Source organism: Anabrus simplex, chromosome 13 (genome assembly GCF_040414725.1).
Source record: "Anabrus simplex isolate iqAnaSimp1 chromosome 13, ASM4041472v1, whole genome shotgun sequence".
Taxonomy (NCBI): domain Eukaryota; kingdom Metazoa; phylum Arthropoda; class Insecta; order Orthoptera; family Tettigoniidae; genus Anabrus; species Anabrus simplex.
In genome coordinates this window covers 38,329,754-38,401,842 of record NC_090277.1, presented here as the reverse complement: position 1 = coordinate 38,401,842, position 72,089 = coordinate 38,329,754, and the positions used below count along the sequence as shown (strand labels likewise).

At 38.3% G+C, this 72,089-nt stretch overlaps 1 protein-coding gene across 1 annotated transcript; it reads right to left on the bottom strand.

The window, feature by feature from the left end:
* Positions 1-28,043: 28,043 nt before the first annotated feature.
* On the bottom strand, positions 28,044-69,603 carry LOC136885094 (uncharacterized). The gene is made up of 5 exons (XM_067157539.2): positions 69,478-69,603; positions 61,693-61,766; positions 51,601-51,753; positions 49,462-49,608; positions 28,044-31,774 (listed from the first exon to the last, which is right to left on the bottom strand). Exons 2-5 carry the CDS (start codon positions 61,744-61,746, stop codon positions 30,056-30,058), a joined length of 2,073 nt encoding a protein of 690 aa, XP_067013640.2. The 5' UTR covers positions 61,747-61,766; positions 69,478-69,603; the 3' UTR covers positions 28,044-30,055.
* Between the last annotated feature and the right edge of the window lie 2,486 nt (positions 69,604-72,089).

The window sequence follows — 72,089 nt, the reverse complement described above, 5'->3', positions numbered from 1 at the left end:
CACCACTTTTAAAGTCATTTCAGAGCTTCTGCCAGCAGGTAAGAGTAGTAGTTTTATGGTTACTACTCTACAGATGTGGAGTTGTAAAGAGAGAAAAAAAATGTCTGGAACTTGCATTTGAGTAGCCTCAAGGATTCGAAGAAGAGGGTTAAAGTCTCTCTGACAGTTACTCTAACATCCCACTCCTGTGTCTCCAGAAATGTATCTTCCTCTCTGCGTCCAATATGGGATGTATACACTTTGATGCTGGAATGGAGACAAAGCAGGACTTCCCTAGGTGCTTGGACAGAAATAAATATAAATATTTCCAAATATTGAGTGTGATTTAACAGAATTTTAGGATGTTATTTTAAGAACAAAACATGTCATTCTCTGTTTGAGAGTGTGTATTTTATTCCTTGTTCAATAGTGAAATATTTTTTACAGGTTTGTCGTAGTTTAATATCTATATTGAAATTGTGTGTTTCACAGGTTGAAAAGCTTTTAGGTTATATTTGAATGAAATCCTTCACTCCATTCTCTGTTTTTTAACTGTATCATTTTTATTTTATCACTTCCCTAGTCCTCTTTATCTATATACTTATCTTGTATGTTATTCTGACCTCTCCATTATGTCCTCCACACCAGTAAAGAGTATATCCCTTCTTCAACTCTTCTTTCCTTTTCCTCTCCACTTAAGCTCACTCAATTTCATATTTTCTTTCTCCGTGAAATCAATCACTTATTCTTACTTTCCAGTCTGTGAAATGAGGTTGATTATTGCCACTATCATAATGTTCTCTACTGGTTGCCCACCTTTCACAGTTCCCGGGCATAAGGACTGCACATCATTTTCAGGGGATGGCCTGACCTTACCTCTGGCTGATTTAAAAGTGCCATTTTCATTTTAGGCTGTTACTATGATGGGGTCTCTACTTTCAAAGGCATTTCAAAGCTTCTGCCAGCAGGTAATAAGGCCTCCCCTAACTTGAGATCTGATGCTACTCAGTGGGTTCCAGTGTCATTTCCTATACTAAGGAGACCATTGCCTCATATAAGGAAGCTCATCCGTCCCTAATGCCCTTAAGGGATCGAGTTATAGGCTTGTTCCAAGAACTAGCAGTCCATACGACCACTTCCAGCAACTCAATTTCCATCTTGTCAATGTTTCCCTCACCTTCCTCCATGCCTAAGATTTGACGTGAAATAATTTTTGTCTATGGTTGCTTTTCTAAGTTGTCAACATGACCCAATTCATTGGCTGTCATATTGAATACACATGACAATATTTCAACTTGCAGCTCTTCACTGTAATGTAATTTTAACTGCTATGTCATTTTTTCCCTTTAATTCCTATCCTCCATAAAAACAAACTATTCATGAATCCAGTCTTTGAAAATTACTCCATCCATCTACCCATGGATTTGAATGGCTTCAATACCAAACAGGCAGGTCATGAGGAGTGCTGTTCTTACCTGTGCACCTTTGTACAATTTTAAATGCACAGGGATTTCCTTTTTTAACTTCCATGTAAGAGTAGTTTCATCTTATGTTTGCTTGTAGCTAGGACTGTAAATTTCTCTTTACTTCCTTTGTAGCCTGGAGCAGACTAATCATCCTTGTATGCAAGAGCTTTCAAAGGCAAGATTTGAGAATTCAGACTGAATTAATCAGAATTGTAAATTCGATCTCAAGACTCCCATCCTTCTACCAGTCTATGAAAATTCTCCTTGAATTTATGAGAATACTTTCCATGGAAGCAGAAATCTTTTCTCCACAAATGCTCAGCTGCCTGATCCCTCAGCAATTCTTTTTTTTTACCTGTACAGCCAGCCAGTGTTTGCAGTAAATCCAGGCTCTCTTTTTTCATTAAATTCCTCATACAATTTGGGGATTCTGTTCTGCAGATTGAGTCCTGTAACTGGTGATCACTTCTATCCCTTTTGTACGTAACAGAATTACAAAGACTCACTCACTATTTTGTATTTGCCTCTTGTAATACCTTTTGTTTGTTTAAAGAACCTCTTTCTATTCATCACGCCTCCACCTCCAACAGCATTTACCCAGCCTCATATCAATGTCCACCTTATACATAAATATTATGCACATTCATTTATTTTCCTCCACTTTATCTAGTTACTTCAGTGAATTTAATTTCACCTCCATTGTCACATTGTCATGTTTTCTCTTTTTTAGACCTAATGTTTTAACTGAACTTAAAATACATGCTTCTATAGATCATTTCTGCACCTTGTTTCTGTTTATCCAAGTCAAAATTCTGCAGAAAACTGAGACAAATATGGTCAGGAAAAACCATTAATATATTATATTTTTTGTTGCTGAAGGGATGGCTCTCAAAATAGAAGGGGGAGTTGGGAGAAATGCACAAGTTTGCTTGACCTTCAACAATCTGTATTTGCAAACCCTGTTACTGTTATTTGTATTTAAAAGGATCAATTGAAATATTATTCAGAATTGTACCTGCATGGTTAGAATTATGAATGCAGCTGCAAGATCAACTGTTTGAGCAAAAGTAACCATAGAAATTTGTGAATATAGAAAGCAATACAAATTCACAATAGCAGAAATGGTTTTCATCATTTGTTCAATAGACTCTCACAAATAGTGCCACTTCTTTTAAGAACCTTTGGCTCTCAAGTATCATCTGCAAAAACGTTCATTACCAGGATTGTTTGGTATGAAATGAAAACATTCCCTTACTCCTGATCCCTCAGCAAGGTCAGAAACAAGGTCAGAAGGCCAGCGGCTCAACCATCTGAGCCACTCAGCCATCTATCTATGTCGGTGTCATGGTTACAACTGAAGTAGTGAGCTTCAGAGGTTGCTGAAGATGTTGGCGAACTGTGCCTGTTTTTGGTCCGTGAGACGTATTTTATTTCCCTCAAACCCTCCGGACAAGTCCGGCGAGCCTCACGATCCGCCATCTGGGACGCGCCCGATAGGGGAACAGGCTGAATCCCCCACAGGATTATTATTATTATTATTATTATTATTATTATTATTATTATTATTATTATTATTATTATTATTATTATTATTATTATTCCGGAAATTTCGTGGATCACAGAGTTGTAAGAAGGTGGTGGGCTGAATGGATGGACAAGGAAACTGACAAGAGCTTAACTTAATGCACTAAATTTTGAAAATTTATTCCTTCCTTCTTGTTTCTCTTATTTAAAATTTGGTAAACAGAAGATCTGAATAAACAGTAACAATATAATAATACTGAGCTCATTAGCTCCAACAACAACGACTTAAAGTCCAAAATCAGGTACAAAAATAGAGAGAATAATCAGCATGATAATATACGACGAATGCGTATTATATTTCTGAAACAGGTACACTATTTTATAAGAGCAGGTTTGCTCCACTAAACTTCCATAGCCTAAGAGTCTGACACCGAGCTCAATAGCTGCAGTCGCTTAAGTGCGGCCAGAGTCCAGTATTCGGGAGATAGTGGGTTCGAACCCCACTGTCGGCAGGCCTGAAGATGTTTTTCCGTGGTTTCCCATTTTCACACCAGGCAAATGCTGGGGCTGTACCTTAATTAAGGCCACGGCCGCTTTCTTACCACTCCTAGCCCCAACGGTCCCATCGTCGCCATAAGACTTAACTGTGTCGGTGCGACGTAAAAGCAACTTGCAAAAAAAAAAAAAAGTGTGTGCTGCAAACTGTAATACAGTCCAGCTTCTCAGAGAGATAAATTTCTTATACAATGGCAATCTTCAAATGAGGTACTTACAGTCACTTCTGCTCAGTTACTTTCATTTTCTTTCCCAGAAACAAATGTGTGCCCATACTAAATAGCCATAATGTAAAAAGGAAAAGGTTGTAATGACCGGGGAAAAACAAAATGCAGGGAAGTGAAAAACCTGCATTCCTTCTAGAAAACTCTTAAAACCTTAAGTGGTCTTGCGGCTCAAAGATGCAGAGGCTAAGCCTATTCTGGGCGACTAAACGATAAACATTAAATACCAAAAACTGTTTATAATTTTAGAGGATAAGAAACTTTAGTCACCCCATACCAAGTTGAAGGGTAGTCAACAGAGGGTAATCACTCTTGTCCCCTTACATTACATACTGTATTTCCCAGTAAGCAATAGAACAGTGTCCTTAGACTGGCAAAAATGTTACATTTACAATAGAAATATACAATAAATAAAAGAGCTCTGCAACCTTTCCTTTAAACTATCTGTCAGAGCTATCACATGTTAAGAAAATTCTACCATTACCTGAGTTGCTGACCCTTCCGAACGCCGATCTTCGACCCCTGCGATGTTAGTATACGCCGGACACAATAAACTGGAGCCATGAGAATGACAATACGGCCTGAAAGAGCCCAGCGTTTACAGTATCTCGAGAAGAAGTTACAGAATTATTTATAGATAGGCTGGTTGCTTGTACAGACACCAAATTTTATTTGACTGGAGAAATTAAAATTTCGAATTGGTTGATAGGTACAGGAGGTTGAGTAGGGTGGGGCAGAAATATTGACAACCTTGACGAAAGAACAAAACAATCTTCAAAACTAAGGTTAGTCACATTTGAAAATTAGATTTCTCTTAAGAATTAATTGTCCTTAATTCCGCCAGAGGGGGCATATAGGCCGATGGTGGAGACATCTAATAGTTGAAAATCGAAGTGTCTTGCATAACAGTATTTCAAGTTCAATTACATAGATGGGCTTATAGAAGGCACGCAGTTTATTTATTTATTTCTTGTTTTGCTTTTTTGCTTTACTTCGCACCGACACAGATAGGTCTTATGGCGACGATGGGAGAGTAAAGACCTAGGCATGGGAAGGAAGCGTCCTTGGCCATAATTAAAGTACAGCCCCAGCATTTGCGTGGTGCGAAAGAGGGAAACCAAGGGAAACCATGAACCACTGTCTCTCGGATGCGAGCTCATAGCTGTACATCCTGACCGCATGGCCAACTCGCCTGGTACACGCAGTTTAACTGGACGGTGAAGGCTTACCCCCGGTACAGACCACCAGCCACTAAGGACTTAACACGGTATAAACAGCTTTGAAATCTTGAATCTTGCCATACATAATTTTTGAGAGAAAGTGTATATGTTGTTGTATTACTTGATAGAGAGTCCTTTCTTGTTTATTTGTTGAAGTGAAGCTGTTTAGATAGTGTTTGCGAAGTAGTAGAAGTTTGGGCTCCTGCGTCCAGAGTCGATGGCACGAGCAGTCGCACCTGACGCTGTTCCCCAGAAGAAAGTCTTTCCACAATAGGAGCATGCACCGAATCTTCACGTTGGTATTTGGCTATATCGTGAAATACAAAAGGGCATCAGTCAAAATGGCACTTATGCTAGGTGGTTTGAAAATGGAAGGGGAAGGTCTTACCTCCGGATCAACAGAATTAGAATCGCCGGAAAACATTCGGCTTAAGCCACCTGCGACTACATTCTCAGATACTCGAATGTGTCGCACGTCAAACTGAAAAGCTGAAATCCTAGTTACCCATCAGGCGATGCATCCGGTATGTCAGAGCCTAGACAAAACCCAGCTCAGAGCCTGATTGTCGGTCTCCAATAAAATTTAACATGCTCAAGGTAAAGATGGAAATTTTCTAAGGCAAATAGGAGGTCCAGTCCTTTTAACCCGTCAAAGCCCATACACAATGCAGGAAATAATTCTATGTATTTCCTTTCGGTATGTTAGCTACACTACAAAAAACAATGCAACATAGGAAATTGACCTCCTTCCTAGTTCATATTCCTGAAGAAGAACTTCCGCGAACGCAGATGAAGGGGCGTCTGTCTGTAAAATTAACTTCTTCCAAAAATCTGGCGTTACCAAGCCTGGGGCGTTACACAGAACTAATTTCAGATCCTCAAACACACGTTGCTGCAACGGCCCCAATTCAAACTTGACACCTTTCATGCGGAGAAGGTTTAGGCGTGCTGCCCAATTAGCGAAGTTTAGGAATTCACAATATTGATGAATCTGGCAACCCCTTTAATATCTTTGGGACTGAACTCGACAGCTGCAGTCGCTTATGTGCGACCAGTATTCAGTAGATAGTAGGTTCGAACCCCACTGTCGGCAGCCCTGAAAATGGTTTTCTGTGGTTCCCCATTTTCACACCAGGCAAATGCTGGGGCTGTACCTTATTTAAGGCCCTTTCCTGTCCCATCGTCGGCGTAAGACTTATCTGTGTCGGTGCGACGTAAAGCAACTAGCAAAAAAATATATAATTTGGGAGGCTTGAAGTTACGGATTGTGTGAGTTCTGGAATGATCGACTGAAACTCTACCAGGGGACACAGTATGCCCCAAAAAATACATAGATGGTACCTTTGAAAACTTGAATGTCAATTCACCTTTACGAAGGTGTTTCAGACTTCCCCTAGTTGAGCAAAGTTTTCTTCAAAGGTCTAGAAGAAAATAACATCATACAGATATTCAAATTTAATATCGGCGAAGAACCTAGTGACCTAGTAAGAACCCCCTCGTCCAGAAGGCACCCAGTTGTTTTCATACAGGTTCCATTCAGTAGGAAAAGCAGTCAGATATTTCTATTCTTCCGCCAAAAGTATCTGGTTATAGGCTTGGTTATGATCTAAGATGGTAAAGAAACAAAAAAATAAATAAAAACATGAATGCAAGTCTGGAAGAGGTTCCGATTGTAGAACTATCTTACAATTTAATACCCTCTAATTAATTACTGGCCTGAAGCCGCCTTAAGGTCTCGGACCCAAAAAAAATAGCTGAAGAATACGCCGACTTGGAGGGTCGAATTATACCATCCCGCAGCATTTGGTCTATGAATTCCTTCAGGGCTTCCATTTTAGGTGGAGATAGCCTGTATGGAGGAAATGGAGGAAATCTTATGGGGTCCGAATCCATAAACTCGATCTTGTATTCAGTTAAGTCATTCAGACCAAGATTTTCCAAAAAACGTCGGAAAGTGTCTGACTTAATTTACGAGTGTAATTCGACTGATCCTCAGGTAGGTGGCTAAGGTCTAATGACATCTCACTCAGGGTAGGTGAAATCATATAAGATAATACAGATTTACATTTTAAACAAGGTATATAGAAATTACCCTAAATTTGAATGTGCAGGATTTACTTTGAAGATGGAGCACGATACCAGAATGTGACATAAAATCTACCCCTAATATCATAGAGCATGACAAATTTTAGTAACAAATAACTTAAATTCCCATGTAAATTAAGAAATACATATTTTCACCTGAATAAATCCTAAAATTTCTAGTGGAGAAGAGTTAGTCGAAACAAGTCATACAGAGGGAGAAACATATTCGGGAAATTTACAACAAAACTTTAATTTGAAATACAATTATCCTGAAATAATAGAGCCAACACTTCTGGAATCTAAGAGGGCAGTAACATATTCATTGTTTATGTACCGGGCGGTACACCTCTACGCCGCAATTTTAAATCTTCCGCCAATAAAGTACTTCTCTACCGGAGAAACTCTGAACTTGAACTGAATTAATTCAACAGTTCCTCAGAAGATGCCACTATGTGTATTTCGATTTGTTTTTGTTCTTTTGGTGGATCAAGAAGTGTGGACATTCTCTCATAGATGTCACTGCCTAAAAAAACTAGGATCATGCATCCTGGTGCGAAGGAATGAACTTTCTCCAAGAAATTTTGTATTCAAAAGTTTTTTCTTCACTAAATTTTGTTCTTTCATTTGTGGGTTGGCAATAGTAAGCTTTCTTTCCGCCAGTTTTGAATTTAGCCAATCAGTTATTTCTTTAATTAATTTTCCTCTAATCATAGCTTTCTTCTTCGAATTTCCATGTGTAACTCTTAGCTACCCAATAAAGTTGAGTGGGTGTGTCTTTATTATTCATGAAAGTCTCGAATCTTCCACGAGGATTTAAAACTGCTGATTCTCTCGGCTCTTCGCCACTCGAACAACATCTAGCTCTGTGTGTGAACATGTAGCAGGGGGCGGAAGCACCCTTTCTTCTGGCACCAGTTCTTCAACAAGGTAATGGACGTTTAACATCGTTATTTCTTGCCAGCTCAACAGTTTATCTCTCGGGGCAGGTCCGAAAACTTTAATATGTAAACTATCCTTTGAAACATGTAAAACTTTCAGGTCTTTTCATATAACTTTAACTGTAAATCAGAGATAGAGAGTGCTCTACCCTCTCGAACTCCCCTTCATCTTGAATTTCAGGTGACTACGTTGTTGTAACCGTTCTTCTATTCCTTCTTAATGTGTTAAATTTATTCTGTATTCTTGTCACCTCCATAGCATGGGAATAGCCCCCCGCTTATCGGCCTAGCGCCACTTAGGTTTTAACAAGCTTCATGTAGGAGTGCAAGGTTACGCCTCCAAACAGTTTGAAGTTCTCTGCGATCCAGTTATTTAATAACATCCCTGTGGAGATAAAAACAGCACCAACTTTGGCAAAATTCAAACAAAGAGTCAAGCATTATTTTTGGGAAAGGTACAGTGCTGTTTAAATCAAAATATCAGTTGTCATTTAAGGCATTCTCCCAAACAATCTTGCAAACTGTCCGGAACTATTCTTGTACCTCTACAGCTTTTATGTTATGTAAATGTAAATACTCTGTAATCTGTTCTTGTACCTCTGCAACTCTGTGTTATGTATATATATACTGTAAATACTCTGTAATCAATTCCTGTACGTCTGCAACTTTTGTGTTATGTAATTGTAAATAATCTGAAATCTATTCTTGTACTTCAGCAACTCTTATGTAAATGAAAATACTCCATAATCCATTCTTGTACCTTTGCAACTTTAAATACAGTCAGAAATAATTCTCTGTAACCCTCATATTGATGATGCACATATTTTATATATTGTATGTGTTTATATGCTCAACCATTTACTAATTATCTTTTATACACAAACTATATTTTGATGTGTAAGTGCCCGCCAGTATGTAATGTCCTGTACAATTCCTATGTATGAGCCTGCAGGCTCGTTGGAATTGAAATAAATGAATGAATGAATGAATGAATGAATGAATCTTGGTATTGTGGGGCCATTTAATTAATCTGTTCTTTTCCACGAAGGCCCAGTAGATTGGGTATGAGATACCCCTGTTTATATTTGTAAGTTGTGCCTTGATGGCAGTGAATTCTGAAGTCTAGGTAATGCCTTTAATAGGCTTGAAAAATTGAGAGCGGGTTAGCTCTTTTCTCTTGTGGTAAACGTGCCTCAGAGAGGCTTGAGATTTAAAGGTGGGAGCAAACGCTCCATTGTATTGAGGGAATTTCTGCCCTTTGGTAAGATGTCGACTGTGAGCTGAGTGCTCAGGAATTGTAAAAATTAGGGCTTGTGGCCCAGATTGTCAAAGTCTATCTAAATCTTGGCGTTATTGATCATGTACCTGATTTAACTTGTTATTTTTTGTTTGTTCAAAGTCTATATCAATCTGTTAAGTTTGGCTGTTCTGAAAATATAACCTTTATTTAAATTTTAATTCATCTTTCGAACTTGTAGTTAGACTCATTCCAGCCCGCAACTTCTTTTCACCTCTGCTGATCCACCGAAACCTCGGAACAGTTTATTTCAATTTTAAGGTTTTTAATAGAGGACACTTATTGCATAGATGGTCCGCCGACCCACACGCATAACATTTACGAGTAGAGAAGATTCTTAGAGGTGGTGGCCGAGAGATTTTAGAAGGGGTGATGGATCTCGAGGGACTCGCAGATTATCTGCATATTGCACTCCTTCAGCCGACACTGACATGGCCTCAAGTTCCCTGAACGTTTGCGGACGAGAAGCGAAACACAAGTATTACCTATAAGATGGTGTATGGCGCATATCTCTGCCATCTCTTGGTGAATTTTAGAGTCAAATGATGGCACTCTTAGGATGGAGTATTTGGAGAAGATTGCTATGTATATTAATGTTTAGTGATCTTTGGATAGTAGTGACACATGTATCGCGGCAAGGTTGCACTAGATGTAAACAAAAATGGTGAGCAGTGGTGTTGCCTACAAGATATACATGGCCGGGACAAGGCTACTAATTTGTCACTGAAAAAGCGGCCCGACCGTGTTTACGGTTTGGCCGCTAGATGTCAGGTTTCCGTTCCGTTCTTGGCGGACTTTAACATTGCGATATGCAGAGTAATTGTGATGCTGTGCTGACTTTGTGCAATTTATTTTGAATACGATTTCTGTAGGTGAGTGTCTGTGAGGTTGAGAAGAAGGTGTACTGTTGTGTACCTCTCTGTATTTCGGATGACACTAAAAAAGCATGAAAATTGACGTTCCATAGTTTCCCTTCCGAGTGCGGTTTAAGGGAGAAATGGAAGCAAACTATTTCTAGGCAAGGTGATATAGTAGGATCTCTTTAGGTACTAGCAAATATTCTCATGAAACAGATTTCGGTATAAGGATACCAATCAAATTTCCTTCTGTTTTCATTGTGTATCCTGTTTACAAACAGGAAAATGTCAAACACAGGAAGCGTCCAGCTCCCAAAAATGATGTATTGCCACCAAAATTTAGTAGAAGTTCTGATTCAGATAACGATGAACTTACCATATATTCATATGTCAGCCACAAACGAAAAAGGAGTACAAGTCTCGTTTCTATATCAAGGAAAGTCTACGAGTATCTTTGCTAAATCTAAAAAATATACAGTTGAGAAAATTAAATACCAGGTTACAGAAAACAATCTGTAAATTGAGGAGTAGGATACAGGTAATGAAATCAGAAAAAAAAAAATTACGGTATCCGAACTTGACCAAAAAGCAAACCAAATTGAAAAGCATGCTAAAACTGGTCATTTAGGAGCTTTATTCCTGTTAGAACGAATGTAATTTTCTTCTTTCTTCGTCCATTTACACTCCAGGGTCGGTTTTTCCCACGGATTCAGTGAGGTATCCCACCTCTACCGCCTCAAGGGTACCTAGTGTCCTGGAGCGCCAGAGGGTCACGGGATACAGCTGGTGAGGATAACCAGCACCTCGCCCAAGCAGCGTCACCTGCTGTGCTGAACAGGGGCCATGTGGAAGGATGGGAAGATTAGAAAGGACAGGCAGGGAAGAGGGAAGGAAGCGGCCGTGGCCTTAAGTTAGGTACTATCCTGGCATTTACCTGGGGGAGAAGTGGGAACCACGGAAAACCACACTGAGGATGGCTGAGGTGGGAATCGAACCCACCTCTATTCAGTTGACCTTCCGAGGCTTAGTGGACCCCGTTCCAGCCCTCGTGCCACTTTTCAAATTTCGTGGCAGGGCCGGGATACGAACCCTGTCCTCCGGGGATGACAGCTAATCACATTAACCACTACACCATAGAGGCGAAAACAAATTTAATTTTACGGGAAGAAAAAGAGAAATACGGTGAAATGACGCATAATATTTGCGTCCTCTGGCATAGGAAAGCACTTACCAGTTACAGATTTCTGTGATCCTTGCTCTGCCTAACTCTACTGTATCAGAAGACGCTAAAAATTACATAGGTTTTCTAATGGCGAAACGGACATAACATCGCTCATCAAACAGCAGCTTCAATACGAATGTCAAAACATCAGATGTGCGGAGGTAAAACTGGATCGCTGATAACTGGTGAAAGGGCGTTTAAACCCAAAGTTACTTATGACCGAAATCTCGATCCGCTTATGGGATACCCTGAGGCACAATTAAAGGAATCGGTAAGAAGTGACAAACTCGCTATCAGATGTGAATTACTTATTTCGTTTAAGCATATTGCAAGAAATACGTTGTAGAAAATAAGTCAAACAATTGCTCTTGGTCTATCTTTGATCTCATATCTGTTTGCTGCCCTCTGAAATTACTAGTTTTAATGAATTTTTATAGTTTTTCATATTTGAACGTGTTTCAATGAGCGGGCGAGACAGATCAGAAAAGAGAACTCTAGCGGCACTTGTCGGAAGTATCTCGAGGACGAGTCTAATGTGCTGTATTTCCTGGCTTTGTGTATCTCGTATGCAACGGTAGTGGGTTGTGTTACTGATGAAGAAATACCGTATTTGCAGGATGAGTGTGTTGATTTAGGTGGTTAAACTGATGAAAGTGATAGGCACAGCAGTGGTGGTAGTGATTTTGAAATAGAATTTGAAAGATTTGAAGATAAGGAGTGTTAACTGCAGGAAGATGTTGGACCTCCGCCAGGGAAGATTTCTCAATGAATTAGGCATGTGCCGGTTCAGTTGTCTAATAATTTGGATTATAATTTTAATGATGGTGCAGATCTTCGCAAAGTCCTATCACATATGGGAATGCACAATCTCCATTAAATTTGGAGTGATCTACAACCTTGGTCTTATGACTTTTTGTTGTATCTGTATCCGTTTTAGGTTTGATTTTTGTCTATTTCTCGACGTTAAGTAAGTTTGGACTTTTCACATACATAATTCATACTTTCAATCACTTATAAGAAAGATAGAATCATCAAACCCTACACGAAAATTGGCCCACCCAGTAGCCATATGTGAGCCAAATGCTATGTATGTAGCTATCACATAATTATCTGAAATGTAATGCAATGTGAGATAATCTTACAAAAATTTTACCCTATTCAACGTTTCTAACTTAATCGGACCCATGAATAGATCAGATATCATACGACCAGCCATTTAGTCCGCTAAATTTGACGTCTTATGGTACAATCCTTTGTCGATAAGACGTCCGTTTTGCAGCAGTCAATCTGTGAATGAAGTTCTGCAATATTTTAAGCATGCATATACTTTCATATGTCGATCTATAAATATTCACTGATGTCGTCTTGTAGCGATCGAGAAGGGGTGTGTCTGCTATTGTAATCAGTACTCCCCACACCGACTCTGACTGGCAGTAGGAATGGGGTCCTTCTCCAATTCCTGTGTAACTGGCGTTAATAAGCCAGGCCTACCATTGTAATGAATAATTCACTTCTCGATTTGACTTGCAGAAGGCAAGGGAGCATGTAGTTTTGTTCAAAACTCCCCTTACCCGATTGTGTTTGGCTGTAGGCAAGCGTTCCCGCAGTTATAAACAGATGTACCCATCTAAAATGTGACTGGCATTAGGCATACTGGCCTGCTATTTTGATGGAAACTCACCAACTTGGTGTGATTGTCAGTAAGCTGGCTGGCAGTTGGAAAAGGGGCCTCTCATTATAATGATAACTGCACATCTCAAATTTGACTGGTTGTAGGGAAGTTTCCTGCCATTATAATAAAACTCCTCAATTTGTAATATGTCTGGAAGTAGGAAAGGGGGACTGCCATTGTAACGGAAACTCCCCAAATCGATTGTGACCGCGCAGTAGGCAATGGGGCCTGCAATAATAATGTAAACTTCCCAACTCGATTGTGAATGGCAATAGGCAAGTGAGCCTGTCGTTATCATCACAAATCCGTAAAAAGCACTTTACATTGGAAACAACGTATGGGGACCTCTCCATGCTGTTTCTAGGATAACGCTAAGAGGCATGCTATTTTAAAACAATCTTATTTACTGCATGTACAGTATTTACTTCAATATTCGTATACAATGCAGAATACCGTAGCGAAGCACGGGTACATTTGCTAGTCAGTATATAAAGATATCAGTTTCATCCACGTGCATTATTCGTCAATTTCAAAGGAGATTAAGGGCCTAGAAACTTGTGGTGCACTCCTACACAGATCACTTCAGTTAATTCAAAACCTTGGAAAACCATATTCAGGGCTGCCAACAATGGGGTTTGAACCCACTATCTCCCAGATGCAAGCTCACAGCTGTGCGCCCCTAACAACACGGCCAAATTGCTTGGTAAAATAATCTTTACAGTACATGAATGGGTCGGGAGTTAAGACCGTCTTAGTCAGGGTGGGTCACTAGTTAACCTTAAAATATCCATAAAAATGATTAATTTCATATCGTACATCAAGCCTGCAGTATTTCTACTGTTATACTTTTCAGCATCTGCAGTAACTGCAGTCAATAATAACAATAAATTTAAGAATGTATGAATAATCCCATAATGAAATTAAATATTCTGTGTCCAGTCATTATCTGAAAAAGGAGAAACTTCACTAACAATAGTTAAATAGTTAAGTCTCCAGTGAGGTCAGCTGCCTTAGCCAAGGCTGCATCGCTGTTACACCTTTGTCAAGAATGGCAAAAAGTATTACTTGGCATCCTCTACGCTGTTTGGTATCATGAAGCAGAAGGAAGCAATTCTGACCGCGGAAGTTGACTGCGGTTCGACAAAAATGCGGAAGAATATTAGTTGTTTGCCGTACGAGGAACTTGAAAACATTTTAATGAAATTGTTCATGGGAAAAAGAGTAAGAATGCTCCAATTGATCGGAACATACAAGGGGGTGACCCAGCTTAATAAGGGGAATATAGGCCAATATTCATTCGATTGTTATATATGCTACAATATATCACGGTTTCCTTCATAACTGTCTTACTGTTTCACGGATAATTATGTAAGATTTTACATAACATATTTATTCACATATTAATATTTTTAGGTGCTCGGAATAAAATCTCGACAAAAAATCTAAATCACGGTCTATGTTAGTGATTGAGGTTCATTTTGTAGGTGGAGGTTTGATACACACTTTAAAACAGGAAAAGTACGAAAATTCTTATAAAATTGGAATTTATAGGGGAAACAGTGATGTACTGTTAAAAAGGCGGGAAATTTTGAACATTTCATTTTAAAATATTATAATTATTACGATTTTGACATTATTGAAGTTGCTTCTGGTTGCCAGGTTGTCTCCCCCCTTAAACAAAAAGCTTGAGAAGTCACACTTAAGCTGGGTTTGGTCAATTTCCATGCTTCTAATAGCTGGTTTGGTAGTTTTAAAAAACGGCACAATCTTTCATGATCAATGATACAGTTGTGTACTGGAAAAAATGGAAACTGGAAAAAAACAATATGTTACTTCAACTTCTTGAAGGATATAATGCTAAAGGAATTTTTAATGCCGATGAAACGGGAGTGTTTTACAATTTGCTCCCATCCAAGACATATGTTTTTCGTGGAAAAAAATGCCACCGAGGCAAAAATAGTAAAGAAAGACTGACAGTTGTGTTATGTGTTAACAGCAACCGAAGTGAAAAATTACCCCCAATAATAACTGGAAAATTTAAGAATCCATGATGCACCAAGAACACCCATACACTCCATATAAATATGATTTTAACAAAAGTCCATGGATGACATCGGAGATATTTCTCAATTTTTTACAAAGCTTGGATGCTAAGATGGGATCGACAGGAAGGAAGACAATGCTGGTGATAGATGTCCAACTCTCCAACTCATCCTTCAGATACACCTTTCCTGCAGAATATCAAAGTGTTTCCTTTCCTCCTAACAAAACTAGTCTTCTGCAGCCTTTGGACCTTGGCATTATTCATTGTGTGAAAGTGAAGTACAGGAAGGTCTTGGAAATTAAACTGAATATACTTGTAGCAGCATGGGAACTAATCACAACAGAAACTATTTAAAACTGCTTTGGCCATGCAGGTGGTTTTTAATGAAGATGACACTACTGATGACATTAGGGAAGATTGGAGGGTTGTATCAAGGATTCAGTGCCACAACATTCGAAGAATTTGGTACTTGTGATGATGATATCGCAACCTCAGCAACCATAGATGGATGTCGGAGACCTTTGTGATTATGTAAAAAACAAAATACTGAAGAGAAGAAGAAGTAGAAGAAGAAGAGGATCAAGCAGAACAAATTTTGGGGCAGCAGTGGAGGGACTGGATAATATCTCCCAGTACTTCTCCTCCTTCAACGCTGATGAAGATCTCTTCAACAGTCTCAACCAAATATAGAGAAAACTCCTTTCCGTGAGACATCTGGGCAAGAGGGAGGAAACTACTGCACTGGATTATTTCAGAAAGTGAAGGTTAATATGCTTAATCTTGTGGTTCTCATGCTTTATTTTTTACAAATCTCTTTAAATCATGTTAGGTCTCTGTTCCTTCAATTTAAAACTGCAAGTCAAAAATACCTATTTCTCTTTTCCCTGCTTCAGGTTGTGCTCCCAATGGTCCACTAAGGAATTTGTTATGTCTGCTGTTTCTGTTATGCTTGCATTAATTTGTGTTTTTAGTATTAATATATTCTTTTATTTTTCCTTGACATTGCATTAGTTAAAGTCATAAATATATTGCTATATCTTGTGAAATATAGCCTATTTTCTTTGAACCCCCTTTTTAAGGAAAACCCCTTCTTAAGGAAGAAACATCAAATCCCCCCGAGATTCATTAAAAAGCAGTTCTATTGTATTACAGTAAAAATTCTGTTCCAACAGTGGGTTTCAAAGGAAATAAAAGGTCATAAGACAGTTTTCCTGCTGTCGACTTGTATGCATGCTGAGGACCTACCAGTTAGAACTGGGAACGAAACTATGAAATCTCTCATGATTATGGTCTACAATAAAGCAATGGGTGGTTTTGACCTGTCTGATAAAAACGGTTATCACATAAGTTGCATTACTGAAGAAGGGCATGTTTTACTTCAAATTTTTAGACATGGCTCTTCAGAATGCTTCCATAATCTACCAACAAAATGCTGCTCCCCTATAATGAACAAGTACAGTTTTATGGTGTCAGTTATTGAAGATCTTTTATCCGATGAGCCAGCACCTCAGGTTCTAGTTCCAAGTGGTGATTGTGGTGGACATAAGCATGAGTTTGTTCACCTACCAGGTTGACAAGAAAGATTGTGAGTCTCATGTAGCCATACAAAGAAGGGAGGAAGATCCAGCTACTGGTGTCCTGGCTGTAATGTGAGAGTTCTTGGACCATGTTGGCCTCATCTAGAACACTACTACAGGAGTAGACCTAGGGTGAAGAGGAGCAAGGTATAGACAGTAGAGCATATATGGTAAAATATATTTTCTTTTATCAGTCAAACAAATATTGCATAGAGTTCAAACTTTCACACTTACTTTGTACATATATATGCATCATTTTGTATATTTTAGATTTTGTGGTTCATGTTTCATTTTGTATTTTAGGTTGTTAGAATTTTGTTATTGCTCATGAAATAATAATTCCACTATTTCCAAATCTCAATTTCTTTTTTTATCAAGCTTCCCAGGAAAGTTATTGTTACCATCTGAATCCATGGTTTGCTAGCTTTTCAACTAAAAACAATAGTGCCACGGAACATTGCTCACTACACGGAGAAAATAAGAATACATTTGGTACGTAAATATCACAAAATTGCTGCCATTGCCATTTCTAGGGTTAAACTCAAAGATTACATTTCTGAAATAACCATGCCCTCTTTAGTCAAGAAACTCGAGTGTAACACTTTCTGGAGGAGCAGTTACTCTAAATGCAATGCTCAGATTGCTCTGTTTGTTCACAGATAGCACATATATATACATGACCCAAGGTACAACACATTCCCCATCATAAAGGCTGTCAGAATGTGGCCCAGTCATCAAGTGCAGCAGTTTGTATTGATGGCTTCTATTGTTCAAATAGGATTAGTTATGGCTGAAATCTGTAAATATAGCCAACACCTTCACGTTGCAGTTTGTTCCACTATCTACATGTGATTCAGATGAAAGAATGATGCTCTTTGCACTGATTAGAAATCCCAGAAGATGGAATGTGTAATTGAACTCAATCAAAAACAAGAAGGATTAGGAGAATATCGCTGACTATATCATGAAGTTCAAACTCACGAAGACTGGTGTTTCAATTCTATATATATATTTTTTTTTTTTTTTTTTGCATGGCTGGGTAGAGTTTTGGACATTTCAGAACCCAAAACTGGTTTTATTTTACACTAGTCTTTCCACACTTTCACCTTCTTCATCCTTGTGTAAACCTGATGACCCTTACTGTAAAGAAGAACAATTCCCCCCCCCCTCATCTATATGATTATCAGTATCCATGGAACATAAGTCAAGATGATATAAAAATTAAAGACGAGGTGGTTGGCCAATGTTTGTATGGCATGGATGAAGTAATAGTGCATCAAAACAGTTACACATCCTTCCCAAAAGAGTGGCCAAGAGCACTCAACCACTCACTGTTCTCTTACTTTGCTTCAACGCATATACATTTGTACAATAGTCTGTGAGGAAACACCAGTTAACTTATACCGCAATCACTTTTGGTCTCACATAAATGATGCACCATGTGAGAATGACTATGGAATTACACAGTTCTTTCTAAGCTGTGTGATGTCGAAAATGATATACCAAACTAGCACGGTTAAAAAATTCCATCTTGCATACATCACATTTGAATGGTCTTTCACCTGTATGCAGTCGTTCATGATTTCTTAAATCGCGGCGATTAATAAACTGCTTCCGACACAAGTCACATTTGTAATGATTCTCATATCTGTGTAGTCGAACATGGTTAGAATAACTTTTACGATTAAAGAAATCCCTCTCGCATACTCTACATTTATAAGCTCTCTCTCCTGTGTGTAATCGCACGTGATCGGACAAATCGCGGGAATAATGAAAACACTTAGAACACACCGAACACTGGAACTTCTCCTCACCGGTATGAAATGTTAAGTGCGCCACAAGATTGCTCGGACGCTTGAACAACATATTACACACGGAACAGGCATACTTATGCTCATCAGTATGGTTGACAGTGTGCCTCTTAACACGTTGAGTGCCGAGCCGATTGTAGCACACTATTCCACTGGTGCCAAGAATGTTTTTGAATTGCATTCCGCTGGTGCCAAAGCAATTGTACACGTTGTAGTCTGTTTATATAATCTTGGGATGTATTTATATGATGTACTAAGTTAATTTTATCTCACCATACCATGGTCATGTGTGACGCCATATGGTGTCACATCAATTTTTAGGAAAGATAAAATATAGCGTGACGCCATATGGCGTCACAGAATTTTTGGTCATGGAATGTGCAATACGAATTTCAAATACGGGATATTTATTTGCTAATTCAAATTAACGCAATATTGATTAAAACCTAGTAAAATGCAAAACAAGTACTTATATTACATTACATATTGTTGTGAACAGTTTTCTGATAACTCTAAACAATGAAAATATGCGTCTCGGCACGCCCGAGTTCTTGTTACTCGTTGTAATTTTTCAAACCTTATTGGCATCGTTGTTCTAACATCGTCCATTGTACACTTGTTTCATGTGCTATTTTCATATTTACGTTTTGCACATCTGATCGGGAAGTTAAGGGGAACGCGCTAACTATACGCTACCTGGCTGCTAGCGCAGCTTGACACAGCCCGGTTGGTTCATGTCCGCTGCTACGTTCCTCCCTACCTCTCCGCCATACCCCGATACTCCCGCGGCAGTTCTAATTTTATGACTTTATTTGTTCAATTTTGTCGTTGAAACTTGCGCTGGGTACATGCAGTTTTCACCTTAGCATTCTACTGCCTCCCACGAACATTCTTACCAAATTTCAACCGAATCCGAGTGTAACACATGTATGTGTTCCCTCGTAAGATTATTACCAATATCTTCCATTTTTTATATTTTTGCACAACTATATAAAGTGAGTGATAATACGTACGTAAACGAGGAATAAACAATGCCTGGCGCGCTTTCACCTGTGACAATGACCACTGGCCAGTCAGTGGCTTCGGAAGAATACTGTGGCGCCACATGGTAGCATAGAGTAAAAATACATAGGTGGAATAGAACCTCAAGTTCGCATTTTCACGTAGCACCAATTTTACGCGCATTGATGTCACAGGTGATTATCTATGGTGGATCGCCTGAAACTCAACTGTGCCGCCATATGGCGTCACGCCAACTCTGTTTTCAAGAACGGTGTGCCGCCATATGGCGTCACGCCATCTCAAATTTGAAGACCACCGTGACGCCATATGGCGGCACGTGGCACCCAACGTGTTAAGCATATAGTTAGCATTAAACCCCTTACCACAGATAGGGCATACAAATTTCTTCTCATCACAATGCACAAATTGTTTATGATTTTGAAGGGTACGCTGGTTACAAACAATTTCAAGCAAATATCACATTGAAAATTCTTATCTCCATGTACAGACAAGTGTGAGTGAAGTCTGTATCTCTTGGTAAATCTTTTACCACAGATTTCACACTTATATGACTGTTTCTGAATATCAATGGGCTTCTTACAAATATCACACTTCCTGCCAAGTAACATATTCTGTCTGCAGCAATATTTTATTCTCTCTGTCTCATTTGACAAGTGTACATCAGAAGTACATGGTTCTTGCTCCCTGGAAAAGAGATTGAGACAATAAGTCAAGATGATCATGAATAAGACAACAGATTTATGATGTTTTCACTGGCACAAAGTAATTCCTTTAATAAATCTCACAACAGGCTCTAATGATTCTCCAACACACCTTCCCCAAGATTCTTGTTTCAATATTTGCCCATGTTCTATCCTGTGCTTATGTATTGAGAGTTCTTATTCACTTACATGTTCCCATTTTTCTACATATGATATGATTTGACACTTACTGATCTTTTCCATTATTTGTACTAATGTGATGGGTTCCCTTTTGTGTTTGTCCGCTGCTCCTATTCTTTTACCACCTATGTTTGTGTTTACAAATCTCCTGGTAGTTCAGAATTTTAACTAATTTGTCTCTCCTACTTACTTTAGTTTATTGAGATTTACTTTACGTTACCTCAAGTAAACTTAAATTATTACTTGTGTGTTCTTCGCAACTGCTTTTCTTCTTATCCTACACTACCTACATTAGAAATGAAGAACTATCAAGATTGCCACAACAAGAGTGTTGAAATTCACGAAACTGATGGACCTGCGAAGCAGAATCAACATTGTTAGTGGCTGAGAAGAAGCAGATGAAGAATTAGGGTTGATGAGGAAGGGCCTCATCAGTTTGAATGTGATAGTGCATGGAAATATGGAGAACACCAGACATGTCAACAGTGATGGAAAAGGACAAGAAAAAAAATTAAATGGGCTGCATTACAGTTGCCGGACAAATATCTTGCTCAATTACAATTACATATTACTTTCTCAACAAGTAATCAGTAAAATTACTACAATTATTTTACAGAATGCCAGTCTTAAAAGACCAGTGACATCTTATCTTCTTACCAAAGTTTGCAAAGAAAAAGTATGAAATTATTTTTTCCCATACTTTTCATTTTAGTTAGTGACTTTCAAATAATTTGCTACTGACTTCACAAAATAATTACGAAGTTCTTAAACTGTTCATTGCTAAGCCTTGACCTCTTGGGAAAAATACACCTTTGCATTTGTTAAAAATACTCCATACAAGAGCACCTGAAGGAGTACTTGTGTTTAATTTGAAAGCATCATCCCCACAGCCATGATAAACATTTTAGGATAAATGTGATCTCTTTGGAAGTGCTGGAGGGATAAGAAAGTACCTCTTCCAGCATTGATGAAGTACTGCTTTTGGTGGAGAAGAAAAAAAAAGATTTCCCTTTTCTGGTTCCATGCAATGTACAAAGGTGTACCAAGTATTAGAATGAAACTACAGAAGAACCTTGATAATTCAAAATTGGTTCATTCAAAATCTTGCCTAAATCGAAGCAGCTCTCATTCCCGGAAACATGAGGTATGGTTTGGCATGTTATTTAAACTGTTTAATTTGAAATAGAGATAATTGAAAATTCGAAGAACAATGACGGTCCTGTTACCGAAATTCAGACTTTTAATCGAAACTGCCTTTACATTAAAAAAATAGTATTTTACAGAGTAATTTAAATTCAAAACTTACCCACGTCATGAAAGAACGCGTCTTCCGGACCGTGAAGGGGTAACTTTGCGCACTTTCACCTACTTCGGGGTGTCGATGGTGTGCTCCCTATCTGCTATGTTCGAGCGGAATCATAATCATTTTGTATTCGGCGTTTTAAGGAACGCCACAATATCACATAGCAGGCAGTGTGCAGAGAGGTAGAATTCGCAAACACTGGCGATGCCGATGGTTGGCGAAAAAACGTGGCTTATAGCCTATAATCAATTCGTATGCACCGAACAATATTGTCAATGCTGATGAAACTGCATTGTTTGCTTGTTTTATTTTTCTTTAATGCTGAGACCATACGGACTTATGGTTTTAAAGGAGAGAATTGCCAGCCGGGAAATGTACTTTGTTGCTATGCAGTGCACACGGAAGTAGGTCACTTCCTTCCCCTGTTATAGGAAAGTTCGAAAAGCCACGATGTTTTACGAGCGTCGGGCACTTTCTATGGCAGTACAAGGCATCTAGAAATGCAGACAGTACAGTAATCCAAAAGATGACGCATTTGCACAGGGGAGCCAGCAAAATTTTTCCTCGTCTTTGAATTGTGCTTTTCTTCCTTTCGTTGTGTTAGGTTATGTTAGTCATTGTTTTGTACATGTGCATTTTTTGAATAATGTAAATGTACCTTGTTGGATAAATTTCTGAAATAGTGTTTTCCATGGCATTTGAAAAGTTTAAAATGAGAATCAATGTGACTGCATGCATTAATGTGTCTTAGAAGTGCCATGGCGGGAAATCGTACAAGTATAGTCACTGTACTGTTGTTGTAATGTGGACGGAAGTGAGAGACTTTCTCCCCTCATCATAGGAAAGTTCAATAAGCCGCAATGTTTTAAGGGCATCGGGTGATTCCGTGCAAGCACAAGGCATCTAAGCATTATTACCTCGCCATGCGCTCCCCCTCCACTGGGCGTGTATGCGCTCGCCATCATTGCGGCTGTGCACTGACTGGAGGCTCCTGGATAATCGCCATTATCGTTCTGAGAGTGAAGCGAGATGCAACGACGACGTACTTCTCTGCCTGGTGGCATGGATTCGGTATTTTAAAATGGAGGTTGGTTGAAGTTAATTCGCTAGGGCTTACGCCCTAGTGAACTTCAAGCTTTACTTCTGATTTTACTTTAATTATTATCTTTCTCGTCTGGAAATTCTGTGTGCTTTTAAGGACTCCCTCTGCCAGATGTAAGTAAACATTGGAGGCTGGAACAACTTCTCTACCGCAGCAAGCTGATACAATGTAAGTGTTTTTACTATGCTCCTTTTACCTGATTCCGTGTGGTGAACTTAATATTTCGAAAAGTGGAGTGCACTCCGGAACATAATGAAGCTTTGCGTAATATAAATTCTGTAATGTAAACCTTGTGGTTTTGTAACATTTTTCCTTTTCCGGTTCCAAAAGAAAAAAAATTGTGTGTCAAATTGTTCTGTTCACTGAGGACTTGCGTCTATTGTTATTATTCTATTAAATTGTTAATTTAATATTTAACGTTTGGTGGTGGCCTTTCTATTTATTTATTTATTTATTTATTTATCAGGATCAGCAACAGCATAACGCCGAATTACAAAGATTCGAGCTATGTAAAACAGATATAAATCTAAAATTAAAGATATATAAATATTTACAAAGGACACAAATGTACACAATAAAAACCGTACAATCATACATAATACATATTTACACAAACAACGATATTAACAAAGAAAAATATATTTACAAATAAATATGGGAGCAGAACGGGAAGAACAAGAAGGAAAATTAAGTTATATTAGAAATATCATGACAGAAGGAAGGAAACGTTATGAAGAGGTCTAGGTTCCTGTTGATAGGTAATGTATTAAACATGGCTGGAATACGTACAGAAAGGGACCTTTGGGTGAGAAAAAGCCGGGAGTAAGGATTATGGAATAGGGTCTTCATTCTGGCACTATGGGATGGGACGTGGAGTGGGAATAAGGAAGCTAAATCTGGAGAACTAAACAGACCATTAGCTGCTTTGTATAGCAGCTTTGGGTCGGTTACATTCCGTCGAGCAGAAAGAGTCCTCAGGTTCAGTTTCCCAAGCACTTGGATAGTGCTTAGGTTGCGACAAGCAGGGACTCTGGCTCTGATGATAGCACAGAAAAAAGATTGTACACGGTCAAGGTGGCTGAGGTTTGAAGCAGAAATGGACCAGACTGGAGAGGCGTATTCAACAATAGGTAAGATACAGGACACGTAGAATGCTCTGAGGGCATTTACATCTGTGATGTCAGAAAACATGTAGAGTAAACCAAGGAGTGACATAGCACGTGAGGTAACCCTGTTTGTGTGCGAGACAAACAATAATTTACTGTCAAAATGCACTCCTAAGTCTTTTTGATTGTCAACAAGAACAATCTGTTGTTTCTTGTAGAACAGGGAATTTACGAAGTGTGAAGGAAATGGTGAAACACTTGGAGGGATGAGGTTTAAGACGCCATCTAGTACACCAACCTGACAGTGAATCAAGTGCATTTTGCAATTGGATTGTATCTGTAGGAGAATCGATCTGCTTGAAGATTTTACAATCGTCAGCAAAGAGAAGGATTTCACATGAATGGTGGGAAACAGTATCGATAAGGTCATCAACAAACAGGGCAAAAAGAAGTGGACCTAGGACACTACCTTGCGAGACACCAGCGAGGGTGGTGGTGGGAGAAGAACTGCATCCATCAAGGACAACGCGCTGTAGTCTTTCACTCAGAAAGCTATTAATTAGAGCTAGGAGTCTCCCATGCACGTTAAACCGTTCAGAAAGTTCGTGTGCAAGAAGCGTGTGATCCACGGTATCGAAGGCCTTTGCGATGTCGATATAGCATACATCAAGTTGAGAGCCTGCGTGGATGGCAGACATGGCATAATGGAGGAGGACAGCCAAGTTAGTTATGCCGGAGCTTCCAGGAAGCAAACCACGCTACTGAGGGGATATATATGGAATTGTAAACGCAAGCAAATGCTGGTGGATGATCCTTTCACAAATGATTGATAAAGCAGGTAATATAGAGAACGGGCGATAATTTGCGATATCTGACCTCTGTCCACCTTTAAGAACCGGTGTGATATAAGCAAGTTTCCAGGAGCTTGGAAAGTAGCCGACTGAGAAGCACCGATTGAATATCACACTAATAAGTATGAAAGAGTTACTGCTGTATTCTTAAGAAAGATAGGACTGAGACCATCAGGACCAGTGGGTTTATTTTCTGATAAAGACGAAAGTAGGGAGTACACTTCAGATTGAGTGGTAGAAACATTACTGAGGCTATGGGAAGAAACAGTTTTGATTTTAGGAAAATCAGCACACTGCACAGGTTTAACAAAATAGAGGTAAAATATTCATTGAATAATTCAGGTCTATCTGCTCCACTGGCTACAGGTTACTATTTCCGGTATTTGTTTATTGTCTCTTCTGTTATTTATAAATGACCAGAAACTTTTACTGTTGTGTCTTACTTCAAAGCAGGCTCCGTTAATATATTCTGAGTAATCCTGCCTTAATAAATACTTGTGGTGGTTGCGAAGGTCAGAGAATATTTTATAATTTCTCTTGGAGGGTGCATTCTTCCATTGTCTCCAGGCTACAGATTTTTTTAGTTCAGCACTTTTAGTATCACTCTTCTTCCATGGGGGGAATTTTCTGGACATCGAACGAGTAGGAATGAGGTCACGGATCACAGCAAGCGTACAACAAGTCCACCGCATCTTGAACTTCACCCACATGCAACAAATGCCATGGTAAAAGGGACATGATACGATTCACAGTCTGCCAGCCAACTTTACACCACACAGGCACATAGCTCCTAAGGACATAGGTAGTGATTAATGCAAAGTTTTGGTAAGGTTACTAACCAAGCAAGTTGGTACAAGGAGGTGGGGTTTACATTAATTTTCTATTTTCATTCTAACTTCTTTTCCGGCTTCTAAACCTAATATTATTATTTATTTGGGTTGTGTTTTGGTGGTATTTCAGCACGTCCTGTTTTTCTCTTGCCTCTCAAAATGTTTTTCCCTATTGTTGATTGGCGGCCTGTGATTGGCCCCTCCCTGAACTGACCTAGCGTGTGTTTGTTGCTATGGGAAAGCGAATGTTGTTATGGGGGATGCTGATTGTTGATGGATGTTGATGGAAATTAATTGATGTTCCTGTTATGAAATTATTTTGTGGGTGGTTCAACCTGTTAACTTTAATTATATTTGGCACTTTCCTCTCCGAGTTGGCATGTTTTCCTACCCCGTATCACTGACCTGAATATTATTATTATTATTTTGTGGAAAACTTTTCTTGACACTCAATAGTGACATTACTCCTTTCCATGTAGGAACTGCTTGGGATGTACCTCAAATAACATTTTCATCTTAAAAAAAGAAAAAAAAAAAAGAAAAGGCAATTAAGTGAACTCGATTCTTAAAATTCAAACTAAGTATATTATGGCAATATCAAATTTGGAGTGAGGTGTACTGGTTTTACACTATACCTAAAAGGTGGAAAAAGTGTTTCAATATAGCATATGGCCTTAGTTATTTCTGTAATTAATTTATTTATTCTATTGATTTCTAACAAATCGGTTGACCATAGGTTTTTCTTAAAACAATTTTTAAGTGCTAAGTTTTGTTTTTGCTTTATTTCCAGCGAGGAGTTTTCAATTAATGTGTAAGTTTCTTATGGTTTATCATTAAATCTCTCTTTGTTTCCAAGTTGTGGTTGTGTTCATTTGTAAAAGGTAAACATTTTAAGATGACCAGGTCTCCATTTAGTCCATCCCTCTGGTGTCACCGGTTCATTAAACGGTGAGTTCTGGTTCATTTTTCTCTTTGATATTTGTCTGGTTTTGTACGTTTCCAGAACTTTGATCTGTACCTTTTAGGTATGGTCAGAGAATTTGTGCTGTCACTTAAGAGTAATTGAGTAGTTAATTGCACTAAGTGGTACAGTGTACAGTACAGTAATCCAATGAGTAAAGCACTTGCACAGGAGAGCCAGTATAGATTTCTCCTCATCATTGAATCATGTTTTCTTTCTTTTGATTTCATTGCGTGAGCTTATGTTTGCCGGCGAGTTATCCAAGTGCATTATTTGAATACTGTAAATGCACCTTGTTGGACACATTTGGGAAATAATTTTTTTTCATGGCATTTGAGAGCTTTAAACTGTGAATTAAAGTTAACTGCATGCAGTAACGAGTCTTAGAATATATTGTGATGCCGCAAGGGTTGGCATTTCCGAAGTACATATTGGCGGTTAATTCTAAATCACGTAATTCGAAGTCCTACTTTTGCATCCCAATGACTTTGAATTAAGGAGGTTTTACTGTAATATTAGAATGTAATAATTACCATTTTATCTTAAGAAACAAACTGGAAAAATCTTCAAGATCAGATTGTAGGGACTATAATAAAATTGTCAGTAGCAATCGTCGGAAACTCTCTCTTCAGATGTCACAACACTTGAAATTTCAGAAACAACATATGGCTCATAATTAATTACAAAAACAAGTATATTATTCCACATCTCATGGTGAGCACATTTTATTGTCAGATTAAAGTATATATTCTATTACGATGACTCAATTACTTCCCAACTCCAAGACAATATATTTGACTTCCTCTGTTGGTTTCAAACCCCATGATCTTGGACCCAAAGGTTGACATTCTATGGAGTGTTCCGATTCACGTTCCTAACTTTCCATTAATACTATATTAAAATAACACATATTCTACTTACAGAACTGGTTCACATAGATATTTTATATCCTGCAAATCAGTTTCCTCTTCATCTTCCTTTTTCACATTCTGTAATAAAAAAACATACACAATATTACAAATATATAGACCTTGAAAATGATAATTGTACATTAAACAGTAGTACAAATAGTACTTTTACCTGGAGGTTGTTATTGTCCATTGCAGTATATCTGCTTCATAATTACATAGTACACAGATGGTGTCTTCATTGACCCCAGTCATATTCTTATCAGTTATGTGTAAGTTTTGGAGTAAAATTCAATGTATTTAAAATGTTGACCTATGTGTAGGTGATTTATTGAACTGTATAATATGTTATATTGTAGAGGGCCCATATTACATCCCCTTAGCAGATTTGACTTGTAGAAATTCAGGAATATTATGGACAAGGCTAAAAATAGATGTGTATTGTCACAGGAACATGCCTGTACTTTGAGCTTGAAGAGCACAAGATTGCACGTATGGTGTGTACATTACATTAAGTCGGAGCAGGTACAGAGAATGAGAAGGTAAATACCAAATGAAGTTCATAGTCGATTTGAACATTGGATTTATTAACATAAAACAAGTCTTATATCACCTCAGTACAGCCAGAGTGTAATAGACACGAGATCTCCTCATACTGTTGTCCCACATTGAACACCGGGTCCTCTCATCTAGGTCAGGAAACAGCAGTCAGCACCATGGAAACCACGTCCTATTCCCTCTATGGTCCATCAAGGAGGTCCAGAAGTTCTTGAAGTTCCCAGATGTTCTAGAATGATTTGTAGTTTGATTGGCAGGTTGTGCATACTCAAGATGACAGAGCAAGCACACGTGTGGGTTCAGGTTCACTTGACTCCAATAATGACTGAGTGACGAAGTGCAAATTTTGACTGATGTTCAGAAGTCCCATGAAGGGGCCAAAGGAATGTCAATGTTCGTGGAGAATGTCAATAAAATCAGACATGTGACATCTCTTTAAATAAACTGCACATTGAGACAAAAAACAAATAAATCAATTAGAACTTTGCAGCTGAATGTCAATGAAATCAAATCCACATCTTGTGTAAACAACACCTGCATTTGATAATAAATGAGAACAAAATATTTAATGTCCTAAATATTTGTAGACTTTGGGGATGCGAATGACCTTCGAGCATTACAGTAATCACTTTATATTATGTGTAGCAAAGTTCGAAGAGTTGTCATAAATGAGCACTGCTAATTACTGAAGAAAATATTATTTACAAAACTTGATACAACATCCACTTCGACTGGATACTCACAGTCAAATGTAATACGCGTGAAATTAGTCTAGTTCACACAATGTTTTCACCCTCAAAGGTGACACTATCAGAAGATAAATAATTTAGTGAAACTAGTTCCATTCACTTAACGGACTGAATATAAAGAGGTAGAAAACTATTCCTAATTCAGTTTTAAAAGTGAAATTGGTTTTGTTCACATGATGTTAAGACTCATAAATGGTAAGTTATTATATGATAAGACTGGCACTGTTTATAAATTACACAGTTTACTTTGGAAAATAAATAATGTTAAGTTATTCCACATGGAGATTGGTATTTATACAGTTCAGTTCAGAATTAAACTATGTGAAATCATTCCACATGGTTCAGTTCATAATATAACCTACGTATTCAATCTCTGATTTGTGTTTGGAGAAATTCTAAGTTAAAATTCAGTTTGACACATTTTAATTTGTGAGTAACCTAAGTATTCGATACACAGGAAAAATTCAAAGTTTGATTATACTAGGTTATTAGCCACTTGAGAAATGTTTACGTATGGCACAAAATTCACTTGGAAATATTCAAAGTGTTATGATCACTAGCTACATGGCTAAGTCCGAAAACGTATTCATGTAAAGGGTTTGTTCTCACCAGTATCACAGGTTTCCACCAACTTCGTCGTTTTGTCACACCGACACCCACCAGCAGCCATCCTCACGAGTCTGACTGTGGAGTAAGACTGTACCGTTGGTCAGTATTCACAGTTTATTTATACTATTGTCATGGATGGGAGCTATTTCTTTCCTCATCAAATAACTTTTGTAATCCTTGGTGAATTACTATGTAACTTGGTGGAGTGGAAGCGAGGAGTATGGTGGTGGTGTTATTCTCATGTTTGTACCATAATTATCATTGGAGTTATTCACAGTAGAAGAAATGGAATGTTCGGTGGGTGACGTAACTTAGCCTTTGTGAGTTGGAGCAGGCTGCTACGTAACCCTCACCACACGTTAGTTGCAGCTATCAGCTCACAAGTGCATGAGGAACATGTTTTAAAGCTCGAAATACTTCGACAATGATCGCTGGACCAGTGTTCCTGGTTAAATATATTACTGAATATATTCTCCGCTTATGGGCAAGTTACAATGAAACTGTTATAAGGTAAGGTATTCATTATTTGACATAAACACTACAAAAACTAAACTACCGAAAATGTGTTTGTAATTTTGTCCCCCATCAAATTTATGAAAAGTACAATTAATTTCAGTATATTTTTCCTTTCTAACCGTACCATTCTCTTACCCTATAATGAATTACTTGAAGACCATGTACGAAAAATGTTTTCTTAGAATTCTCAGCTTTCTAAACATGTATCACATATGAATCTGCATGTCTTTGTCAATGAAGAGCAAGTTTCATGATACCAAAGCAAGCATTTCGTGCAACGAATCCACTTCTCTCTGTATTTATCGGATGAATAAAGCTTACCACAGCTGGGACATGCAGTGTCATCTTCATCACTGTCTTCATTATCAGCTGATTTGTTGTCATCACTACAATCACTTTCACTTGAGTTGGAAGGTTTTCTCCTGATAGCATTTGTTTTCTTAGATTTCCTGGAGAGAGAATGTGTTCTCTTATTTTTTGTAATAGAGACTAGGTTTTTATTTACAGATGTTTCCTGTATTCTGTTTTTGTCAGGGGAGCCACTGACTACAAGAGCAGAGCGTCTTCTTGTTGATGTTGATGGGTGGATTACTGGCATAGCCCTAATTTGATGCAGGCTGAACCTAAAGGCCTGTTTTGAAGTGGAAGGTACAGAAGAGTCTAGAATTAGACCTTCTTCAGTCTCCTCATGTTGTGCTTCTGGCTGTGCACATGCGACGTAGTCCTCCTCTGAGAAGATATCCGGGTTGTATGGAAAGATTCCTGTCTTATGGAAACCGTTCACAGCAGTCTCCATTGTTGCAGTACATACAAAACCGTCCGCAAACAACCTGGCAATCTGAAGATTAGTTACGATTCGCCCAGGATTGCTGCTCAACCAGTTCTCGATGGCTTGTGCATAGAATGTCATGAATGGAAACATAAACGCAACATCCAATGGCTGCATTTTTGCAGCAGAATGAGGCGGCAAGCACACTATTGAAACTCCATTGTCTCTTGCACTATCAATGACATTGATGCTGCGCACATGGGAGTAATGCCCATCTAACACTAAAACCACTGGATCTTCTTTCGATGGTTTTACATTACGCACAAAATGGTGAAACCATTGTTCAAAGAGTTCTGCAGTAATCCATCCCGACTCATTAACTGCTCCCAAGGATCCTGGAGGTGCCCCGTCCATAAGTTCTGGCTTCATCCGTTTCATGGGGAATATTATCATAGGCGGAACATATTGTCCCGCAGCAGACATGCACATCACTACCGTAAGCAACAAGCCTCTTTCAGATGATGAGAGTTTGTGGACTTCTCTTTTACCTTTCAGTGCAACAATTTTCTGACTTTCGTTCAGAACAATGGAAATGGCTGTTACATTCACATTGAATATTTTCCGTGGGTTGTGATTAACTTTATCTAGTTTAGGTTTTAGGATTTCATAGAATTTAGTCACATTTTCTCGACTGAATCCTTGAATTCTGGCTAGTGATAATGGCTGTGGTTTCCTTAAAGACAGTTGAGGGTGCCTGCCAAAAAAGTGGTGCATCCACTTGCGGCCAGCAGTCTTCTGATCATTTGAAAATGGATGTCGTATGTTATTACGTATTGCTAGCTGAAACGCCATTCGGCGGAGATCTTCCACAGACAACCCATAGAAACTCTTTTCCATTTCCATACAGTATGTCACTAATTCATCTTCTAAGGGTTTAGGCAAAACAGGTTGTCGCCCTATCTTTGTATCTACCAATTCCTCAATGGGAAGACCTCCAGCCCTTTTAACATAGTCTTTCAGAGTTGCTCGTGGGATCTTAAATGCTTTACTTGCACGTTTGTAACCCATTTTCTTGTCTCTCACTGCGTTAATTGCCATTTTCATAGACTCCTTATCCCACTGCTTGCGTTTCCCCATCTGAAAATAATAATAATAAACTTTGTAAATAATGAATAAAATTAAACTTTAATAACAGTTCCAAATTACATCCCTGTGATGAAAATAGGAACTGAAAGGGGGACAAAATTACGATCATTCCCTGATTTCTTATAATGGCTGCTACAGTAACTCATGCCAACCACCACACTGTAGCGATTACACACCAGGAACTATACCACATAACTGAAATGCAGTCCAGTAAATCATATTATATACCAGTGCTCACTCTAGACAAAACACGCTCTTGATCTCAATGTTGCACTAACTCATTCCAGCATGAAAAATGAATCCTCCTTATACACGGAAATTAAACGTGGTACATACAACCAACTCTCACAACAAGATAAAGGGATGAGGCTACACATATGCGGGTGGCTAAACATTAAGTACCCGTCTTGCAAACTGTAAATATCTAGGGAAGGGGGCAAAATTAGATGTGGGGACAGAACTTGGCCCCCCTATCTTATTTTCACACCAATTGAAATTTTTACACATTTCTTTGTTTAGAACTTGTCAATTTGATAGTTTTAGAAAAAAATTTATATCATGGAAAATCCAATCTCAAAGGAAAAATTAACGCTGATCGGTAGGATTCACAAACGGGTAGATGTTGGTTATGATGACATTTATAGGTACTTATTGATTGATTGATTTATTTTTATTTTTTTTTGTTTTGTTTTGTTAGTGGTTTTACATCACACTGACACAGATAGGTCTTATGGCTATGATGGGATAGGAAAGGCCTAGGAGTTGGAAGGAAACAGCCATGGCTTTAATAAAGGTACAGCCCTCAGCATTTGCCTGGTTTAAAATGGGAAACAAGGGAAAACTATCTTCAGGGCTGCTGACAGTGGGATTCGAATCCACTATCTTCAGGATGCAAGCTCACAGCCGTGCGCCTCTAACCATATGGCAAACTCGCCGGTGAGTATTTATCATTTACTATTGTATACTAATGGGTATTATCAAGAAACCATCAATGGAAATGTACCGGTTAACTGACAATATGCTTTCACAACTTTCTTTGGGAAATATATGTGAGGAAAAAGGTTCTTTTCAGTATTTCAATTTTGTACATTACTAGAGATGACACACCAAATGATGGCAAACTGCATAAGATTCAACCTGTATTTATGCACCTAATAATTAAATTTGGAGACATCAGGCAAGTTGGCCCTTTGGTTATGAGCATGCAGCTGGGAGCTTGTATCCGGGGGATAGTGGGTTCGAACCCCACTGTCCGCAGTGTTGAAAACGATTTTTTGAAGTTTCCCATTTTCACACCAGGCAAATCCTGGCACAGAACCTTAATTAAGTCCATGGCCGCTTTCTTCCCACTCCTAGGCCTTTTCTATCCCATCATCGCCGTAAGTGCTATTTGTGTCGGTTCGACGTAGAACAATTGTAAAACAAAGGAAAAATGTAAATAAATTTAGAGACAGTTAATAGCCTGGTGAAAACATTGCTCTAAACAAGAGTTTAATGCTGTTAGACAAATGGGCAAATGCAGTAAACAGTACATTAGTACAAAAAGTGCCAGATTTGGAATCAAAATTTTGATATATGTGAGATATAAATGATATGAGAAAAGAACTGGAATCAGAGATAAGGCTTTTTGCAAATGATGTTGTTCTGTATAGAGTAATAAATAAGTTACAAGATTGTGAGCAACTGCAAAATGACCTCAATAATATTGTGAGATGGACAGTAGGCAATGGGACGGTGATAAACGAGGTTAAAAGTCAGGTGTTGAGTTTCACAAATAGGAAAAGTCTTCTCAGTTTGAATTACTGCATTGATGGGGTTAGAGTTCCTTATGGGGGATCACTGTAAGTACTTAGGTATTAATGGAAAGATCTTAATTGGGGTTATTACATAAATGGAATTGTAAATAATGGGTACAGATCTCTCCACATGGTAATGAGGGTATTAAGAAGTTGCAGTAAGGATGTAAAAGAGAGGCATACAAATCTCTGGTAAGACCCCAACTAGAATATGGTTCCAGTGTATGGGATCCTCACCAGGTTTACTTGATTCAAGAACTGGAAAGAATCCAAAGAAAAGCAGCTGGATTAGTTCTGTGTGATTTCCAACAATAGGGTAGCGTTACAGAAATGTTGCAAAGTTTGGGTTGGGAAGACTTGGGATAAGAAGATGAGCTGCTGGACCAAGTGGTATGTTCCGACCTGTCAGCAGAGAGATGGCATTGAATGACAGTAGTAGACGATTAAGTTTGAGTGCTATCTTTAAAAGTATGAAGGATCACAATATGAAGATAAAGTTGGAATTCAAGAGGGCAAATTGGGGCAAATATTTGTTTAAAGGAAGGGGAGTTAGGGACTGGAATAACTTACCAAGGGAGATATCAATAAATTTCCAATTTCTATGAAATCATTCAAGGGAAGGCTAGAAAAACAACACATAGGGAATCTGCCGCCTGAGTGACTGCCCTAAATGCAGATCAGTAGTGATTGATTGACATCTTTATGATAGCATTATTTATATTGAGAAAGGTACAAACAACAAAGGAGATCAGGACTTAGGGTTGTTCAGGTTCAATTGTAATGCATCTAAGAGACCCACTACTAAACAAGGGCAGAACAATTAGTACATTTCTTTACCTTTTTTACAATCTGCTTTACATCACACCAACACAGGTAGGTTTTATGACAATGATGAGATAAGAAAGGGCTAGGAGTTAGAAGGAAATCATTTGCCTGGTGTGAAAGTGGGAAATAACAGAAAACCACATTCAGGATTCGAACCCACTATCATCTAAATGCACGCTGGTAGTACACGACTCAAACCATACAGCCGCTTGCTTGGTTGTATAGTCCTCTAAAACTGCTTATAACTTTCCATAATAAGGGATATAATGCAATTGGGACCATTCAAACAAATAGGATTGGGCTACCAAAAATTATTAATTGCAACAAACTATGGAGGGGAAAGATGGAGATCAGGTAACTACAACTACCCCATCTCACGTGTGTTATGGAATGATAGAAGACAAATAAGTCACCTATTTGCAAAAACTGCCATCTCCAAATGGTTAAAAAAAATTGGGAAATGGAAAAAATGTATAAAATCTAAATAATGATATTTAGAATTATTCCTATTTGCTTAATTGCTCATAAATAGAATTGTAATGAATGTTACAGAATACCAAGGTTTTATTTGTAAAATTATTTGTAATATTTAAATTTCAAATGTGGAGGTGGCTCATTCTAGGAGTGAGTAAATATATCATGCAAACATACATTCCTACAATACGGTACAGTAAGGTTCATTTTCCTTTACATACGCACATAGAAAAATGAACTGAACAAAAATTGTTCTGATGGACTGTACCTCAATATGTGGCTGGGAGGTGTGACCAGTCTTGCGTGAAATAATGGATACAAAAAGGATTGTCACATTTGTGGTTTTGGCATAGGAGAGACGACATATCATCTTACAGATAATTTAATTAACATTAACATTATATTTTATGAGTGTACATGTTTCGGATCAATTTGGCCATCATCAGTACGGGAAAGACATACAAATTGAGTGCAACTCATTAAATTAAAATAACCAATAATGATATTATTTGACTTTGGTACACATATAAAATATATTGTTTACTCGGTCTCTTGTGAGATAAGTTAATATATTTGTTCACTAGGCCTGTTTATATAGAAATTACAATGAGGATTAATTCCCTGCCATCTTCTCCTGATTACTATGAGGAACTATTACTCTACATCTTTTCAAATCCCGTACTGATTACATACAAGATAATGCATATCAACAATATTACATTCTTCAAAAATATATTTCAGTGTATGGAAGCAATAATTACTACAAGATATTTTTAAATGTTATTTTTACTGTATTTTACCTGTCCGAATCCAGCAACTCTCAAGTGCAGCTTCTAAATATATGAACAATTCTCTTGGTCATATGCATATAGAGTATAAGCTCTAAATTTCTCTCACGATCCCACTGCAATATCAGCACAAACTCATGACAAACCAGTCAGCTACCAAATCAGATGCTATAAGGATCGATATGATCAACTGACTGACTGGTTTGAAATGTAACACTCAGAGGGATTCCCTGCTAAACCGACAACATGACAGAACACCCACAAATGGCTCCGTTGGTCATTTTCACTCGTGTAATATCTGATTTATAAAACAATACATTACAAGCAAATATTGCAAGCCAGTCATCACCTTTATATGTTAAGAAGGTGTGGTAATAGTGTGATCCCTTACCTCGGACCTCTGAAAATGCTCAAGGGCAATAATAACAAACCATCAAGTCTTACTTATCGAAATTATTATCAAAAAGACTAATTATCAGCAAAGAAACTGACATAGTTTAAACAAACCAAACCCCATGGCCCTATGCCCTGAAGGGCCATGGTTTTCCAAGCTACGCTGCTCAGTCTGAAGGCCTGCAGATTATGCGGTGTTGGGTGGTCAGCATGATGAATCTTCTCAGCCCTTATTCTTGGCTTCCTACACCGGGGCATTCTCACCGTCAGATCGCTCCTCATATGAAACAAGTTCTTTTGTCTGTATTGATGATTTATCACTATCAAATCAGATGATAAAATCCACCTACTCAGTACTGTATATAATATGTTAATATTATTTATTACATCGGGAGTAGTTTCAACCCTTGTATTTGAGTCATCTTCAGCCTTAAATTATAAATGGAAAAAACATTAAATGTAACTTGAAAACATAATCTATATAAATAAAATCGTAAATACCATGCGTCTGTACATTGAATATTTGGCAAAATTTCTGTACAGTTATCTGTTTCCAGTGTAATAATGCCCATCTTCATAGTTTTTAGATTTGGTGTATGTCTGTCCTTCTATAACTAGAAAACTACTGGATATATTCCCACCAAAATTCATATTTAGAATCCACCTGTCCTTGGGTAGGTTTTAGGGTAAATATTGTTTCTAAATCCCCGAAATGACTGAGGTTTTATACGAAACTGAAACCGTGATTTTGCACTCCCTCAAAATATACACAACGATATTTAACAGAAATCTACCTGCCTTAATGAAAATTAATTTCTAAACCTTTTTTTCTCATGTGGACCATTTCGATAACAGGATTAACAAGGAAGACATCATTAACAGACCGTTTTTTGGTAAAAGTCCCATCAGACATAATGCAAGAGCGGGTGCGTGTAAAGCATACTTCTTACAACTTGTAAACTACTGAAGATACTTGAACCAAACTTTATATTTAGCATCCACCTGTCTAAGGGTAGGTTTTTTGGTGTCTGTTTGTCTGTCTTTCTATAACTTGAATACTACTGGATATATTCCCACCAAACTTCGTATTTAGAATCCACCTGTCCTTGGGTAGGTTTTAAGGCAAATATTGTTCCTAAATCCCTGAAATGACTGCCGGTTTATACAGAACCAAAATGGTGATTTTGCACTCCCCCAAAATATACACAACCAAACTTAATGGAAATCTACCTGCCTTAATGGAAATTAATTTCTAAACATTTTTTTCTCATGTGCATCATTTCGATACCATGATTAATAAGGGAGATATCTTTAATGGACTGTTTTTCAGTACAAGTCCCACCAAACTTAACTCAAGAGCGGATGCATGTAAAGCGTATTTCTTACAACTTGAAAACTACTGAACATATATGAACCAAACTTTATATTTAGCATCCACCTGTCCAAGGGTAGGTGTTAAGGTCAATACCATTTCAAATTCCCGGAATGGACTGGGGTTTTATGGGGAACCGAAATGGTGATTTTACTCTCCCACAATATCTACAATACAAGACCAACCTGACTGGAAATCGACCGAACTTAATGGAAATCTTTCTCTAATTTTTTCTCATGTGCATCTTTTTGACAGGAGGATTAATAAGGGAGATATCATGAAGGGTTGGTTTCTCCGGCTAAGTCCAAAAAAAGGTGTTGTATATGGAGCGGTTTTCTTATCTATCTATATAAATCAAATTGTAACGACCGTATTTCTGTGCATTGACTGTTTTGGTGAAATTTTTGTACCACTTTCTGTTTAAGGAGTAACAATGAAAATCTGCATATTTTTTAGCTATAGCTTTCTGAAAGTCCTGAAATTTACCCTACTTGCCCAAAATCAAGATTGCCTTGCAAACTGCTACACGAGGTGGAAAACTGAAATTAGGCAAAATTGTATGTTTTAGCCGGTAACCTACAGAAAACTTCCAAGATTTCTAAATTTTTCACTTTTTATGCCAAAGAAAATTGAAATATGGAGGCAATTTAATGATGGTACAGACCTTGGTTTCGAGGTATTTCGCGGCTAAACAGTAAGTCCTATCACAAAACACATGGCACAGTCTCGGTTCAATTTGGAGTGATCTACAACTCTGGTCCTGTGTCATTTTGTCGTCTCTCACTCTCTCCCTTATTCGGTAGATTTGGCTGTGAATTTCAATTGTTCATAAATATTTGTGCATTTTGCATGCATATTACATAGTTTGACACACTTATAGGAAAAGTAGAGTCATCGAATTTGGCATGCACACTGACACGACCAATGGCTATATGCAAACCAAATTTCATTATTCTAGCTTTCACATAAATATGTCAAAATTATGTAAAATTTTAAAAATGTACCCAAATTTCACCCCATTCAAATATTCGTAACTCAATCGAACCCATAAATAAGGAAATATAATGTACAGTATTAAAAATGTACCCAAATTTACCCCATTCAAATATTGTAACTCAATCAAACCCATAAATATGGCAGATACGAGAAAATGTTTTAAGACCAAACATGTAGAGTGATGATCTACCGTCTAGGAGCAGTAAATCTTGATATGAAGGTTTGCGCTTACAAACGTGCCCATGCTTATCTGTCATCTATATAAATATAATCGTAACGACCGTGTGTCTGTACATTCACTGTTTTGGTGGATTTTCCGAACAGTTATCCGTTTCAGGTGTAATAATGACCATCTGCATATTTCTTAGCTTTGCTGTCTGTTTGATTGTATGAGTTCTTATAACTTGAAAACTACTGAATATATTTCTACCAAACTTGATGTTCAGAATCCACCTGTTCTTGAGGAGGTTTTAGGGCCAATATCATTTCTGAACACCTAAATTTACTGGGGGTTTATCCAAAACCGAAACCATGATTTTGCACTCCCTCAAAATATGCACATCCTAAATTAATGGAAATCTACAATCCTTAATAGAAATCCATTTCTAAAACATTTTTCTCATGCACATTTTTTGATAGGAGGATTAATAAGTAAGATATCATGAATGGTCAGTTTTGCAGGTTAAGTAGAGTGGACATAGCCCAGAAGGTGTTGCACATCGAACAGATTCCTTATCTATCTACAGTATATAAATAAAATCGTAATGACTGTGTGTGTCTGTACATTGTCTATTTTGGTGAAATTTTCGTACAGCTACCTGTTTGAGGAGTAATAATGACCATCTGCGTTTTTTTTTTCGAGTAGTTTCCTGAGAGTCCTTATTATTACACCCCCCTCACCGAAAATCCAAATTGCGGCATACTCTGCCAGATAAGCAAGAAAATTGAAATTTGGCAAAATTATATGTTTAGCCTGTAACAGATGGAAAACTTCCAAGATAATTAAATTTTTCACTTTTTATCCCCGAAGAATGTGAAATATGGAGGCAATTTTAATGATGGTGCAGACCTTCATTTCGAGATATTTCGCGGGATAAACAGGAAGTCCTATCACATAAGGGATGGCACAATCTCCGTTTAATTTGGAGTGATCTTCAACCTTGGTCTTATGAATTTTTGTCGTATTTGTATCCTTTATACGTTAAATTCATCTTTATTTCTCAATTTCAAGTAAATTTGGATTTTTTACATGCATAATTCATACTTTCAATCACATACAGGACAGATAGAATCATCAAACTCTACACGAACATTGGCCCACCCAGTACGCATATGTGAGCCAAATGCTGTCACATAATTATCCAAAAAGTAATGCAATGTAAGATAATCTTACACAAATTTCACCCTATTCAATGTTTCTAAATCAATCTGACCGATGAATAGATGATATGCGAGAAAATATCATAGGACCAGCCATTTAGGCCGCTAAATAATGCGTCTTACGGTGGAATCCTTTGTCGATATGATGTACTGTTTAGCAGCAGTTAATCTGTAAATGAAGGTCTGCAATATTGTAAATATGCATATACTTCCGTATGTTGATCTATATATGTTCATTGATGTTGATTTGTAGCGATCGAGAAAGAGTGTGTCTGCTAGTGTAATCAGTACTCGCCACACCGACTTTAACTGGCAGTAGGAATGGGGTCCTTCTCCAACTCCTGTGTAACTGGCATTAGTAAGGAGGGCCTACCATTGTACTGAATGATTCATTTCTCGATTTGACTTGCAGAAAGCAAGGGAGCATGAAATTTTATTCAAAACTCCCCTACCCAATTGTGTTTTGCTGTAGGCCAGGGTGCCTGCCATTATAAACAAATGTACCCATCTCAAATGTGACTAGCGTGGCCTGCTATTTTCATGGAAACTCACCAACTCTGTATGACTGGCAGTAGGCTGGCTGGCAGCAGGAAAGAGGGCCTGTCATTATAATGATAACTGCACAACTCAATTTTCACTAAGGTAAGGGTTATTCTGCCCGAAGGCAGGTCTGAACCTCCGCAGAGGTGTTCCTGAGCCGGAGTTTACGTGCAGTAGGGTGGCCAGTTCCTTTCCATTCCTCCATTCCCTTACTCCCCACCAACAGCGCGTGGCAACCCATCCAACTCCTGACCACGCCCAATGTTGCTTAACTTCGGAGATCTCACGGGATCTGGTGTTTCAACACAGCTACGGCCGTTGGCCAATTTTCACTGGTAGTACGGAAATTGCCTGCTATTATAACAAAAACTCCTCGACACTAATCTATCTCAAAGTAGGAAAGAAGACCTGCCATTGTAACAAAAACTCCCCAAATTGACTGTGACCATGCAGTAGACAATGGGGCCTGCAATTATAGTTTGAACTCCCCGACTTGATGGTGAATGGCAGTAGGCCAGTGAGCCTGCCGTTATCATCATAATTCCACAACCTACACGTTATATTGGAAACAACGTATAGGGACCTGCCCATTCTATTTCTCGGATAACGCTATGAGACATGCAATTTTAAAACAATCTTATTTAATGCAGATACAGTATTTACTTCGATATCTGTATACAATGTAGAATACCATAGCGAAGCACGAGTACATTTGCTAGAAATACACTAATTTCAAATCATAATAATGTACTGTTTTACAAGACTTAGATTTCCTTGAAAGAAAAAGGGATGCTAAAGAGTTGGATATATGTGCAAGAGACATCAATTTTAATGGACTCATGTGTAACCACAACATATTTCATCAATGCATCAAGACATGCCAATAGTGTTATATTAGATGTTGGTGTTTTCAAGTGGATAGGTGGATCTTCCCATCCTTGCTGATAGATCGCTCCTCAATCATAATAACTTAGACTGAGTGGACCTCAAAACCAGCCCTCAGATCTGGGTAAACATTCCTGAACTGACCAGGAACTGAACCTGGGGCTGGCTCTGAGATGGTCTACCTAGGGCTATCAGATATCCCATAGAATAAAGGAACATCCTGTTCTTCATAGTTACAGACATTAACCCTTACACCTCGAATTTAACCTTTCCCTGTCCAACGTCGAGGTGGCCTCAACATTATGGCTTATTGTAACCGGTCCAACGTCGAACTCACCTCGACATTATGTTTCATTCTACATGAGAAGTTATTTATTGAAGTTCTTTGACCTGATTGAGGTCGATCGATATTCCTGGAGTTTCTAGAGCTAATTTTTGTGCACAAAAGAAGCCGTTCTGTTATCTCCATGGATATAATACGAGATATATGTAGCCATGTGTTGTCATGGTTACCAGTGGCTGATCAGATGTGTTTACAGTGAGTAGTGCTGCACACGTGTTGTACTGGGCATGTTTATCTGTGAAAGCGAATAGTCTCGCATGAATCTGCGATATAAAATCGGCAAATATGAATGAAGAAGAAATACGTATGCACATTTATTTAGACAGCAGTGACAATGATTATTTATTAGAAGTAGACAAAGAGTTTAGAGAACTGTCTTGTGAAGATGAAGGTGTAGTGAGCTCCAGCATTGCAAGTGAAATTTGAGCGAATGGAACTGTACATAAAAAACCGCGGAATGATCCCACACCATCGTATGCTGTTTCCGTAGATTCAGAATAGGAAGTTCCAGTGACTGCCACAAAAGCAAAAGAAGACAAGCGAATGTAAGGGGATGGGGTGGAGGAGGGGATATGGCACACGGCAATGATGACGCTTCTCAGGTCAGGATTGATAATTTCAATAAAAGTGATGCTGAACATACTTCTGCACATACAAATGGGAATGCAAACAGCAATAGTGTTTACCAGAATGTAACATTTCATGATAGTAAGCCACCTAGACTAAGTTATCCATCACGTCAGAAAACTAGACGACTGCAGGTTCTGCCTAGCTGCATCACTCCACTTCACTTTACTATGTTGTTCTATCCTCCTGCACTGACAATGAAAACTATTATGGAAACTAATTTCTATGCAATACAATGTACGGTAATAATCATAATAATAATATAATTATAATTACTAATAAAAATTCTGAGTTTAATCTGAGTAGGTAAAAATGTGCAAAATTAATTTGGACCAGACTGTTGGAACATATGACAGAAAATTGGACTGAAAAGGGTTAAGTTATCTGTGTTGCCTCTATTACCCGTATTTTAGAGGTAAATTTCTATCTTATATCTTATATGACCTGTATTCATCTTTATGATTCTGGGGATAGCACTAAATGATGTATTTAGGCCTATAAAAGTTTACATGCTGGAGCAAATAAAAGCAATATGTACAATTTAAGACATTATTTTATATTTTTATTATTATTGTTATCGCATACCGATTGATTTTGTCAGTGATTTCACTGAACAAATTACTGGTAAAAGCAACTGAAAAACTCTAGTTTAGTCTCTAGTTTCATAACTTGTGGTGGTTTGTAGCCTGAAACCGCAGTAAACGGCAATTTCTTCAAATCAGAATCTATTGATTTATAATTGCCCCAGCCAACAGCATCAGCTACAAGTTGGGTTACGGTACAAAAGCCGACCATCGCCAGTTCAACTGTAGGCGCCGTCAAATGCTATTAGATATATTCATTAGGGTACAAGGAAGGAGTAGTGGTGTGAAAATACTGGGGTTTTGTACAATTACCTGACATATACAACATTGAACAGTACACTATATATGACTAGGAGAGCATATGGCCACCATGTTTGTTTACGATCGCTCAAGCCCTTGTGTGCACGAGTACTGGACACAGCTGACGGCTACATAGCCATCTAAATAATAGATTTTTAACTGACTGTCAAATAGTATCTGAATCTTACAAAGTTCCATGCTGAACCAAAAGAAGGCAGTACAGTATAGCATCATGTATTCTGTCAGCTAAGAGATGGCAGATGAGCGGTGGGTGATACAATGCCATGCCAGGCCTCGCCCGACATGCGACTGGAAAGGGAATATCGTAATGTCGGGCCTCTCCCGACAGACGAGGTGTAAGAGTTAATAAAAAATGAATGAATTACAACTTTCATTTCATGACAAACATTGCTCTCTGTAATTGTACATGGACTATTTTCCTAATATTCCTCATTATTTTCTTTTTATAAAGGCTGGCTCTTTGGCTGAATGGTCAGCTGATGGTTTTTGGGTTACTGATTTTGATTCCTGGCAAAGTCTGAGATTCTAACTGCGAATGAATAATTTCTCTGGCTAGAGGTGCCTGTTTGTGTTTGTCTTAACCTCATAACTGGATATTTTTGATGTGCTTGGTGCAACCTACCCTGTGAATATTTTCAGCAGGTTGCAGTTACACTGCAGAACAGGTGGAAAAGTTACTAATATCAGTCATCAGAGATACAAACAGTAAAATAAAGGAATTTTAATTAATTCATTGTAATGTTAGAGACTTCATCTCTCTTTACCATTTATACACTAACTGCAAGGTCATTTACCTGGTTAGAATTTGGGTGTTTTGTTCATATGTTAGCCCCTTAAATTAAATGATAATAAGAGCAAGGGATATCTTTCAAAATATTTCAATAGATTGGATTCATCGTCAAAGTCCACGTTTACACCATTAGCACCAGAAAATGCAAATTTCTGACATCAAACACCATGCAGCAGGAAAGGCTGGAACAAATCAAGCACTTCATCATCATGTTATTCGTCATTATGTTCATCTTATTCTCCATTCTCATTTTCGGAACCACATTCACTGTCAGACTCGCCTTTATCTGTATCAAACCACTCATCTTCAGATTTCTGAGAACATAAATCATCAAACTCATTCTCTTAAGTGCTGAATAATTTTATCTTCTTTAGCATTTCGAACTTACGCTTTGAATTGGATGCTGCCATATTTGGCCTACTGTGAACAAGCAGCACCGCACAGTTGTAAAATTAAGAAAATAAACTTCAACAAGCGTGAAATATGGAATTTGCTGCGATCTTCATGGGAACAACATGAATTAAGACAACGCTGTATGACGCGGCAATGTAGCTCGTCATAACCAGGAGATATTCGCGGTAAAAGACAGGGTATGTATATATTCGTCAAGGCCAGTAACCTGTAACATGCAGAATCCAAATATATATGTCGTTCCCAGTTAAGAGGTTAATACATTTCTCTTCTTTTACCAGAACACATCACTCTACAAACAACCACAGAAACAAGCAATAGGGTATATCTCCCTTTACACAGGGTTGTCTATAGAAAGGGCAACCAGCCGTAAAACCGACCTTAATTCATACAATGTATTCACCCCAATTGAAATGAAAATGCCAGGGAAAAGGAAAAGAAGAAGAAAACATTCCTGAGGTTAGTGTTGGGTAATGCGATAACTGAGAAGCTACTAAATAATGTACTAAATCAGAACAATATTCTTCAAACAGTCAAAGATATTAATGAAATCTCTCTAGACCGATGAAGGTAATGAGGTAATTTCAACTTAGAACTTTAGCTGGTAAGGTTCTATCATCTAAGGTGCAATATTGTTTACATATTGTCAAGGCATTCTCGCTCTTCATAATGTATGAGCTGCGGGTCAGTATATCTCCAAAAATATTATCACATAGGAGGTTTTGTTCCAGCAGTGACGATATATCAAAGCAATTAGACAAGTCCAAGTGGATGTTTTGAGGAATGCTGAAAAAGAACTCACAGTTCTTGAGTTCATTATACAGCAAGTTTCCCACATCGGTTGACCGCCCAGCTTATCTGCCTCCCACTGACTCATCACTTCCTGTTACAAAGCGCAGGGACAGCAAGGGAATGCCCGTACTTTGCAGTTCAGGTCCGTGCTTAGAACGTGTATTAAGTGTTGATCTGTCGCTCCAACTGGTCTCCGAGTTGTGAAGAGTTACTTCAGGGTATAATATTCTCATAATGCCTCCACTTGTGTACATGGTAGAGGAAAGGTTATTTATGTACGATAATTATGTGAAAATAGAGCCTTGCAAGGAAGTCGTTGGGCGATTTGTAACACAATTTCCAAGTGTACGCCCTCCGCATAGGGAGACCTTGCGGAAACTCATAAACAAATTGAGAGAAACTGGTTCTTTACTCCTTAAGGAGTGAAGTGTAAAAGAAAAAAAGTACATAACGAAGAAAAAGTAAATGAAAGAATATATGTCAACAAAATCCTTAAGACAGCTTGGACAAGAAGATGGGGTTTTGAAGAGCTTGGCATGGTAAGCTACGAAAATGTTTTAGAACATTGGTAGGAACTCGCAAAATAAACAAATTGTCTGTAAAAATAGTAAAATCTATGCCTTAAGACAAGTACTGTCAAAATGATTTATAAGCAGTCTACCATTTTTGAATAGCATTACCCTTGGGGACAAGTGTCTCGTACTTTTTCTGAAATACATTAATAATATTATTGGCTTAACGTCCAACTAACTCCTTTTATGGTTTTCGGAGATGCCGATATGCTGGAATTTTGTCGGCAGCAGTTCATGTTCATGTGCCAGTAAATCTACCGACTAGAAGCTGATTACAAGTTATGAATATATGTATATATATATGATTATAAGTTATGAATTTCATTATGGTCCGTATTGACAATTGATCACTATCAAAGGGTATGAAGGGTTCACCTATTCTATACTATTAGTTTGTATATTGTTTTATAATACTCGGACTAGTTTCAACCCCATATATATTGGGTCATCTTCAGCCATGTTCCAATTGGAAGACATAAGCACACACATAAACAACAATGATATAAACACTGATATGACACACACAATTTATAGTCTTACCACTGTTGAAGCCTGAATAACATATGTACCCTTTAAACTAAATAACACATCAAAAATGTTGTGGTTGATGGTGAACTATTTTGTTGTATTTACAGCAGCCATTGTTTTTGAGTTGATCTGGGAATTGGTATGCTTTTCTGTGTAAACACTGATATAATTTAAACCACTTTAAACTTTACCTTCAGATACCACCGGACTGAGCCAGGATCAAACCTGCCAAGTTAGGGTCAGAGGTCCAACGCCTCAACCATCTGAAACACCTCTGCCGGCTCTGAAGTACATTGGGGAATACTCACTTTTTCACAATGTACCACAACTAAAAAGGGAGATGGATAGGCTAAAGTTAGATGTAGTTGGTATAAGTGAAGTACGTTGGAAGGAAGAACAAGATTTTTGGTCAGGCGACTACCGAGTTATCAACACAAAATCAAACAGGGGAAATGCAGGAGTTGGTTTAATAATGAATAAGAAAATAGGGCAGCGGGTAAGCAACTATGACCAGCATAAGGAAAGAATTATTGTCTTCAAGATAGACACAAAACCAATGCCCACCACAATAGTGCAGGTCTATATGCCTACTAGTTCAGTGGATGATGAAGAAATCGAAAGAATATATGAGGAGATAGAAGATTTAACACAATATGTAAAAGGTGACGAGAATCTAATTGTGATGGGAGACTGGAATGCAGTGGTAGGCCAAGGAAGAGAAGGTAGTACAGTAGGAGAATTTGGATTGGGACAAAGGAACGAAAGAGGAAGTCGGCTGGTTGAATTCTGCACTGATCATAATTTAGTCCTTGCCAATACTTGGTTCAAACACCACATACGATGGCTGTACACGTGGACGAGACCTGGAGTCACTGGAAGGTATCAAAAAAACGTCATTATGATTAGGCAGAGATTCAGAAACCAGGTGTTGGATTGCAAAACTTCCCCAGGAGCAGACATGGACTCTGACCACAACTTGTTGGTCATGAAATGCCATCTGAAGCTGAAGAAATTGAAGAAAGGAGAGAATGCAAAAAGATGGGATCTAGACAAGTTGAAAGAAAAGAGTGTGATGGATTGTTTCAAGGAACATGTTGCAAAAGGACTAAATGAAAAGGCTGAAGGAAACACTATAGAGGAAGAGTGGAGAGTCATGACAAATTAAGTCAGTAGGGCTGCTGAAGAAATGTTAGGAAAAGATCAACTAAGAATCAGTGGATATCTCAGGATATACTAGACCTGATTGATGAATGACGAAAATACAAGAACGCTAGAAATGAAGAGGGCAGAAAAGAATACAGGCGATTAAAGAATCAAGTGGATAGAAAGTGCAAGGTAGCTAAGGAAGAATGGCTGAAGGAGAAGTGCAAGGATGTCGGGCTGTATGGTCCTGGGAAAGGTAGATGCTGCATACAGGAAAATCAAGGAAACCATTGGAGAAAGGAAATCTAGGTGTATGAATATTAAGAGCTCAGATGGAAAGCCACTTCTAGGGAAAGAAGACAAAGTAGAAAGATGGCAGGAGCATATCCAACAATTGTATCAAGGTAAAGATGTAGATAATTTGGTTCTGGAACATGAAGAGGCTGTTGATGCTGATGAAATGGGAGACCCAATTTTGAGGTTAGAGTTTGACAGAGCTGTGAGTGACCTCAATAGGAACAAGGCACCTGGAATTGATGACATTCCTTCTGAATTACTGACTGCCTTAGGAGAAACCAGCATGGCAAGGTTATTTCATTTAGTGTGCAAGATGTATGAGACAGGAGATGTCCCATCCGATTTTCGGAAGAATGTTGTTATACCTATTCCCAAGAAAGCCGGTGCTGACAGGTGTGAAAACTACCGCACCATTAGTTTAGTATCTCATGCCTGCAAAATTTTAACAGATATTATTTACAGAGGAATGGAAAAACAAGTTGAAGCTGAGTTGGGAGAAGATCAATTTGGCTTCAGAAGAAATTTAGGAACACGTGAAGCAATCTTGACTTTACTTCTGATCTTAGAGGATCGAATCAAGAAGGACAAGCCCACGTACATGGCATTCGTATATCTAGAAAAGGCATTCGATAATCTTGATTGGACCAAGCTATTTATGATTCTGAAAATGATAGGGATCAGATACCGAGAATGAAGAATTATCTACAATCTGTATAAAAATCAGTCTGCAGTGATAAAAATCGAGGGCTTTGAAAAAGAAGCAGCAATCCAGAAAGGAGTGAGGCAAGGCTACAGTTTGTCCCCTCTCCTTTTCAATGTTTACATAGAACAGGCAGTAAAGGAAATCAAAGAGAAATTTGGAATGGGAATCACAGTCCAAGGAGAGAAAATCAAAACCTTGAGATTGGCCGATGATATTGTTATTTTATCTGAGACTGCAGAAGATCTCGAGAAGTTGCTGAATGGTATGGATGAAGTCTTGGGTAAGGAGTACAAGATGAAAATAAATAAGTCCAAAACAAAAGTAATGGAGTGCAGTCGAACGAAGGCAGGTGATGTAGGAAATATTAGATTAGGAAATGAAGTCTTAAAGGAAGTAGATGAATATTGTTACTTGGGTAGTAAAATAACTAACGATGGCAGAAGTAAGGAGGACATAAAATGCAGATTAGCACAAGCAAGGAAGAGCTTTCTTAAGAAAAGAAATTTGCTCAGTTCAAACATTGATATAGGAATTAGAAAGATGTTTTTGAAGACTTTCGTGTGGAGCGTGGGAATGTATGGAAGTGAAACATGGATGATAACTAGTTCAGAAAGAAAGAGAATAGAAGCTTTTGAAATGTGGTGTTACAGAAGAATGCTAAAGGTGAGATGGATAGATCAAATCATGGATGAAGAGATACTGAATCGAATTGGTGAGAGGAGATCGATTTGGCTAAATTTGACTAGAAGAAGAGATAGAATGATGGGACACATCTTAAGACACCCAGAACTTGTTTAGTTGGTTTTTGAAGGAAGTGTAGGTGGTAAGAACGGTAGGGGTAGACCAAGGTATGAATATGACAAGCAGATTAGAGCAGATGTAGGATGCAGTAGTTATGTAGAAATGAAAAGGTTAGCACATGATAGAGTGGCATGGAGAGCTGCATCAAACCAGTCTATGGACTGATGATTCAACAACAACACACCACGACTTTAACCCCAACACTCAAACGCAATATACCATCTTAATGTTTACTGCACTTCTGTTAGGATTAAGATCAGACACATTCCAACAGGAAATGATCGGAAACCTCTTACTGATAGAATAAAAAGTCTCACCTCATTTTCTGCCATGTTCTGCGGCTGTAATTTCTGCTCATCAACATCTTCAGCAATGTTGTGCAAAGCATCATGAGGCTCTTCTTTGATCTCCTGTTTAACCCAAACCTGTGGTATGGGCTCATGTTCCTCCAAGATTTCATCTTCCTGTAAACAGTGCAGAACAGTAAAATACATCACAGGTAAACCTCACTAGTGCGTTCCACATCAACCCGTTCCGTGGCAGGTTTTTATACTGCAAAGGGGAAGTTTTTGCAGATGAAATTATATATTGATATCAAGCAAGAAATTAGTGACAGACATTAAGGGTCAATGAAGCTAATTCAATCATATATCAATGATTAAATTTTTTTTATTTATTTGCAGTTTTCTTTACAATAGGTCTTTCTGCACCTTTCTTTTGGTGTTATATTGGTGTTTTGAAAATTTTGTCTTGTGACCAATACGTATTTATGTCCGGCTTTTGAATTATTCTTGTCAAGAAAACTAAGTCAATAAAGTGCCGAATTTCACATGATTTAGTTTCTTTCCAAAGCCATGACCTTGTACGCGGAGATTTCATTATGAGTTTTTCAATACATTTTTCTGCATAAGAATTAATTTTCATCACTCCAAACTTTTAACATGATCCGTTAGAAATTATTTTAAACAGTTAATCACGCTTACTTTTGGTAATAATCAAACCTGTATAACAGGATTTGCCATAAATGGAATTACGCTAGATCATTCAGTATTGCCAGGTTTATATTTTTCCATGCAAATGTATGTTCTACACCTCCTACCATCACAGTTACTTGCAACTTAAATCCTTTTCACTTTCGATAGAGGCCATCATCCTAAGAATCATTTTAATCATTATCACTAATGAGCAGAATTACTAATATCACTTATAGATTCAACTTTGATATACTTCCTTACTTTACCTCCAGAAGAACATCTCTTCCATTTCATGATCACAATTTCAGTCTTCCTTATTAGCTGGTCAGAGATTGTACGTAAAGGAGAGGAGATAATGCAAGTCTTAGACCAAAGACTTCACGAATGCAACTGGAAACCCTCCTGCCATCTGTTAAGAATGGTGGAAAACATTTTCCAAAGAGATAACAATATGCAAAAAATGTTCAGCATTGCAAAATGAACACATTACCTAAACGAGAATTTCTCAGGTGGTCACATAATGGGCAAGTGCACGCTACCTGAGAATTTGTAAGGTGTGCCACTGAAGAGATTAAAATGTTTCCTCGCTCATAATGTTCTGAATTCAAAGTCCGGATTCCTAGAGCATTAAATATATACAAAAGTAACCTCACTTAACGCAACACATTTTTTCGTTATTATCACTTACACCGATCACATTTTCCACAGGCCTGAAAATGCTCTTTGTCATTTCTTGTGTATGGAATATGATTTCCAACACACATAAGAGCCCTTTCCATACAAGAACGGTTAGGGAAAGTTGGAAGAAAAGAGGGAAAAGCGTATAATTTTCTGAACTTCACAGAGTAAATGGCACTTTTAAGGAGCGAGGAAAATTCTGGCGATGTGTTCCATATTTTCTACAATTTTTTAAAAAGCATCAAAATATGGCACAGTGCTTAACCAAATGCCTCCAAAAAGCCATGGTCTTCAATGTGTTAATTAAGGTACAGCCCCAGCATTTGCCTGGTAAAAAATGAAATGGCATATGACTTTTAGTGCCGGGAGTGTCCGAGGACAAGTTCGGCTTGCCAGATTCAGGTTTTTAGATTTGATGCCCGTAGGCGACCTGCACGTTGTGATGAGGATGAAATGATGATGAAGACGACACATACACCCAACCCCTGTGCCAGCGAAATTAACCAATTATGGTTAAAATTCCCGACCCTGCCGGGAATCGAACCCAGGACTCCTGTGACCAAAACGCCAGTACAATAACTATTTAGCCATGGAGCCGGGCCTGGTGTAAAAATGGGAAACCACCGAACACAAAATGCAAGAAAACATTTTGTAGAGATAGTTTGCACTGATTATGGATCCTTACGTCCTGTATACATTAGATTCATAGTAAGGAAACATATGCCAAGACACTTAATTTAGAAACCTACCTCACATAACCTCTCTACTAATATCAAGAGAAGAAATGTTTCGTCGTCTGCCTACCTTATACTGATCTGATGAATTGTGACCCTCCTCCAGTAATGAAGTAAGATTCTCTTTGATCTCTAGCTCAGAATCATTGGCCTCTTGATTCACCAACAATTCCTCTTTCACCCACACTTGGGACACAGGATTATACTGGTTAATTTCAGCCTCCTGTGAAGTAACATAAGCAATAGTGATTAATAATAGCATCATCAACACTCTCACAGGAAAAGATTTCAGATTTCAAGTCAAGATCTATCAATCAATATCATCTATCAATCAATACTGATCTGCATTTAGGGCAGTCGCCCAGGTGGCAGATTCCCTATCTCTTGCTTTCCTAGCCTTTTCCGAAATGATTTCAAAGAAATTGGAAATTTATTGAACATCTCCCTCGGTAAGTTATTCCAATCCCTAACTCCCCTTCCTATAAATGAATATTTGCCCCAGTTTGTCCTCTTGAATTCCAACTTTATCTTCATATTGTGATCTTTCCTACTTTTATAAACGCCATTCAAACTTATTCGTCTACTAATGTCATTCCACGCCATCTCTCCGCTGACAGCTCGGAACATACCACTTAGTCAAGCAGCTCTTCTTCTTTCTCTCAATTCTTCCCAACCCAAACATTGCAACATTTTTGTAACGCTACTCTTTTGTCGGAAATCACCCAGAACAAATCGAGCTGCTTTTCTTTGGATTTTTTCCAGTTCTTGAATCAGGTAATCCTGGTGAGGGTCCCATACACTGGAACCATACTCTAGTTGGGGTCTTACCAGAGACTTATATGCACTCTCCTTTACATCCTTACTACAACCCCTAAACACCCTCATAACCATGTGCAGAGATCGGTACCCTTTATTTACAATCCCATTTATGTGATTACCCCAGTGAAGATCTTTCCTTATATTAACACCTAGATACTTACAATGATCCCCAAAAGGAACTTTCACCCCATCAACGCAGTAATTAAAACTGAGAGGACTTTTCCTATTTGTAAAACTCACAACCTGACTTTTAACCCCGTTTATCAACATACCATTGCCTGCTGTCCATCTCACAACATTTTCGAGGTCACGTTGCAGTTGCTCACAATCTTGTAACTTATTTATCACTCTATAGAGAATAATATCATCCGCAAAAAGCCTTACCTCCGATTCCACTCCTTTACTCATATCATTTATATATATAAGAAAACATAAAGGTCCGATAACACTGCCCTGAGGAACTCCCCTCTCAACTATTACATGGTCAGACAAAGCTTCACCTACTCTAACCCTCTGATATCTATTTTCTAGAAATATAGCAACCCATTCAGTCACGCTATTGTCTAGTCCAACTGCACTCATTTTTGCCAGTAGTCTCCCATGATCCACCCTATCAAATGCTTTAGACATGTCAATCACGATACAGTCCATTTGACCTCCAGAATCCAAGATATCTGCTATATCTTGCTGGAATCCTACAAGTTGAGCTTCAGTAGAATAACCTTTCCTAAAACCGAATGGCCTTCTATCGAACCAGTTATTAATTTCACAAACATGTCTAATATAATCAGAAAGAATACCTTCCCAAAGCTTACATACAATGCATGTCAAACTTACTGGCCTGTAATTTTCAGCTTTATGTCTATCACCCTTTCCTTTATACACAGGGGCAACAATAGCAACTCTCCATTCATCTGGTATAGCTCCTTCGACCAAACAATAATCAAATAAGTACTTCAGATATGGTACTATATCCCAACCCATTGTCTTTAGTATATCCCCAGAAATCTGATCAATGTGTCCCCTTGGATTTTATTTTATTGCATAGATTTCAAGATTTTGCTAACACTTTCAGTTACATGATTGATTACTATGACATGTTGTAAAAAAAAAATACCTACACTTCGTTTACACTGACTCGTTGCAATATCAAAAGCGGGGGCTGTAGTGTAATGAGGAAAATTCATACCTTTTCTTCTAATTCAAAATCATTACATAGTATTTTTCAAAATCACTCACAATGTTTAAAGATACCCAACTATACTAACAAGAATAACTTTTCATTCAATTGGATGATCCATATTTTTTAAATAATTTTTTCCATCTGTTTAAACTAATTCAGAATAAATAAATGTAGAAAATACCCCCCAAAACCATAGTGATAACAGATTATACCTGAAAAAGGTATAATTTAATTAAAAAACAAATGACATTATTCTTTCTTGAAAGAACATAATCGGAATCTATCAAATCACACTTTTATTTTTTTATTACATGTTACGTATTAATATTATGAAAAAGTGTACAAACATTTATGTTAAATTCTGCGTATATCTAACTGTTGAACTTTTTGAACTTGTCTTAATGATAATGATATACTATGCCTGAGCTTTCTCAGTAGTCCAGCTAGGACTGCCATGCATCATATCGAGCATCACACCAGCTGGCTTATTTACTGGTAACATTCTGTTAACATCACGTTCCAGCGACATCATTGGCTTTCACAGAATTTACAATATTTAGAGAATTACCCATTTTCGAGCAACTTTTATATTACCATTATTTGACATAAATATTCTAGCTAACTCATTCCTATTGCCAGCGTTTTGCCCCAGTATGACAATTTGTGTTCATCAGTTGGTAACTAGCACACCTGCACTAGCCATGCGTCTTGGTAGGTGTTAACCTTTTTATGTTCACCAGTATTCTGACGTAGACTTTTTAAACAAATATTACCAATATATATTATTTACAGTCTAATTTTTTTCATAGAGATCTATCGATGCTAAGTCTCCGAGGTTTCATGACTTGTGGTAGGTGTGCTAGTTACCACCTAATGAGCTCAAATTGGCACACTGGGGTGAAACTTTGGCAACAGGAATGAGTTAGCTGGAAAATTTTTCATGTCCAATAATGCACCACTTACATTGGAATTATAAATTTACTCACTCAGGACAAATATTTCAGGTTACCTATGGGAATGAGTTAACAACCAAGAATGAGTTGGCTGGAAAATTTATAATGTCCAATAACGGACCATTATATTGGTATTATAAATTCACTCATTCAGGACAAATATTTTAGGTTCCCTATGGGAATCAACATCTACATCACTACTGAACTTAACAAAAATGATCACATACCTTAATAATCGTTAATCACAACCAGCATAAGACAGGAATATCAGTTATTCATGTCGAAGCTTGCATTTTGGGCATGTTACATGCCCGTTCATTGTCTGGTGCCAATGTCCTACCTCTCCACAGTAGCTGCAGGTGGGTCGAGATCTCTTCATTGGGGTGAATTTTCTTGGAGTTGGTGGTTTTCCTTTCTGAACCTTACTTGTTTCTAAGGCGTTACACTTTTTGCACAAGATGATGATATAATTATTGGCAGAGGAGGTTCCAGTAGATTTTGACTTGAGGTGGTTAGTGATGGTGTTGTTGGAACAGGGAAAGATGTTACAGCAGGACATGGTATATCTTTCTTATCTTGTGATATGAAGGGTCTATTTTTTTCATGGAGACACATCTGTCTATCGATGCTAAGTCCTTGAGGTTTATTGACTTGCGGAAGGTCACTGAAGTCAGGCGGTGGATCTTCTGGAAGGATGGTGTAGGGTACATTGTCAGACACTATGGATTTCTTTGTCAACATTACACCAGGGTGCTCTTTCATATACACAAAGTGATGTATCTGGGTTATTTGTGGAATGTTTTTCATTCCAACACAGAACTTGTTTTGCCAGTCATATGCAGGAATTGTTACATTTCCAGATTCTGTGCCAACAGTGACAGGAATAATAGAGCTAGAAACAGGACAACTTTTACGGGCGACATTAAGCAGTTCGGTGGGCAATGCAGCGAGATCCGCAGCTAAAAGTTGCTTGCTCAGCGTGGAACGTGGATATGTCCACCTAATCAAAGTTTTTTCCTCAGTTGCCTGCCTGCAGATGTTTACTTTGTTTTCATCAACATGTTCTGGATGAGTCTGCCTCTGATGTGAATTTCTTCAACTATGTTCTTTCAATACCAATGTGTCATCTACGAGTTGCATCATGAAGAACACATCTTACCTCCGGGCAAGAACGACCTAAGGCCTAATTGCCTCGCCGCTGAAGCTTTAGCTCGTCACTTACTCGTCCCTTTGATGCAATAATATTGCTGTAGAAGGGATTTCTGGAGTTATGATGCTATATAAACAGACTTCTCTGATAACGCCTTAGAACTGTGACCCAATTTATAATGCTTAGTCTTGAGTTCTTCCTTCAAGACAGGCGTGTGTGTTTACCGCGAATCATGTGAAAGTTAGGCAGCATTTATTATCATCCGCATGTTTTCCGTAGTATAGGCAGAAGTAATGATTTCCTTCTAAACTGCAGGGACGAGGGTTTGATTGTATTATTTTTCTTACATTTTTCCGTTAAAATGCCTGAAAGGAATTACCGACCCCCACCGTTAGAGGAGGATGATTTACGGGCCATGATAAACGAAATGCTGAAATTTAATGGGGAGGATAGCGATCCTACAGAAGTAAGTTCTGCTGAGGGGGAATTCATAAGTGACAGGAATTTACCTGGAATAAGTAATACAGGCTTGAATGTACAGGGTTCGGGCCCAGCTAATGCGAATGTTCTGCAGTCGCAAAAGAGACAACACACGTTGGATTCCAGTTCAAGTAGTGATCGTGATAGTGACAGTAGTGATGATAATACTGATAATATTCCAACCAGTGCAGCTTCTTTGTCAATCTGGAACTGAAAATGAACAAAGAAGATCCCGCTTTGATCCAAAATTCCACCATGGTGTAAAGGGAGAGTTTTAGGGAAAAGAAAACTGAGCAAAATATTTGCTTTATTTCTTGATGATGAGATATGCCAGAACATAGCTGAACAGACAAATCTTAATGCCCAGCAGAAAATCGCACATAAAACCCAGCTTAGTAAGATGAAATGAAGAAGTTGAGACCAAGACTGGCTTTCGACAAATAAGGACGAGATAAAGCTTCTTATGGGCATATTCCTGCTACAAGGTATTGTACAGGAAGCTAAATTAGGGCATTGTTTTTCTCACAATCCCTTTTGGCCATGTTTTTTTTCTATGAGCTGATGACAGAGAAGAGGTTTTTCCTCCTCCTCAGCTTTTTACATTTCTCTGATAATGAGGCATATAATGGACAAATTCCTCTCAAAATTTACAAGATAAAGCCAGTATTTGGCCACCAGGTAGCAAAACTTTTGGAAGTTTATACCCTTGATGGCAAAGTATGAGTTGATGAGAGCCTCTTCTTATGGAAAGGGCAGCTAGGGTTCAAGGATTACATACCAAAAAAACTATCATGCTTCGGAATGGAATCATACAAATTATGCGAAGCCGGGACGGGGTACATATGTAACATGATCTGGTATAATGGAAAAGAACACAAAGCTTCTCTCCGAGGTTCTCGGAGTAGATATATAGAATATTTCAAAGCCTTCAAAGATTGTGTTTATGTTGGCTGAGAACATTTTGAATCAGGGGTATCTTATCGGCATGGACAATTATTACAGCAGTCGAGAACTTTTTGATCCTCTGAACCAATTCAATACAGGTGCCATTGGCACTGTACGAAATAATCAAAAGGAACCCCCGAAAGAAGTTATGAAATGGAATCTCAAGAAAGGAGAAGTATCCGTTTCGTACCAGAAAAAGTTGATGGCTCTCAAGTAGAGGGTTAAGAGGGAAGTCTGTATACTGAGTAGCATCCACGACAGTGAACTGAAGAGGGTCTCGGATAGAAAAGGGGGGACGAAACAGAAAACCCTTGTACGCATTGATTATAATGATGAGGGGGGCGGGTGTCGACCTACCTGATCAATACAATGTTACTTATGCCCCTACAAGAAAGAGACTGAAGAAATATCACCAGGAAATATTTAGACATTTACTGGATCTAATGGTGTTTGACTTCTTCATAATACACAGGAAGAATGCAGGAAAGTACACTAATCTGCAGTTCAGAATGCATCTTGTCGAAGAAATTCTGGACAGTCATACAGGATCAAGTCCTCAGGAGGCATTTCCTGTGCGAATTGTACGGGCACATCCTCCAGGTCCGTCTGCGACATTCACGGATAGACATTTTCCTGAAATGAATCCCCCTTCTACGTCAGGTAAAAAGAAGCATGAAAGCAAGAGTTGTGTGGTGTGTGCTTCTTAAAAGGAAAGGCGCAACACAATCTTTATGTGTCCGGATTGCAGAGTGCCCGTGTCCCCCTCCCTGCTTCCATGTGTATCACACTCAACAACTGTAAAACACATAACGCTGTGAAGACTGTAAATATTATCTGTAATGTAGTGTAGTGTATATAGTCTCTGTGTGTCTGTTATAAACTATAGGTATATAAACTGGATCCAACAAAATTGCTAACCAACATAACAGAAAATGTCGTGAGTATTATAATTATATATATTATAATTATAATTATAATTATAATTATATATATTATAATTATATAATTTATTCTATTCTCAATCTTTTAAGTGTATTTGTAAATCTACAATTTAAAAGTACAAAATGTTTCTTTCCAGGCAGACATTGTTAATAAACTGCTTAAAATATTTAGGTATAATTTAATGTATAAACGAAAACCACAGTTTTGCTGTTAGGAAGAAAAGAGCTCAGTATTATAGTGTAAAATCACTTAGTACGTTCTTGCATAAAGTATTGAAAAGTTAAAATATTACGATTTTTCAATGCTAAAATACACTATATTCAAGTAAATATTCCCGTTAGAGCAGTTTAATTTTGTTTTTAAGCAAATAATTAAATATTTTCTTCAATCATGGAAATTGCTCTCCACCTAGGAGTGAGCCGGAATGTACTGGGTTTATTACATCTTCAATAACTGCACTTTCATTTTTCAGGAATGCTCTCTTCAAACAACCAAAATACAAATTAGGTTGCAATTTTGTGTGTCACACCGGAAAAAATTAAATTTTGCAACTGCTATTCTCTCCTGTCATAAATCTTTACATGAGGTATTAAGATGTTTTTATTTTGCCCAACACAGTTATCAGCATGGAATTCCAAATGTTCCTCACCTATTGAAAAATTTTCCAAGAAGTGATGTACATGGGATAAGACAGTATTGTTATGAAAAAAACTCCATCTGTTTCATTACTCTAATTTATTTCAGGATGATCCAATAAATGCACACACACACTAACACATATTTGAACACACAAATCTAATCAGTTATGAATGGCCACACTTAATATTTTAAAGTCTATTTACAAGTCCCTCTTCCTTATGGCACCGCAGGCGGTCTGGTGCGTTGTTACCTGGGGGGTCCGCTAATCCTTAATTTCACTTCCCCATGTCCAGTCAACTCATACAGCAGCTGTGTGTAGACCACAGGATTTGAACACAGTGCCACTGACTACACAACACATGATGACTGTTCGTTAGTTCAACTCAACAGACAGTCCAGTAATTCACACAGTAATTTATTTTTCGTTATATTTCGTGTGGCTATTTCTAGCCGAGTACAGCCCTTGTAAGGCAGACCCTCCGATGAGGGTGGGCGGCATCTGCCATGTGTAGGTAATTGAGTGTTATTGTGGTAGAGGATAGATTCACACAGTCACATGCAGTGAACAACTAAACAGTTCCGCAGTATTCAACAGCAGGACAATACCCACAACAGCGAACATTAACACAAGTCCATTTATCCTCGCACTCGCGATAGCGGGTTTCCTTGCTGGTCGTGGCGATTCTCACTCCATAGAAATACGAGGGCGGTTTGAAAAGTTCTCTAAATCACCACTAGATGTCAGTGTTAGAGCAACGAGGTTCCCGCGCAATAATCACGCGTCCTTGGTGAGTGAACACAAGGCGCATCAGTGCTCTAGCTGCAGGAGTGTGGTAGTGACGACTCTTTGTTGTTGTTCCCGCGTTGTGACTTGTGACAATGGAAAAAACTGAGATTTGAGCAGTGATTAAATACTTTGTAAAGAAAGGTGTGAAAGCAAAGGAAATTCATGCCGACTTTCAGAACACACTGGGGGACTCTGCTCCTTCATTTTCAACTGTTGCCAAGTGGACCAGCGAGTTTAAATTTGGTTGGGAGAGCTTGGATGATGATCCGCATAGTGGACGGCCGAAAAGTGTTACGACCCCAGAATTTATCGCAAAAGTGCATATAATGGTCATGGAGGATCGTCGACTGAAAGTGCGGGAGATTGCTGAAGCTGTAAGGATGTCTTCTGAATGGGTATATTATATTTTAACCTAAGAATTGGGTATGAAAAAATTATCCGCAAGATGGGTGCCACGGCTCTTGACATTCGACAATAAACACACCAGATTGGAAATGTCCGAACAAAGTCTGGTCCGTTTTTGGTACAACCAACAAGATTTTTTGCGGCTGTTTGTGACTACAGATGAAACTTGGGTCCACTACTATACCCCAGACACAAAACAGCAGTCAAAGCAGTGGAAACATGGTGATTTACCACTACCAAAGAAAGCAAAGGCAGTGCGTTCGGCCGGAAAGGTCATGGCCTCAGTTTTCTGGGATGCAAAAGGCATTCTGCTGATAGATTATATTCCTACTGGCCAAACAATTATGGAGCAATATTACACAAACCTCCTAGACCAACTATAGGAAAAAATATGCGAAACAAGGCCTGGTTTGGCAAGGAAAAAGGTCATCTTTCATCAGAACAACGCTCCGCCGCACACAAGTGTTATTGCCATGGCAAAACTTCATGAACTGAGGTATGAATTGTTGCCACATCCACCTTATTCACCTACTTTGGCACCATCAGACTTTCATCTATTCCCCAAGCTGAAAATTTTCCTCGGTGGATGGAGATTTTCTACAAGGGAAGAACTGACAGCCGAATTGGAGAGGTATTTTGCAGGCCCGGAGGACTCTCATTTTCGAGATGGGATCAAGGCATTGGAACATCGCTGGACCAAATGCATTAGTCTACAGGGAGACTATGTTGAAAAATAAAAGCAGTTCCACCAGGGTAAGATACTTAATTCTAGTACATTCTGAGAACTTTTCAAACCACCTACGTACACAAGCACACAGTTCTCTCAGGTAGTACACGTCTTCTGTTCCATCGTCTCCAGCCCATCTACTTACTGGTCTCTCTGACACCATAACAACAGCCCCTGGTTCAGACCTCGGTGGGACACTAGCGACAGCAAACACCTCTGTCGCCCTCAGCCCAGCCACTGAACCCTAATACACTGAGTCCCTCACTGACTTCACCACAGAGTCCAACACTCACTGACTGTCTGCGGCTATCCTGCCATTTTATAGCTCAGATGACTTCATTCAGAATTTTCGTGAGGTCACTAGAGGCACTATATTCCTGTTGAATCTCCAAGAAACTCACATGTAAGCCGGCCGACGAGAACAATACACGGAAAGGCCAGCCCCATCCTACAAGCTGGCTGGGATATCCCAGATTGTGCGAGTCACCAGCCCCATCCTGGAAGTATTGAAAGGGGCTAACGTAACTGTATTTACTCCTTTAGCCACAACAGAAGCTTCTGGAATAATGTACAAAACAAATTATTTAAGTGGTTCACACGCTACACCAAAGAGACCCACTTTGTAGCCTGTAAGAAAGAAAACGGGTCCAACTTGTTGTGGATCATATGGTAAGTGTATTTGTTGGGAAAAACCAAAACTATAACACATTATGCCTCTGTATGTGTTACAGCTATGTGGTCCAAGAGACAAAGGAGTTTCCAGTTGCCTAATCCCTTTTCTACAATTTTCTATGGTATTTTTATAAGCAGTCCGCTTTGCTTGGATATTTCTCAACCCTCGATAAGCTGGTTTCAGGTTCCCTGCTTCGTCAGGAGGGTGAGCTTCAACATTCGCCATCTTCACAGCTGTTGAATGTTGATAAGGAAAGTGTGGGATAAGAGGGAAGCACAATAAACACATAAGTAATGGAAAGGAATAAACATGAATAGAAATGCATAATTAAAAAATAGACATAACAGGTTAGCATCTGAAGTACCAATCTTCAACTGAGGGAAATTTACTGCACAGTTTTGCTACCAAAGAATAAAATTTAGATGTAAAATTAGGATTCCTGTGGCAGAAATTACTTACCAAATCACATTCATGGGACTGGCCTCGTTCATGTATTGTATGCATCTCCTCCATTCTGATGTTTTAATCAAGTTCTAAGACAAAAAAGTAAAATACACACATAAATGAATGTATTTAGTCCAGTGACAAGCAGCACTTGTGGTAGTGAGTATTGTTTGAAAGGGAAGTATAACTAGGGTAGGTAACCATCTACACTTGAGGAAACCTTGACATCAGAACCCACTAAAATTTAATTATCTTGAACTGAACTTTCATTTAAACTCTTGTTAATTTCACAATATAAGACATATTTATCATAAAGGCATATTTATAATAAAAACTTCTTTTAACCCTGGTATCAAATATAATTAACATACAGATCTCAAGAATTAAACTGAGGTATGTTAGCATACTTTCAAAAACTTTCAGATTAAGAAAGCATTTTTAGGAACATTAATGTTCAGAATATATTTCTGCAATTCTTTTTTATGTTAGTTTTATTATAATGAGATAGGGCAGGGCTAGGACTGGTATGGTACAACCCCAGCATTTGCCTGGTTTGAAAATGGGAAACCATCTTCAAGGCTCTTTACAATGGGGTTCCAAATCATAATCCACCAATCACAAGTAAGACCTCAACCACAAAACCTATTTGTTCAGTAGGTGAGAAGAAATGGAGGTAGATGAATAGGAGAGAGTAATTTATTTGAAGACAGCAATGGTAGTGGTTGTCCCTTTTCTTCATGTTTTCATTTGTGTCCTTGTAGGAAACGTCTTTGCTGTTATGATTATCACCAGGATTCCTTCCTTGTGATTCAGATGAAAGGTACATTAATGAAGAAAATTAATGCATATACATTATCACACCAACAGGAAAGAGTAGGGGAATAAAATAGGACATATTTAACCACAGATGTCATGATGGGCAAGAAATGGGGAAAGGAAAAATTATAATTAAGACACTTATTCACGAGATTGGCCATCCATGGTTTTCATCATAAAATATGCAGGAACAAAAAATACCACAACCTAAATGAAAATTCCATGTCACAATTATGTGAAAAAGTGCGGTAGGTATCACAATACCGAGTATGCAAAAAGAAGCAGGTCCCTGAGGAACTACAGCAAGGAATAAATACACATTATTTTCTAATTACGGTTTATGTACTCACTTTGCACAAATGTATGCTGAATATTCTGAAATAATATTATCATAGCAACAGTTAAAAATACAACTTTTGAGTTGTATCCCACCTCTCAAAACTTAAAATCAGTTAAAATCACCTGGTCTGACGGTTATATTTTAGGGGGCAGCTTGGCATTTTATACACAGACAATCAGTGGAATAAAATATCTGAGGTAGCCAGAAGAGAGTCTTTAGGAGCCAGAAATCTGGGCGAGCAATGGGTAGGAAGAAGTGCCTTTAGGAACCTAAATATCTAAGGACTAATTAGCAAGGTTAAGGTCAGATAAGTGCATTATTTTAAGGTTTGAGCAGGGCCTACCATATGCAAAGGTACATATGCATTGTCCCCTTCCTTCATGAGACTAGTGAGAACATAATTTTTATAGTAAATAGCAATGGGTTGTTTTCCACTTTAAATAAGAGCCCATTCTCTATACATCGAGACCAATATCGTAAGACTGCAGAAAAGGTGTTACATAATGCTCTAAACTAAACAGAATGTGGAGCCAGGCTTCTGGGATACAAACATTATGCGACTCAGGTTCAGTGTACATAGCAATTCTGCCCAAAATTTTGCCTGCAGCGATGTATCAGTGAAAATAGGTTTGAGCTTTAACAAGGGTGTGGGGCAAGTGTTGATGCCTTCATTGTCAGTGACAACCTACAGGCTTTCTTCCCAACCCCATACTGTGGTAGCGGCTTGCAACCCTCTTCTTATCACCTTCTGGAGTTAGTTCAGTTAGTTAGTATTTTTGTAGATTGTTTCAAAGAACTTGGAAATTTACTGAACATCTCCCTTAGTAAATTATTCCATCCTCTATTTCCTCTTCCTATAGAGATATTTGACCCAACTTGTCATCTAGAAATCCAACTTCATTTTCATTTTATGATCTTTCCTGCCTGTAAAAGCTATTTCAATTTATTTGTCTACTAGTGTCATTCAATGCCATGTCTTTCCCAACACCTCAGAACATACAGCTAAGTTCAGCACTCATCACCTTGCTCCCAAGTCTTCCTCACCAAAAGTTAGCAGTATTTCTATCCATCTCACAAATTTGTTGAGGTCTCTTTGCAGTTGATCACAATCCTGCTACTTATTTATTATTCTATACAGTATAACATACAATAAAGCCTTACATGTGATTCCAGTCCTTGACTCAATAGATATAGAGTATCAGAAAATATAAAGATTCAATAATACTGCCTTCACCCTTACGCCTCGTCTGTCGGGAGAGGCCTGACATGACACTGTATCCCCCACCGCTCGTGGGCTGTCTGTTAGCCGACAAAATACACGATGCTATACTGTACTGCTATCTTTTGGTTCAGCGTAGAACTTTGTAAAATCCAGATACTATTTGACAGTCAAGTCAAAAATTCATTATTTAGATGGAAGTGTAGCCATCATCTGTGTCTGGTTCATTCACGAACGTGAAGGCTCAAGCCATAGTAAACAAACATGGTCGCCATCTGCTCTTCTAGTCACATAAAGTATACAATTCAATGTTGTATATGTCAGGAAATTGTACAAAACCCCAGTACTTCTGCACATCTACTCCTCTCTTGCACCCTGGAAGTAAACTGGCAATGGTCGGCTTGTGAACCGTAATCCAAGATGCAGCTGATGCTGACGGCCGGCGCAATTATAAATCAACAGGTACTGATTTCAAGATATCATCGTTTACGGCAGTTTCAGGCTACAAACCACCACAAGGTATGAAATCGGAGATTGAATTAGAATTCTTCAATTGTTTTTTACCAATAACACTGACCTGCGAATTCAAACTTTCTGATCATTGCATGAAGTTTACATAGTGATCTTTTATATTTCAGGCATGCTGATTCCGGAACTGAAGTCAGTTTTTCCCTATCACATCAGCTTTTTCGTGCAAATTCAAAATGAAAATTTGATAAATATGCAACACGCACACATGCAAGATTACTATTATCACATGTAAAAAAACACTTCTTTCTTATTATTTCACCCATTTGAACAATCCTATCTTACACTGGTATAGTTATGAACATAATATAAAAATATGTACTGTATTGTGTTAACAGATCTGTACAAAAACACAGCCAAATGGGCCAGAATTTACCACGCATTAAGCCTCAAAACGTACTGAGGCTCAAATTTTATAATGTTGTACCTTAGTATAAGAAACGTCTTTGCCTTGCTTTTTGTGTGTAAGTAGTAGTTGGACCTTCTCTCTTTAGTAAACAGCAGTGATCTGCCAGCAAATTTCCGTTTTTCCCTTGATATCTGCATTCCATATCCTGTAGATCCTGATGGAATCTTTCTCCTTGCTCTTCGCTCAGCATTCCTAGGTTGTCAGGGAAATAGTCCAGATGTGAATGTAACATGTGCACTTTCAAGCTCACTTTGCAGCCTAAATCTTGGAATGAAACAAGCAATCTATCCACCATTTGCTTGTAGTCTGAATCCTTTGTGTTTCCAAGAATGGTTTTTACCACATTCCAGAATGCTGTCCATGCCGATCGCTCTGCAGCGCACATAACGTCTTCAAAATTAGCATCAGAAAGAAGTTTTCTGATATCTGGACACGTGAAAATACCCTCCTTAATTTTGGAATTACTGATGCCTGGGAATCGATGATGCAGGTACTGAAAGCATTCACGTTCATGGTCTAGGGCCTCAACGAATTGCTTCATAAGCCTTAGTTTGATATGAAGCAGAGGTAACAGTATTTTGCTCCTGTGAACAAGAGTTTCCTGTTTTATGTTTTTTTCGACCCTACAATCCATTGTCTACATGGCCATTCTTTACGAGTCCAGTGATGTAACCTTGCTTGACTGTCTCACACAGAAAGCAGGGTTGCTTTGTGTAAACTCCTTGTAAACCTAACAGAATACCTATCACTTTGAAATCACCATACACTTAACACTTGTATTCCTGGTACTTCAGTTTACAAAACAGCATTTCGATATTTCCATATGTTTCTCGCTTAATAACTGAATGAGCAATGGGAATGGATGCAACTTTGTTTTCATTGTGAAGAAGGACGCACTTCAAACTAGATTTGGAGGCATCGATGAAAAGTCTCCAGTCAATAGGGTCGTACCGTAGTGCTCCTAGTTTTAAGATAACCTCTGGAATGTTGTTGAAGTAAACCAAGGGCCCCTCTTTTCAAAAAGAAGGGTGTAAATTCTTGTTCGCAATGTCTGTACCAGTAGTACATCATCCCTGGTGCCAACGTGTTCCTTTCACGAAGTCTAGACCTGAGTAACTCAACACGATTCCCTTGTAAGGCCAAGATCTTGAACGAAGTCATTTAATGCACTTTGCTTGAACGGTCTCGGTTCTTTTTCAACACATTCAGGGGAGAAATCACAGTCAGAGTTAGTACCTGCCATTTCTGCATCAGATTCAGAAGAGGGACAATCCTGTAAATGTTTTGAACGCTGTGGTACTGGTGTATCAGGGCCATGAGGAATGTGTAAAATTGCAGATCGAATATTGCTTGGATACACAATGTTACCCTTGTTGCTGCTGTTAAATCCCTTCACATTCACAGAACAGAAGTAGCAGCGAGTACTGTGGTCTGGGTGTTCTCGCCACACCATTGGAATAACGAATGACAACACAGTTCGCTTACCGTTCACCCTTTGCCATAACTGCTCTATACAGGTTCTACAAGCCTTATGTGATGCCCACAGCTTGTCTTTGTCTCCATGTTTCAAGCCAAAGTAGGCATAGTAGGCCTTTCTCACGAACTTGGTTATATTGTGCCGCTGACTCATCAGCACGAAACTTCCACATCCGTAGCAGAATGTATCTGGATTGTTCTTGCAACCACGTCGTGACACATTGATAGATGTAAGTTCAATAAAAATATTAACACAGTGTGTCACTCACATATAGAACGCTTATGACAACAAAAATCTATTTTCACTAGCAAGCGAAACACAACTCACAGTGTCATGGATGAAGCACAAGGAAAGAATGACGCCACTCAGCCAAAACCGCGCGTTGCAGGCTATGTTGTACATAGCTGCTGGCTCTACACTCTGAGCGTGATAATAATACAGGACGAGATGGCTGGAGGACATCGAATTAATAAAAGAATAAAAGAATATGGAAATCTAAATTAAAGCAACACTCTTCCTAACAACGTAAGAAGTGCATTAGATGAAATAAACATAATATAGGACTTTTGAGAAAATCTGACGCGATGGGGAAAAATTAACATCGGATCCTGATTCAGGATGCAGAAGTCATCCTAAAAAGTAATACAGGTTGGCAGCACTGAAACCATCGCAGGACAGTATAATCTGTTCAGCAAAATTATTAACAAAACCAACTGGTATGCAATAACAATAGTAATAATATTAAAAATGTGAAATAATATGTTTTAAATTGTACATGTTGCTTTTATTTGCTGCAGGATAGTTCATGTAAATGTTTATATGCCTAAATACAGCATTTAAGAGCACGTGCTATCTCCACAATCATAAAAGATTAATACAGGTCATATAAGATAGAAATTCACACTTAAAATATGAGATAATGTCCATAATTAATTACTTGAATATTTCTGTGAGTGGGCAAGCAATTGGGGTGATTTATATTTGGTTCATGGTCACAAACCAGAACCAAACTGTTAAAAATTATCCAAGTTTAATCTGAAATTGTGAAACCAAAAATTATTTACTGTTAGGGAAGTTTCAAAGTGAGAATCCACAAAGAAAGTTTGGTCAGTGCCAACAGCTTAGTGGTTGCAACTACAGTGTTAGTGCACTTCAAGTTCTAAAAAGCGAGAAGAAAATACAGATTAAGAGTGTACTAGGCTTGCATTCATCTGGGTATGGAAAAGTGCAGTTTGACTGTAGCCAATCAGAAATATCTGTTTCCATCAAAACATGTTACATTAGGTCCAATACAGAAGTAATAAAACAAGTCTGCCTCACGTTAATCTCGTGACTTTTTTGATGGGCATTTTGAGATGTCAGGTGTAACACACATTTCTGAGTTAGCAGTAAGAACAGTATCCAGAAGTATAAACTGTGATACAAGGTTAGATCTTCTGCAGAATAATAAAATAAGTGATTAATATTTTGAAGAACCTCAGAGATGTGGGTTAGTGGTGCCATCAGATTGTTTTATATGTATCTGTGTAAAAATAATAGGAATATTTACTTGTTGGTATCTGAGGACTACAAGGAAGACTATTTGAATTGTAAAAAATTCCCTCTGACCAGAGCTGCTGAAGGAAGAGATCAAAATCAACAGTTCTGGTTTGAATGTGGTCATTGTGGACATGAGAATAATGGTCTGATAGATATTCTATTATCTATATTTTCCAATGTCATGTTAAATAATTTTAGGAGGAGGATAAAGAACAAGAGTTATGCCAGCGGTGAGGATAAACAGTTTAGCTGTCAACACAACACAAAAATTGAGCTTGCATTTGTTTTTCATGCATGTAAAATGTGTATTTTTAACTTTATTGAATGCATTTAGTGATGTATATGGTTCTTAGTATCATTTTATGAAGAGTATGGATATATCATAATCTTCTTCTTCTTTTCCCACACCTGTGGTGTCGCGGATGCGAACTGTGTCATACATGTAGAGTTAGCCCTATTTTACGACCAGATGCTCTTTCTGACACCAACCCTATATGAAGGGATGTAACCATTATTATATATTTCTGTGCTGGTTGGTAGTATGATGTGCTGCCCGAATATGAAGATGAAAGTATTGGGACAAACATCAGCTAGTCCCCAAGGCAGAAGAATTAATCAGACGTGATTAAATTCCCCAATCCGGCCGTGAATCGAGCCCAGGACCCTCTGAACCAAAGGCTTCAGCACTGACCATTCAACCAAGGAGTCGGACATTTATCATAATCATCATGTTGGTCTAAATGTACTGAATGTTGGTGAAACATCATTCAATGTTGGGCACGCCCCCTTTCCTCTCGACCGACGCTTGCTACAGAGGTACACCGTTGCCAAGCGTACCTTCCGGCTTTAACTGTAGATGGCTCTGCTTTAAACGCATCCCATAAGGAGAGTTTAAAAACGTTATTCTTTTGTTTGAACGTTGTGATTTGCCGTGGACTGAGGTAATCAAGAAGAGTAGATTTAATACGAAGTTGAAATTTTAGGGTATGTCAACAATTTTGTTTCTGCTGATGCACATCGTACATTCAAACAACAATCCTCCGGATCCGTCTCTGACGTTTTGCCTTCGGTTAAACCCGCTTAAAATGGTTGACACTTGCTCTGAAGTCCGTGATGGTACTCTATTTGAAACGGTGCATTTCTGGTGACGGAACGACACACAAGAAGACCCTTCATTTACAATTCATTGTGAATATGAGTCCTTTCTTTCTCAATAATACGAGCGTTTAAGAAAGGAGAAAAAAAAAAGACAGGTAATAGCAGAACCTCAACAGGAAATTCGCTCTTTTGATCGTAACTTCGAGAGCAACAAACACTATGCAATGTAAGAGAGTCAGACTGCCGTAACCAAAAATTATTGTTGAAAGTCATACATCATGGTTAAGACTATAAATGTTGAGAAACTGAACACGTTACCCTACATACTAAAATATTACTTACAAAATATCTTTGCTGTGTATTTATATACTGACCTATACATGAAAATCACCCAACTTTCCTAGCCAAGTTGAAAACAGCACATATTTCTCCGAAGCCATTCTTAGAAAACCATCGCGCGACACGCGGTCTTTACTGCATTTGACGCGACTTACGGATAATTGAAATATAACGTAGCAGTTGTTTCGTCACGGCTACGTAATGATAACTGTTACATTAAGGGGATACATTAAAAAATAACTGTGTTAGTGCTATTTCTAGTAATAAAACATAAACTCCTAAAAATGTACACAGGACTCTCTAAACGTTAAATCATGAATACGTTTTTTCAACCATCCCCTCCGTTGTCAACTACTATCGAGGAACAAAAAGCAAACTGCATTTCCATTCATAACCAACCACATTAGTAGGCCAAAACTTCTTCAGAAACTGAATCAGAAATGATGGACGAACTAGAGAGAAACATATTCTGGATATGGTGCTGGTAAAACCAGATGAGTTCTATAGAGGAACTAATAATGTTATTGGTTGTATGTCCCACTAACTACTTCGGTGTTCAGAGACCCCGAGGTGCCGGAATTTTGTCCTGCAGGAGTTCTTTAACGTGCCAGTAAATTATCGACACGAGGCTGACGTAATTGAGCATCAATAAATACCACCGGACTGAGCCAGGATTAAACCTGCCAAGTTGGGCTCTACTGTATGAGCTACTCAGCCCAGCAAAATGATGATGCTTGTTGTTTTAAGGGGCCTAAAATCGAAGGTCGTCGGCCCCACGCCCAGCAAAATATAATTATATAGAGAAAATGAAATGTGAGATAGTATAAGTCAAACTGTTCTTTCATCGTAGTTAAAAGTATGTGCGATAGAAAGGAAGATTGTAAAAGTAGGACTACTAGGCATTGCCATGATTGATAAGAGATGCATGGGGGAGCTGTTGAAAATAATTAGCGGCCGTGCAGTTAGGGCTGCACAGCTGTGAGCTTGCATCCGGGAGATAGTGGGCTGGAGCCCCACTGTCGGCAGCCCCGAAGTGGAGCTGTACACTCGACGTTAGCCCCTGACGGGACGTACTACGGCTCCACTCTGAAGCTTTACCGAAGCCTTACGGAGCAAGCCGAAGCTTTCCGAATGGCGTACGCCGCCATCATGAATCGAGTAGTTCAGATAACTAACTGATCTGAACTGAACTATTCTGAAGAACATTGCTGTAAGTTTATTTTCACCTACTGCAGCTTCACATGGTCAGCACTGTTTCTATTATTTTATGCTCAGAGTATTAGCATATGTGTATATAAACGTGACTCGTGTGTTGAGAAGATATTGGATAGTGCTTTCCGTCTCTGGAGCTCAATGATTTTTACTGTTTGTTGTTATATCTCCGAGTGGTACATGTGATCTACTGCCCGTTGCTTGTGAGAAGATATTGGATAATGCTTTCGGTCTCTGGAGCTCAATGATTGTCACTGTTCTTATATATCCGAGTGGTACATGTGATCTACAACCCGTTTAAAGCAAGCCCAGTCTTTTAAAATGTACAGACTTTATATAAATAAATGTGTAAAAAAATATTTGTGTATTTTTTAATATTATATTTGACGTTTATATTGTATATTTCATCTCAATATTGCATCGAGTATTATAACCTCATATATTGGAATGAATACCTACTTTACCTCAGATACCGATGTACAGTTTGATTAATCAATAAGAATTGCACTAATAATCAGTGATCTGCATTAGGTGCTGTTGCCCAGGTGGCAGATTGTACTTTCACTTTAAGTCTCAACTAATACAGTATAGACCTACGGGATTGATAAAATTAGCCAAAAGATAATTAATTATAGTACAAGGTAGTGAAACTAAGGCTCTGCTTTTATTCCAGTATTGCTGATCTTGATGGGTATATCCATCAGTAGTTGGTGAATTTGCTTGAATCTGTATCAGAAAGTCAGAAGAAAGTGACAATGAGAAGGTTGAATATAATCCCATCAAACTCAGTACCTCTAGGTTATTGAAGAGGTTATGTAATTCCATAGGCGGAACTGACAGTGAGCTGATATTGAAGGGTATTCTTTCTTTTTCTGCCAAGCATGAGATAATAAGATTCAAGCAAATTCGCCAACCACTACCGTAATGGTTATAGGCTATCCTTCAAGATCAACAATACCAAAATACAAGTACAGCCTCAGTTCCACTACCTTGTATTATAATTAATTGATCTTTTGGCTAATGTTATCAATACCATATACTGTATTAATTGAGACTTATAACAGTATTTCTAGTGAAAGTATAATCTGCCACCTGGGCAACAGCACTAAAGATAATCTCTCATCCTAAAGGGTCAGTGGTACACTCCTGTTTCTATTGTAAAAAAAGGTCAAATCACATGAAATTTTCAAGCATGATGTACTATGGTATGATTTTTTTATCACACTCCATGAACTGTGTGACTGATATATGATAATTACCTTCCTGAAAGCTGCAGGCAACAGCTAAATCTGCTCTCAAGATTGTTGATTTGCAGCTTCCCTGTTGGTACATAGTAGTACTGCTGAAAGTGTCAGTCATTAGTGGCTCAAATTAAGAGTTCTGCAACTGTTAAGCCATGATCAGAAATTTGAAAGAAAAGCGAGGTGTCATTTGC

What these genes read in the sequence shown, in the direction of transcription:
- LOC136885094 (XM_067157539.2), bottom strand. Translation starts at nt 61,746, where the DNA reads ATGGAGGAGATGCATACAATACATGAACGAGGCCAGTCCCATGAATGT. An exon ending in AGTCCCATGAATGTGATTTG is followed by an intron (nt 51,754 to 61,692) that starts GTAAGTAATTTC and finishes GTTACTTCACAG; the next exon opens with GAGGCTGAAATTAACCAGTA. An exon ending in AGAACATGGCAGAAAATGAG is followed by an intron (nt 31,775 to 49,461) that starts GTGAGACTTTTT and finishes TATTATTTTCAG; the next exon opens with ATGGGGAAACGCAAGCAGTG.